The sequence below is a fragment of the Nymphaea colorata genome, chromosome 6 (assembly GCF_008831285.2).
Source record: "Nymphaea colorata isolate Beijing-Zhang1983 chromosome 6, ASM883128v2, whole genome shotgun sequence".
NCBI lineage: Eukaryota > Viridiplantae > Streptophyta > Magnoliopsida > Nymphaeales > Nymphaeaceae > Nymphaea > Nymphaea colorata.
The window spans coordinates 4,207,847-4,279,935 of NC_045143.1; the positions used below are offsets into that span (position 1 = coordinate 4,207,847).

The following is a 72,089-nucleotide window of genomic DNA, read 5'->3' on the forward strand; positions in this document are numbered from 1 at the left end:
CCTCTTCAAATGATAATAGGTCACCTCATATGTTTACAACTTAATTTCTATCCTGTGGATTGATTGGAATCAACGGCCAAAAGTATTCCCACTAAATATGGTATAGGAGAGCCTGTTTGCAAAACTAGTTGTGTGCACGCCCCCATGCACAAAAAATTGTGCACAAAGGTGTGTAATCTCCAAAATACCTTGATTAAATATGAAAAAAAACTTTCCAAAAAGACAAAAAAGGGATTATGAAAAAATATAAAGAATTTAAAATGTACATTTATTTATAAAAAAAATTGTAAAATACCCCAATCCCATTTTTACTGTATTTTTGTTGCATGCACACTAGTTTTGGTGGCAGCTGTTTGAAATGACAAACCAATAATCAACAATTTCCGAACGAAATGAAATTGAAATCGTTTTCATTTGGTTTTTGATGATGCAGGGACAAGCCGGTTTGTGGTTGAGTATGGCAAGACGTATCTGTTCCGCGTTGTCAACGCAGTAATGAGCTTCGGGATGTTCATCGGCATAGCGAATCACACACTCAGAGTTGTTGGTCGAGACGGAGCCTACCTTAAGCCGTTTGAGAGAGAATTTGTCCTGCTAAACGTAGGGCAGACAATAGATATCCTTGTGACGGCAAATCAATCACAAGGTCTCTATTATATGGCCACCGATACCTACAAAATTATAAAGTCAACTCATGATGCCAATAAAACAACAGCCATAGTAGAGTACAGGGGCTACAACTCCTCGCTAGCCTCATCACCACCCTTACCATATCTTCCATCCAACACCGACACAGCTGCTGTGTATGAATTCAGCGAGTGGTTGAGAAGCCTGGCATCGGAAGAGCACCCCGTTGATGTTCCCATGGAGATCGACACCAGGCTAGTCATCACCATGTCCTTGAACGAAGAACAGTGCAACACCAGTGCCTGCTCCGAGGGCTATAAACTGGCTGCCAGTATGAACAACATCTCTTTCCTCAACCCCCGGATGGACATACTCTCCGCCTACTACGAAAGCATCAAGAACGTGTACACGACCGACTTTCCGGCGTTCCCGCCGTATATGTTCAATTTCACGGCGGACACGTATTCGAATGATCTGTTAGTACCGGTGTATGGGACGAGGGCGTTGGTGGTGAAGTATAATGCGTCGGTGGAGCTGGTTCTGCAGAGCACGATGTTGCTGTCGGGGGATTATCATCCAACCCATCTGCATGGGTATCACTTCTGTGCGGTTGGACAAGGCTTCGGCAACTTTGATCCCGTGAATGATCCGCACAATTTCAACTTGGTCGATCCTCCAAAGCTGAACACGATCGACGTCCCCTTCGGCGGATGGGCTGCTCTCCGTTTCAGAGCGGATAACCCCGGTAAGTAACTTTACTTTCCTGCTTAGCTTCCTGTTGGGTTTTTCCGATACGAATGCCTTCATATCTTCTTTTCCGGCTTCTCCTCGGTAACGAGGTTTAATTAACTAACTCCGAAAGTGGATACTTATAGTTAATTTGATGAAGTGAATGATAAAATTAAAGCTTTCCGAACAAAATAAATGGACCTTATTCTTTGACTGGTAGCTAGGCATTTCTTGTAGCCCAAAGAAACATCTAGAAGATTGCCATAACATTGGTTTGGATCCAAGAACGCAGCAGTATTGCCTCGGGATCACAACATATTCATTTTCCACTTGATTGAATGGAAAGAAAGCATGGATAGGAGTCAATTTCTTGAGACTGTGGCTTAGTCAATTTCTTGAGAAGGTCCTGCCAGGCTCTCTCTCTCTCATCCTTTCTGCAATCCTCTTGGTCTTTTGTGTTTTACCATTGCACTTGAGAGAGACAAAATCATAGAAGGAGTAGCCAAAAGAAAGAGTAGATTATGGAAATTGTCTTTTACTTAAATATATCGTTCTTAGTATGCGCAAAATAAGATGTGCTTTTCTTCTGTAAAATCTTCTTACAAAAAACATATGGAACACAATTGAATATGATAACACGCCACAATTGAATATAGCGGACTGACTTATCGGGACAAGTGGCAATGCAGGTGTGTGGTTTCTTCACTGCCACTTGGAACGCCATTTTACTTGGGGGATGACGACGGTGTTAATAGTGACCGACGGCCCGAATCCTGAAACAAGTATGCTGCCTCCCCCAACCGGCATGCCCAACTGTTCAGACCGAACTGTCCACGTTACTCGAGATCACAAGAGCAACGAGCCGCTGGAAGACGGCCTGATGCCGGCCGTCAACGTCAATGAGGACGGTGTAGATGTGTCTGCGTGATAGCTTTAATGGTAAGTGCTGAGGAAATATTACTTACAACCTCCATTTTCTGTCTTTTCTTCAAGTAAATTTTTATATTTATTTAAGGGTATTTTTGGATTTTTCAAAGAGTAATTTCATGCCTAAAATGAGTGTTATATGCCAAGTGCACAACGTGTGTAAGTTGACGATAGACCCTTCTATCAATATATATATATTTACTTTCATGTCATGTCATAATATTCTACACCTGCATTCTTAACCTCATCATTATTTCATATCTCTATCATTATTTCATTATAGTGTACCTATTATCTTGTTCCCTACCTATTATCTTATTCCCGTATTACCTATTATCTTGTTCCCTACCTATTATCTTATTCCCGTATTACCTATTATCTTATTTCCGTATCATTATTTCATGCCCATAACCTCTGAGATAACGACAATAAGTGATATGAGATAATGATATATATGAGATAATGATAAATGCATGAAACAATAGGTATGATAAATTATTTTTATTTTTTATATAAGAAATTTTACTTTTTAAACTTTTAATTAACTTTTTCATAACCTTTTTTACCCTTTTTAGTCAAAGGTTTTTTGGTCATTATATATCCCTACACGTATTTTTTTTATATTTTTGCGTAGGGATGTGCATATAACCATTTCCAAAATCACAATGGTATTGCAAAGCCAAAACAACACATGGAAGATCATCGAGACGCTCTTGACTGAACTTAGGCCAAGGAGATCATTTCACATATGTTTAAAGGAAAAAAAAAAAAATCCTTCGAGTGGCAGAGCCATGTTACGCAGGCCACAAAATTTATTTTATGTACATATAAAAACTTCTATAATTTTCAGTTTTTTTACATACGAGCGCCCCTCAAAAATTTGAAATTTAAACTTAAAGTACCTTTAACTAGACATTTCTGACTCCGCCACTGATTGCTCCCCCAGTTTGAAAGTTAAGTAATGCTGCCGCTAAATGTATTGAGTTTCAGATCTTTTTTGGATGAACTTAAGCCGACCCTTGAATACTATTGGAAGCTAGTGGCCATTAGTGGCCACCATAATTTCCATGATTGAACATTAAGGAAGTAGAACTAGAAGATGCATGTAAATCCTCCTGGGAGGAAGGCTTTGTGTAGAGCCCAACAAAACAAGGGAAGCAAAAAACAATCAACCGAACCATACCAGCCATCTTAATTAGGCCATCGGTTCCCATTCATCACGAAGACAATTCCAACTCGGAAAACTATTTACGACAACTAGAAGATGAGTGTCTTTGAGTTGGATTTATGAGATAGAAATTAAGGACAGGAGTCAGAGGAAATCCAATAAATATTTTTTGAATTAATCAAGCTACCATCCTTAGGCTGTTTGGCTCAATCATTTTGTTGAGAAAGCTTGTCCGTCGGCAATGCATGAAAACAAAAGATAATGAAATAGGTTAATTATTTAAATAGGTTGAGTAATGAACCCACTTCTGAAGAAGACTAGAAGGATCCGCCCTTTCCCCTCACACCAAATTCCCTTTTGTGTCTTATATCTTGGGTTAATTTAGGAGTTGGGTAAGATATGATACACCGGCCTTTTAACTTAATGGATTTTACTTAGACATATAATTTTCAGTATGGGTAGGCAAGACGTGCTTTTTTTAAACTTATTTAAACATTTTTTCATGTTTCCATCTATTAAGACTATCTTTGTCGATTATTTTATAAACTTAAGCAGTTGTGCCTAAATGATCGGCAGTTCCATATAAACATACCAAAAGTTTGAGTGGCTTCCTTAAAATTCTGTAAAATCAGCATAAGAAACCTATTTAAGGGATGACTACGTATCATCTTTGATGAAACAACCAATTTTTATAAACAGCAAAAGACTCGCATATAACAGACTGATTTAGCTGCACATGTGACAATGCAGGCGTGTGGCTTCTTCACTGCCACTTTGGAACGCCATTTTCATTGGGGATGACGGCGGTGTTAATAGTAACAGACGGTCCATGAATGGATCTGTCTCTCTAACGGGACTGGAGAATCCGCTGGGTCCGACGCTTCCTCATTACTCGAGACAAGAACAGTAACTAATTGACGACGGCCTGCAGCTGCCGGCCGTCGATGTCCATGAGGACGAAGGGGATGTGTCCGCGTGATAGCTTTGAAGCTCTCAAGAACGAAATAGTTCCAAGAAACTGCATTTCTTTTATTCTCTTCAAGTGTTTTATTTCTTTTCTTCTCCTCTTCGAGTGTTTTTCTTATATATTTGAAGGAAACTTTTGACTTTTTCTTTATGCTTCCATAAAAACAAGGGCCGGGTGTCCATTTCATGTTGCTTTTCACCATCAATATATATATTTACTTTAATATCCAAACATTGAACTGTCTATCATTATCTCATACCCGTTTGAGATAATGATAGTAATTAGTATCATATATTGGCCGGGGTATAAGATAATAATAAGTATGAAATGGGGTATAAGATAATAATAAGTATGAGAAAACAACAAATATATAAAATAACATATATGAGATAATAACAAAGGCATGAGATAGAGCTGTAAGTGAAGGAAAAAAGAGGAATTTTTTTTTGCAATTTTGAAAAGTATATTAGTCATAATAGTATGCATATATAAGCTGACAAGTTTTGTCTCTATCAAATCTAAAAATCTTGTTTTTGTGCAGTTGTTTTTTTTTCTTTACAATATTTTTTCTATTAATCATAGACATTTTTTGTTGTTATTAAAATGACACATGAAAAATTCATACATGGCACAACATATATAACATGCTTCGGTGTTTGCAGCTAAAAGGAATCTGCAATAGCGTAGCTACATGCCAACTTGTGTGGGCAATTGCCGCCACATTCTCACCTAAATTGTATGTTTATGCATTAATGAGTCCATATAGTTATTTGCAAATTTTTTTCCTGTCAGAAGACTTTTGACATCCTTAGTTGTTAGAATATTTGTTAGAATATGTGGCATGTGCACCCCACCTCACCAAGCACTCAAAAGATTTTTGACATCCTTGGTTGTTAGGCCATGTGGCATGCACCATTCACTGCATGCACTCCACCCCACTAACCACATGCATAAAAAAAATGGTCATCTTAGATATTTTATCTTTTTTACTTTTCACATTTTGTTTTGCTTTTACTTCGACAAAACTATTTTCCACCTTGGAAAACTTTTCGTTTGAAAAACTAAAGCTGCTGTGGTCATTTTTCACTTGCTCCAAAATAAGTGCACAAGGTTTGTACATGTAAGCTCGCTTCACTTGGTTAGTAGAAATATTACTATCCGATCTTTTTTTTTAAAGCTAGTAATATGCACCTCACCAAAGATATAATGACCAGAATACTCCTATGCAGTAAGAAAGAGAAGCGTCTTGTAGGAACAAAAAAAAAAAGGTTGTGAAAAGGGCAAAAAAATTAAGACCTTAAATCATAGGAGAAAAATATTTGAAAGAATGAAAAAGATGAAAGATTTTAATATGAGAGTAATAAGAATAAATGAAGAAATAGAATGAGTAAGCACCAAAGATATAATGACCAGAATACTCCTTATTATATGAGTAAGCAATATAATAAGCATATTTTTGAAAATAAATGAAGAAATAGAATTTATTTCACCTTGACCACACTATTGGTGCACACAAAATGTAGCTCTCCATTTCATTTAGGAAATCATTTAAGCTTTTTGCATGGCCATGTGGAGGTGGCAAGAGGAAATGAGAAAAATGAAAAGAAGAGGAAGATTACATACCCTAAATATGGACAATATTAAAAATGAGTCTCTTCCTTTAAATGATCTTATGGTAGCCTAGGATAAAACTTCAAGATGGTGAGAATATCGTCCCAAGAGATCCCTTCAAGATCACTTGAAACGTTTGAGCTCGGAGAAGCTTGCTCTCAAAGTTGGAAAAGAAGAAGAAGAGAGAAATGAAGAGAAAAAACTCTAAAACTTCAAGTGAGAAAGAATTAAAAGTTCTCAAGGACTAGCTCATGTTCAAGAGAGAGAATTGTAGGGGTATTTATAGGAAGTTTTGGAGCCAAAACTTAAAATTTGAATTCTCTAAAATTTGACTAGATTTTCATACGAATTTTAAGTATTTTTGAATAATTTTATTTTTTTAAAATAGATTTTGACCAAGTGGAATTGTCATCAACCCTTCAAACATCCATTTGAGGTGTGGGCAGAGCTAATGCCTACCAAAAAAAACCAAAACTACCACCAAGAGGTGGTTTTTGACCCAAAATAGGGCCTGCACCACGCACAAGCCTTGTCCTGGTGGCTGCTATCGTGCGCCGTCGTGTGAGTGCCCATGCATCACCTCTCTCTCTCTTTTTTTTTTTCAAAAAAAGTAAAATCAATAAGTAAAGTGAAATAAAATAAAAAAGTCTGTTTGATAAGGTGCATAAAGCAATTTTTTTTTTCTAAATGTGTTTAAAAATGGCTTTTGTTACAAATGGGGAGCCAACTTCATTTTGAGTGACTTCGACCATGTTTTAAATTCAGATTGGGTTCAATTGCAAGATGAAGCGTTCTAGTGAGCGGTTTAAGCTCAAAATTATATTTTGGTGCTAGGACGAAACATAAAATAAAGGAAGGTCCGTCTATGAGTGCGCTCAATAGCATCAAATTTTGTCATTTTGATCTCATCTTTGCATTTTGAGTTTGAAATGCTCGATTTGGATTTAGACTATTGTTTTGGATCTGAGAATTGAATTTTGGATTTGAATCTTGAGTTTAAATTTGGGTTTTGAATTTGAATTTTGTGTTCATGTTCAGATAAAAGTTTATAAATATATTTTGGATTGAATAGTCACGAATTTGTTTTGGGTTTAAGATTTGGCTTAGGTCACATGAATGAAATCCAAATAAAATAATTGAGATTTGATTGAAAATGAAATTTACTTTCTCTTTGAAAAATTTGGGGTGATAACATATGCCCTTCTTTGTTACTAAGCCGAAATTTGTCGTGCTTAATTGCAAAGGTAAACACCATAAATTTTGGAAATTTTGGCTAAAAAGGTTGAATTGTCGGAACTGCATTTCAGGTTTAACCCCTCGCCCGAATGAATTGTTTGAGCTTATATTGCATGTTTAACCCCTTGCCTGCATGAGTTTGCTGAAATTGAATTCAGGTTTAGCCCATCTGAATGGATTGTTTTGGCTTGCATTGCAAGTTTAACCTCTTACCTGCATGGGTTGCTCTTGGCTTGTGTTGAGTCTAGCCCTTACGTGCATAGGTTGCTTTGGCTTGCATTACAGGTTTAACCACTTACTTTGTGTGAGTTGCTCTTTTGTCCTTAATTTCAGGTTTTACTTTTTTTTGAATGGGTTGCTCGATAATAAATGGTAATGCCGGGAATGAACCCTCATCATCTCAAATACCTTTGTTGAAACTGGGAGTGAGACCCTATTGCTCTTACATTGTTTGAGACAAGAAGACTTGCTATCACCTTGAGTGCCTTATGGTGAAGTTTTTGTTTTCGGCAACGACTAGATTTTGAACTTGCTTAGTAAAATTCCCCAAACTAGCACTTGGGTTGAGCTTACTTTGAGAAGCCCTTGGCCAAATGACCAAGTTGCGCATGTTCCATCAGTTTCCCTTGTCTAGTGACATGGTTGAGCTAGCTTTGAAATGCCTTGAAGGTAGAAGCCGGACTGTGATTGATGAAATCTTTAGCTTAGCAACTGAATTTTAATTGGGATATGACCCTTTTCTTGACGGACAATGATGATTTTGTAAAAAAAAAATGTCGTAAAATAATTTAAAAAATGCCTCAAAATATCCATAAAAAATGCCATAGTGTTGGGAATTGTCATGTAAGCGATAGGATATGATTCAAAACAAAATATGCCATGTACTAGGTAAAAGATAAATGGTTGATATCTGGGATTGAGATTGAGGTGAAGGAAATAATGGAAAAAGCCTCAATAAAAGAAGTGTGGAAAGTTGATATATTTTTTGCCAATAGAAAAAAGAGGGTGCAAGAAATTTGTTATGGGGTCTAAAAGAATTTTTGATGTGTTTTTAATGACAAGCAATTGAGACAAAGCTTGTAGGAAAGAAATTCGTTATAAGAATACGATCAATAGATAACGAAGTTGATATCATTCCAAAGATAATATAACAAAATAAAGAAAATTATGAGTGATCTATTATTTGTGAATTTATTTTGAAATGATTAAATCTCAAGCATACATGTTGTTTGATTCATATAGACTCAACATGAGTGAATGAATAAGTTAAAATCACATGTCTAATGATTGAAAAATGAAGTAAACGAAATGTTGGCAATCAACTCGAAATAACTGGTGTCCTAATAAAATAAAAAAAGTAGTAAAATAGGAAGAAAGACACATCATGTGTATTGAAACTAGAAAATTATTTGGCTAAATATAAATAAGAAAAAATGCATGATCTGAGTCAAACAAAGTTGGTAATCATGTTTAATAATAGAACATTGGACAAATGAATAAATGAGAGATTCAAAAGGTATGATGTAGATTTTGAAGCAATTTTTTAAAAAATAGACTTGCCGAATGATAGAATTTGAAAAATCAATGGGTTTATGACGTGATCAAGTTAAAAACTACATAGAGATGATCAAAGAAGACAAAGATTTAAATGAGGAATGTGGAATGTAAGGTTATTGAATTGATCAAGGAGTGAATGGAAGACACGCATGCATTCATCATAAATAAATATCTAGCATTTTCTAGGGTCATATACATTTATTATGCATATATTTGAAAAAAGAGCATAGAACCCCAATTAAGTTTGGTTTGATAAATTATGATTATTCTATATAAGATATGCCAATATATCTTAGCCAGGAGGCTTAGTACGAGCATAGACTCCTCCATTTAGGAACTAATGGTAAGATTTATTAATTTATTTTTGAACACTCGATACATCACAAGTTGCCACTCATGGTACTAACCAGGGGACTCTTCCACCCAAGGTGTGGTTCAATGATTAGGTTGATTTTCCAATGATTAACATAATAAACTAAGGTATACAACAGCAACTAGAATGACTTAATGGCCCACACTCTAATAGCACTGGAGGAAATAACTTGAGCAAGAAATCCATGAGCATATATATTGTCTCAAAATTGATATGATTCTCAGTGGTACTAGGCAAGAGCAATGATAAGGTGCAAAACATAATCGGACAAAAAATTGAGCCATTACATATCCTGGAACTCAAATTTTTGAGTCTTGATAAAATCATAACCACATAGATGGGTTGAGACCTAAAGGCTGATAGGTGAGACACAATTCCTTATGAGCACTACCACATAATTGTATTTGTGTATTCTCTATCCGATTGTGCTAAAGTTGGTGGTGTAAAGATCGCCAACTAAAAATAGAAAAAACCACCAACTTAAAGTTGTCTGTTTGTTGGCATTTAGTAAGTTACTTTACACATGCTGAGTATTTATGAGTCGTTCAATCGGTTGGACAGGTACTTGTATGAAGCACAGGTACGCCTAAGTATCCAATCAAATACTTGGTCAGAGTTTGGGCATTCATGACAGTGACTCACTCAAATTTTACGGTGGAGTATGGTGAGTAAGTGTCAAAAGGAAGGGCCATGGAGGGATCCACGTTCCTCCGGAATTCCTAATTAGGTCACGTTTGATAGCCATGGATCTCAGTTTCGCAGTGATCTAAGATCTGTAGTTTTCAAGCCCGACCTCCTCTCCTATCCAATTTCAAATCCATGCTTTTTACATTAAAGTGTAGATCTGAAATCTAAATTAGGGGTGGATGCTGAAATCGACAATTTGATTTCAGCTATCATGGAGTTGAGATTCTCCTTGGATCCGAGATCCATGAGAAATCAAAAGCAACCTAAGAGTTGAAAGCAGTGGGCTTCTACTCTTCATGAGTCTTGCTTGCCTTTATAACCTTTATGTCTGATTAATTTACGAGACATTATGACTTCAGTAGACACTAGTGGTTGTGATTTGCATCTACCATTCAAACATGAGAAAAGTCATCCATAGACAGATTCTTGACAAATGGCTCCTCCAATATTGTGGAAAGATAGCAAAGTATTTGGATTTGTCTCCCAAGTGGTTGAAATCATGATGGGTCAATTTAGAATTGACTTCCTCTGTAGTTGCGTAAAACTGATTGGTTCTGGTTTTCAAAAAGTAGCATTGTGGATCAATTCTGAAATGAAAATGCTGGAATCAAGATTCCATCGACCGTGCTCTGCTCCCTCGTGCCCCACCTTTTCCCAACCCTCACCCACGATGCCCTAACACGCCTTTTTCCTCCATCCATGCCGTTAGCTATCTTCTCTCTTTGTCCTTTATCCCCACCAGCAATGAAGTGCAGCTGATCGGGAGTTTTCAACTCTTCAAACAGCAGGTTGCAGCAGGTATGTGAAGATCTTCCCTGCCCTTGCTCTCTCTCTCACTCGTTTTGTCAAAGGATTGACGAGGGATGGCCTTTTCTTTGCATAGAGAGAGGCTGCTCCAGAGAGGCCAGCTCCACCCAATACAACGTATGGAAGATGGAGGAAGCAACCAGAGAGGCCAGTTCCACCCAATATGACGTATGGAAGATAGAGGAAGAAGAAGAAGGGACGAGAGTCGAAGAGAGACGAAGGTCGAACAAAAGGGGAGAAGAAGAGGCAGGCGAGCGGGCGAGCTTTCTTAAAAACTTAAAAATAAAAAAAAAACCTTAAAAATTGGACCAAAGTAGTCTGGTGCACATTTGACCGCACCCGACTCATGTCAAACAGGAGTAGGGTGCGAATAAAAAAAAGACGATTTTAACCGGGTGCGCCTGACCGCACCCGACTCTTGTTTGACTTATTTGGGTGCGCACCGAAAGCGCACCAGTACCCGCACCCACACCCGCATCGCATCGACACGGGTGCGAGGCCAAACGTGGCGCACCCTGGTATCATAGCATACAACGTGCTAGCCAAAAAGGAAAGTAGTAAAATTGATACCAGAATAGAAAGGAAGAAGAATGACACACAAAGTTTTTTTACATGGTTCAGTGACAAAGTTCTCTTACGTCCATGGGTGCATTCGGCTTTTTTTTTTTAATATCCCAAAAAGATTAGAGTACCAGAAAAAATTAATTGTGCCCTTTAAACATGGGAATTAGGAGTTTTCTCGAGCAGGCCTTTTATTTGGTAGGTAATATCGATGAAGATACCATGAAGGCTATGTACTTAGAAGTAGAGAGCAAATTGAAAAAATGACCCTAAATCTTTGTATACCGACTCTACACCATAAAATGTAAACTTACATAAACACCTATACAAAATTTTTCGCATTATGAAAGCCTATTAAGTATAGATCAGACCCCACGGACCACGCTCTGAGTAGACAGACAGGTGCATCTCTAACCCGATTAAAAGGTAAAAATTAAAGCAGACAGTCTTGAATTCCAACAGTTAGACCAATTCAGAAAGCAGTTTGTTCCTTTGTTAATGTTTTATATAATAACTAGGTTTTGGAGATTGTGATACCCAATTGGCAGCTTATGTACTGGCGATCTAATCCAATACATGGTGCTAGGAAAAGCTTTCTTGTGCCTATGCTCTTGTTACGTTGGCCTGAGAAGGATATATGCTGCGATGACCCATTTTGATGGCTGCTCCAATATACTGGTCGTCAATCTTTGTCAGATTACATAGCTGCAGTTTACATAATATTTCAGTGATAAACCAAAGTTTACTGCAGTTGATTTCCTAATGTAATATTCGGTTCATTCCAGTTCTTAGCTAGAATGCGTGCTAAGGAATTCAAGAACAGAACACCACATGAAGGCCAACCATTTTTGGCATATACATGTTTGCTGGTTAAAAGGCGCCTGCCCTTGCAGTCAAATGAGCAATATACTGAGCTCAGAATAATACGGGCTCCTATCCAACTTTGCTTGGTCAGGAGGCCCAATAATTGCAGACATTACTTTTCCTTGGGCTGTCTCATGCAATCAAAAGAGCTTACGTTTGAAAGGCACTTTGAGTCGCGAATTGATAGAACACCACGAATGTTGTTCAACTTTAACGGATGCTTAGGAACACTTTTCTTGGATAAGTGGGGTCTATAGGTTGACTGCAGATTAAAATTATATGCAATATAAAGGCACTATTCTAATATGCAACCACCAATCCCTTCATAATTGAACGGACATCAAAGGGTTCCTTCCCCATTTTGAAAATTAGGTACGACTACTCTAAACGTACTGAATTGGAAATTTCTTATTGGTTGATGATCATGGCCCTCCAATGTCAGAAGCTTAATCCACCTGACTTTCCACTCCACAGTTGAATATTAGGTGGGACTAGAGGGTGCATTTTTGTTCTAGCAAATTATTGAGAAATCTTTACACCAAGTGCTGGATGATTTCATGAGGAGTAGTCATTTTTGAACCATGATGGATCTTTCTAGTAAAACCTGGAGGATAAAATAACTTATAAGAATGATTTTTCAAATGGGTGTCAGACTATCCTATATTTTTTTCTGTTTTAAATGACTGAAATGCCGCTGACACGGGAGACCGTGAATAGTCGATGATATGCGTGCTCCGCACGATGGACCGTCGATGGTAGACTCGAATTGTAAAAAACTAGATTTTACTTGAATTTTGCTCGATTTCCCTCTAATGGAAAGTATGTGTTTCGATTTGATCTCCAGCTTTAAAATTTGCTCACTCGCTTCTTTTTCTACCTCTTCCTGAGTACAACTCCGTTGAAGGCACAACGGTTGAGAGATAGATTTGATGCAATCGCCGTAATTACTCATGCATTTAAGATACTTCCAATTACTTGTTATCCACCTCTACAATATTCTATCTTTTTTACTGTCTCCAACATAAACGATAAACTCCTATACTACAACAAAATAGCACATAGACCAAATAGAATATCAATCCAATGGGGAGCAGGACTCTATAAATGGAAATTTGTGTGAAGGGGGATCCTGTTGCTCATTTAAGAAAAATCAAACAGCCTTGGGAATGAATCCAAAGCTAGCTATATGCATGAACCCGTAAACCTGTGCATTGTACTCAGCCTGATGTGCATGACACATATTTTTGGGAATAGGCCAAGAACCTTCCAAAAGTGGGCTAGGAGAACACATCTAATGCACTGGAAACACGGTTCGCCTGAATCCCTGATGCAGGTAACTACTTCCCTAATTGAATAAGCAAACTTTCTCTGACAGAATGAGAAACTGAAAATCCCCTTATATTTGGTAAATGATCTTGTGCTTAGTTGGTGAAACCCAGTTGCTGTTAGGTGAACCGGCAACTAAGGCGGCCAATTGGACGCCCGGCGGCTATGACGGGGGAAAGAGGGAATTGTCTCCTATTGCAAACAATAATGACTAAAAGGTACATCGATCCTGCAGCTAAATTACATAAACGATCCTGTCTATATTAAGGCCTCCCTTGCCACCAGGCATTTCAAAGACAAAGGCGCCGACGACGGCTATGGAGCATCAACCGGCTCTGGTGCGACTGCAAGTCCTCTTGCTTCTTCTTCCCTTCTTGCTTTTCCGGCTGGCGGTTGCCGAAGTTCACTACCAGGAGTGGGTTGTAAGTTTCTGCAACGGCATGATCATTAAGTGCTATCGCACTTAAATTGAAGTTATTTTGCTTCTTTCTTATTCTTTAATGAAGAGAGTTCGTTCTTGACTCTCAAGATGGAAAAAACTCTACGATTTGCTTTTTTGGTGAAAGACTGAGAAGCTCTTGCCTTTGTCTGCCAAATGATAATAACCCCACATCCTGAGGTGATCTGAGATGGCATTCCAAAGTGATGGGGGTTCTGCTGTGGCTGCAGGTGGCTCCAACTTCATATACAAGGCTCTGTCGCAGCAACGACATCCTGACGATCAATGGGCAGTTACCAGGGCCGACCTTATACGTTCACAGGGGTGACACTGTCATCATCAACTCCTATAACCATGCCAACTACTCCGTCACTATTCACTGGTACCCTTACTGCATAAATACCCTTACACCTCTGTCTCTCCCGCTTTCTCTCTCTCTCTTTATATATATGTATATGAGTGGAGCATCAAGCATGCATGCGAGCACATGTGCATGTGTGGATGTGCAGTTTTATTTAGATGCGTGTGTGTGCAGCTGTGCGTGCATGATTAGAGCTGTGAATTGGCGATGAAAACATATGGAAATTCAGTGGTGATATATGATTTGATGGGATATTGGAAACTTGATGTGAAATTGTAGGCATGGATTGAAGCAGCCTAGGAACCCGTGGTCGGACGGGACGGAGTTTGTAACCATGTGTGGTGTTCCACCGGGAAAGAATTTCACCTACACTCTTCTCTTCACAACTGAGGAAGGCACCATTTGGTATCATGCTCACAGTGAATGGACTCGCGCCACCGTTTATGGTGCCATTGTCGTTTACCCTAAGATGGGAGCCACTTACCCTTTCCCAAAGCCAGACAGTGAATACGTGGTTGTTATAGGTAAATGTCTCTCTCTCTTTATATATATGGTCCCTATGAATCTAGTTAAATCCACATTTTTAGACAACATGGACAAAAAGTGAGTCCCGCAAAGGGCAGGCTTAGTCTTGTCAAAAGTCTGATGTGTCATACTTTTGTTAGTATTTTAAAATCATAGGTTACACCTATGAATGATCAAGGAGTCGAACCATCTCGTGCTGGACTTGTTAGTTTGTTTGATAAATTAGTAAAGCTCAAGCTCAAATTTTAACTTGAGCTTTTAACCAAGTTGAGTTGGAGCTACAAAAACTTGACTCCATTTAAAGTTAGATAAACATCGCCATTCTTTTTACTGTGTACATAAGAGGTGCACGCAACCTCTTCTTCGCAGAACCATAAATTTCTGGTTAAGGAGAAAAAAGTAATAAATTTCAAAATTTTAAAAAGCATCGATATATAACAAGGAAAATTGTTATAAGGTATCAATGCAAAAATAAGTATTTTTTATGCTTTTGTCTGTGCAATTGCCCACACTGTGCTACACACCTGCCTCTCCTGTTCTTCTGCTCTGACACTGTGGACCATCTGTCACTGGCATTGCACAGCTTATCTCTCCCTCTTCTTCTTCTTCTTCTTCTTCTTTATTTCTTTAAGCGTTCGACAGTTTTATTTTCCAATTCTTTTGTTTCTACTTCCCTCACTCTCGTGACTCATCGAAGCCTCCAATCTGCCAACCATCATCTTCCTCGTTTTTATTGTTTAATTTGTGCATCTATATTAGGAGGCTGGAAGTCATTATGACAGTTGTATTTTTGGAGCTCTGAATTTGAGATTAAAAGCAGTAATGTAGGAACATGATGTCCAGGGCCCATTACCATTTGGTGCGCTTCTCTATGATTTTCTTTTCTCGTTTCGTGGAAGAAAATGGACTGTGTCATTTAGAGACGATTCTGATATTGCCATCGCTAAGCATTTTGAAGGTGATGTGTGTAGAGAGTCATCACCGACTCTCTTGTAAGAGTCGAGATGACTCAAGAGGCTTGTAGCCTCTTCATTTGTAAAGTCGGTGAGAGTCTCAATTTTAAGTCGGTGGTTATGTAATGATTAAAGAAGAAAAATAATAATTAAATAAAATAAAGAAAAGTAAATGTGGAAGTCGGTGGAAGCATCCACCACCGACTTCATCTCCCTATAAATAGGGACGTTGGGTCATAGTGAGAGTGTAAGGAGAAAAATCAAGTTGAGTGATCTTGGGTTCTCACTTTGTGAGTTGGGTGTGTTGTGTGATCTTAGGTTCTCACTTTGTGAGTTGGGTGTGTGCTCATTTTATGAGCTGGTGAGTGTTAGCTCGTGTGTTCACTTTGTGAACTCGAGTTAAAGTTTCAAGTGTATGCTGCAAGGGCGTTGGGTATGTTAGCTCACTGCGTGAGTCGAGGTGAGTTTTCTTAAGCCCTCTTTTGTAATATCCAATTTGATGAATAAATAGTTTACTTGTTCAAGTATACTTTGCTAAGTTCTTATTAAGTATCAGTTTGGACGTCGAGACTCTGCTAGATTTTCTCCGCATAAATTTGAGTTTGTAGCTGAGTTAGGGCCCGCATTACGTTTTCCAACAATTGGTATCAGAGCGAGGTTCTGTCCGAGGGCCGATTTATTGGAATAGATATATCCTGAAATTATGGCGGCATTAGCAGTTGCATTAAACAATATTGAGAAACTTAACAATAGCAATTATGGCTATTGGAAATCTTGTATGGAGTCGTATTTTCTAGGACAGGAATTATGAGAGATAGTATTGGGATCAGACACTAATATTCCTGTCGACGAGGAAGCTAAAAAGAAATGGATGATCAAAGCAGGGAAAACTCTATTTGCAATTAAAGTATCAATTGAGAAAGATTTATTAGAGCATATACGAGATGCTACGACTCTTAAAGAAGCATGGGATGCTTTTGCAACCTTATTTTCACGAGCTAATGATGCCCGCCTACAATTATTAGAAAATGATCTAGCTACATTAACTCAGGGAAGCATGTCGATAGCAGAATATTTTATGAAGGTTAAAAATATTTGTAGAGAGATATCTCAAATCGACCCTGAGTCTAAAATCAGTGAGGCCCGTATGCGGAGAATACTTATTCGCGGACTTCGTCCAGAATTTGGCAGTTTTATAATTGGTGTTCAAGGCTGGCCAGTTCAACCAACTTTGTTGGAGTTAGAAAATCTCTTGATCAATCAAGAAACATTAGCGAAGCAAATGGTCGGGCTTTCTCTCAAGGGAAATAATGAGGAAGCTTTATTTAGTAAGGGTCAGAGATCACGATGGCCAGCTAAGCCAGTCATTCGGTCTCCAAGTAGGAATATTGATGACAAGAAAGAGAAAAATGTACAAAAGAAAACAAGAGAAACTACACAGCAGTGGAAACCAAAGGTGAAATGTTTTAGATGTGGAAGGCTGGGTCATTTTGCTCGTGACTGCAGAGTTAGAATAAATGAAGGAAATACAGTCACGACGAGTAAGCAAAATGAGGGAGCTAATGAGACTGTACAGAAAAATTCGTTTTTGTACTCAATGGAGGTAAAAGAAAATATTACGCAAGAAGGATGCAATTCTGCCCATATAAAACCTCCAAAAGAAAAAGAAGAGAAGATCAATTATCAAACTGATTGGATAATTGATTCTGAATGCTCAAATCATATGACTGGTGATGAGAGCAAGTTTGTAAGTATGAAAGAATATGATGGAAATCGAGTTGTTGTTACTGCTAACAACACAAAGCTCCCGGTGGCACATATTGGAGAAGCAGAGGTTGTAGCCAACTTCGGTAAAGACCGGATTTTACGGAACGTTTACCATGTTCCAGGAATGACAAAAAATTTGTTGTCTGTGCCACAACTAATAACTTTAGGGCTCTATGTTTTGTTCGGCCCAAATGATGTGAAAGTTTATAAAGACGAAGATGTTCAAGGAACTCCCGTGTTTGAAGGAAGAAAAGTTGAGTCAATATATGTATTGTCAGCAGAAACAGCATATATTGACAAAGCAAAGAAGCATGACACTGCAGATATCTGGCATGAGAGACTCGCTCATGTTGGATACAACAAACTTCGGGAGATGTCTAATAAGGGGCAGTTGATTGGTCTGCCCAAGCTTGAGGTACGAACAGATAAAGTATGCCCAGGATGTCAATATGGAAAGGCGCACAGAAGGCCATACAAAGAATCAAAATATAGAGCTAAAGCGCCATTCGAGCTTGTGCATTCAGACGTATTCGGCAAAGTACCAGACCCATCAGTTGGAGGTAAGTGGTATTTTATCACTTTTATTGATGACTTTTCAAGATATACTTGGGTCTATTTTATGAAAGAAAAGTCTGAAGCACTTGAAAAATTTAAGGAGTTTCACCAGATGGTGAAAAATGAACTTGGGCGTAGAATTCAGTGTCTACGAACCGATAATGGTAGCGAATATACATCAGACATGTTCATGGCGTACATGAAGCAACATGGTATTCGTAGGCAATTTACATGCGCCTATACGCCTCAACAAAATGGAGTGGCAGAACGGAAGAACCGCCACATAGCAGAAACGTGTCGAAGCATGATGCATGCAAAGAACATGCCACCAAGATTTTGGGCCGAGTGTGTCAGCACCGCTGTACACGTAATTAATTGACTACCAATGCCGAGATTTAATTTTAAATCTCCATATGAAATGCTTTATAAAAAGATGCCATCTGTGAGTTATTTTCGAGTATTTGGTTGTGTTTGTTATGTCTTTATATCTGAGTAGCACAGGACTAAGTTCGACAAAAAAGCACAGAAGTGTGTCTTTGTCGGATATGACCCATATCGAAAAGGATGGAGATGTGCTAATCCTAGCACTGGACAAGTTTATGTTTCTCGTGACGTCATCTTCGATGAAGCATCGTCGTGGTGGTCAGAAGAGAAGAAGACACTTCCAGACTCTCCAGTTCTTGAGAGAGATATTCAAAACAAAATACAATTTGAGATGAATCAAGGAGAGCCTGAGCTTGAAGACACAGAAGCAAGACAGCCAGATAAGAAGTTCATTACCCAAGACAAGAAGAACGTACAGATCCATGGAGAACTGGAGTCAGTCCAATCCAACAAAGAAGTGCAGAAGAAGAAAGACCATCACAATTTGAAGAGCCAGAAGAAGCTGAATATAGAGCAGCATCTCAAGCAGCACAAGAATGTGTGTGGTTGATGCGACTGCTGAAAGACATTAAACAAGACGTGGATTATGCAGTAAGACTCTACTGCGATAATCAAAGTGCAGTCAGACTTGCAGAGAATCCTGTCTTCCATGCTCTAACGAAACATATAGAGGTGGAGCATCACTTTATTAGAGAGAAGGTACTCAAAGGAGAGATTCAGTTGCAGCCAATTGCTTCAGAAGACCAAGTCGCTGACATCTTTACCAAGGGCTTACCAGTACAGACATTCGTAAAACTTCGAAGAATGTTGAGAATCATAAGTAGAGAGTCAGTAATGAGGGGGAGATTGTAGAGAGTCATCACCGACTCTCTTGGAAGAGTCGAGATGACTCAAGAGGCTTGTAGCCTCTTCATTTGTAAAGTCGGTGAGAGTCTCAATTTTAAGTCGGTGGTTATGTAATGATTAAAGAAGAAAAATAATAATTAAATAAAATAAAGAAAAGTAAATGTGGAAGTCGGTGGAAGCATCCACCACCGACTTCATCTCCCTATAAATAGGGACGTTGGGTCATAGTGAGAGTGTAAGGAGAAAAATCAAGTTGAGTGATCTTGGGTTCTCACTTTGTGAGTTGGGTGTGTTGAGTGATCTTAGGTTCTCACTTTGTGAGTTGGGTGTGTGCTCATTTTATGAGCTGGTGAGTGTTAGCTCGTGTGTTCACTTTGTGAACTCGAGTTAAAGTTTCAAGTGTATGCTGCAAGGGCGTTGGGTATGTTAGCTCACTGCGTGAGTCGAGGTGAGTTTTCTTAAGCCCTCTTTTGTAATATCCAATTTGATGAATAAATAGTTTACTTGTTCAAGTATACTTTGCCAAGTTCTTATTAAGTATCAGTTTGGACGTCGAGACTCTGCTAGATTTTCTCCGCATAAATTTGAGTTTGTAGCTGAGTTAGGGCCCGCATTACGTTTTCCAATAATGTGTACTTTGAAGCAAATGGTTGCATTTTGAACGTCCTATATTTAAGAATTCCTAGAGTGATTGCGTGCATAAGCATGTCGAGTTAATAAGGTTACACAAGAAAGATTATTAACTCAGGGGATAGGAGCACTTTTCTGTTCGTTCAAGCGTCATGTTTGTGGTTAAATGAGCTAGGGTTAGCTTGAGCTGGATTCGGTCTAAACTAATCGAGTTTTAGCCACCTTATCAAGCTTGACTCAAATTCTAGCTGAGCTCAAGCCAGACAAGATTCGAGTCCGGTCGAGCTCGAGCTAGCCTAGCTTAGTTGGCTGATGTACATCTCTAGTCACACCTTAGATCCACACTCATCGTTGTTTACTTTTTTGCATTGAGAAAAGGTCTGATTTAAGATTGGAGGGGGAGAATCTGATCTTATGTCTATTGTCCTCAAAACTTGAGACAGTGGGCCGGGCCTTATTAAATAGGCTCATCAGTTGTGAGACGCCAACCTACTTAATTTGTAGTGTGCCTGTTTAAGACGGGTCGGTGTGAAGGGTCGCCGTGGCTTACCCGGGAATAAAAACTAAAGAAAGTTAGAGCTCTTACCTCGGGAGTCGGGATATAATCTGTTCAGATCCCGTCTTTAATGAAGTTGTCCTACTCAAATTATATGCAATCAGGCTCAATTCAGACCATGAAAACTAAGATTTGATTAGCATAAGAACAAACATGTATATGTAATGACATCGGATCATTATCCGAACCCAGTTGGATATTTGGACTCCAATTCAGATCCACATTCATCCATAGAATTCTAGGAAAAGTAACCAGATGATCTGGACCTTTTACCAGATGCAACAATGTGGATTTCAAATCAAACCAGTAGTCAGGTAAATTAGCCAAGTCCTTTGCATCTCTAGCTTCATCCTCACGCAAAATAATTACCACTTAAATCTATTACTAGATTTTATACTTATATGAGCGTTTGGCTGACTGATCAAAGCATGCAATTTTCTCTTTTGTACAAACGAATTTAGGTGAATGGTGGAACAGTGATATAATGGACGTGTTTGTGGAAGGGGTGACGAGCGGGACTGACTTCAACGTATCAGATGCATATACCATAAATGGGCAACCGGGTGATCTGTATGAATGCTCACAATCAGGTAAGAAATAGTTTCTGCCATCTCTTTGTAATTAACAAATTCCCAGCATTCGCTTTTCGATCTAACTTACCAGATATTTTTCGTGACAAATCCAATTTAAATTCATGTTAGAAACATGCAAAACAGATACGTAAATCAGATTTTATGAGACTTTTAAGATTAATTGATGAAAAGTTCAAAAGTTTAAAATGTACATCTATTCATAAAAAAAATTTGTAAAATACCCCAATCCCATTTTCACTGTCTATTTGTTGCATGCGATCTAACTTTGGTGGCAGCTGTTTGAAATGATAAACCAATAATCAACAATGTCCTAATGAAATGAATTTGAATTTTTTCATTTTCCTTTGGTTTTTTATGTTTCAGAGACAAGCCGGTTTGTGGTTGAGTATGGCAAGACGTATCTGTTCCGCGTTGTGAACGCAGTAATGAGCTTCGGGATGTTTGTCGGCATAGCGAATCACACACTCACAGTTGTTGGTCGAGACGGAGCCTACCTTAAACCGTTTGAGAGAGAATTTGTCCTGCTAAACGTAGGGCAGACAATAGACATCCTTGTAACGGCAAACCAATCACAAGGTCTCTATTACATGGCCACCGATTCCTACAAAAGTATAAAGACGAGTTATGATGCCAATAAAACTACAGCCGTAGTCGAGTACAGGGGCTACAACTCCTCGCTAGCCTCATCACCACCCTTACCATATCTTCCTTCCAACAACGACACAGCTGCTGTGTATGAATTCAGTGAGTCGTTGAGAAGCCTGGCATCCGAAGAGCACCCCATTGATGTTCCCATGGAGATCGACACCAGGCTAGTCATGACCATGTCCTTGAACGAAGAACAGTGCAACGCCAGTGCCTGCTCCGAGGGCTATAAACTGGCTGCCAGTATGAACAACATCTCTTTCCTCAACCCGCGGATGGACATACTCTCCGCCTACTACGAAAGCATCAAGAACGTGTACACGACCGATTTTCCGGCGTTCCCGCCGTATATGTTCAATTTCACGGCGGACACGTATTCGAATGATCTGCTGGTGCCGGTGTATGGGACGAGGGCGTTGGTGGTGAAGTATAATTCGTCTGTGGAGCTGGTTCTGCAGGGCACCAAATTGCTGTTGGGGGATTATCATCCAACCCATCTGCATGGGTATCACTTCTATGCAGTTGGACAAGGCTTCGGCAACTTTGATCCCGTGAATGATCCGCTCAATTACAACTTGGTCAATCCTCCAAAGCTGAACACGATCGACGTCCCCTTCGGCGGATGGGCTGCTCTCCGTTTCAGAGCGGATAACCCCGGTAAGTAACTTTACTTTCCTGCTTAGTTTCCTTTTGGGTTTTGCCGATCCGAATGCCTTCATATCTCCTTTCCCGGCTTCTCATCGGTAACGAGATTAATTAACTAACTCCTAAAGTGGATACTTTAGAGTTAATTTGATGAAGAGAATGATAAAATTAAAGCTTTCGGAACAAAATAAATGAACCCTATTCTTTGACTGGTAGCCAGGCATTTCTTGTAGCCCAAAGCAATATCTAGAAGATTGCCAAAACATTGGATTGGATCCAAGAATGCAGCAGTATTGCCTCAGGATCACAATATATTCATTTTCCACTTGATTAAATGGAAAGGAAGCAAGGATAGGAGTCAGAGAGGATCCCATTGTATATATTTTTGGAATGATTTAAAGTTACCATTCTTGGGAGTGTGGCTTGGTCAATTTCTTGAGAAGGTCCTGTCAGGCTCTCTCTCTCTCATCCTTTCTGCCATCCTCTTGGTCTTTTGTCTTCACCATTGCACTTGAGAGAGACAAAATCATAAACCGAGTTGCAAAAAGAAAGAGTGGATTATAGAAATTGTCTTTTACTTAAACATATCGTTTTTATTATGCGCAAGCAAGTTCTGCTTTTCTTAAGTTTTCTTATATTTCGTTCTACGCTTTGTTTCATAAGAAGTATGTTTGCCAATTACTTTACCAACGTAAGCTGTTGTTTGTGATTGCCTAAATGATCAGCAGTTTCATATGAACAAACCAAGAGTTTGAGTGGCTTCCTTATAATTCTGTAAAATTTTCATAAAAAAACATATGGAACACAATTGAATACGATGACATGCCACAATTGAATATAGCCGATTGATTTAGCGTGACAACCAACAATGCAGGTGTGTGGTTTCTTCACTGCCACTTGGAACGCCATTTTTCCTGGGGGATGACGACGGTGTTAATAGTGACCGACGGCCCGAATCCTGAAACAAGCATTCTGCCTCCCCCAACCGGCATGCCCAACTGTTCAGACCGAACTGTCCACATTACTCGAGATCAGAAGAGCAACGAGCCGCTGGAGGACGGCCTGATGCCGGCCGTCAACGTCAATGGGGACGGTGTAGACGCGTCTGCGTGATAGCTTTAATGGCAAGTGCTGAGGAAATATTATTCAGAACCTGCATTTTTTGTCTTTTCTTCAATTATAGTTCTATATTTATTTAAGGGTATTTTTTACGTTTTCAAAGAGGAATTTTATGCTTTCAACTTTGTCCTTCTAAGAGCCTGGCTTCCACCTCCTCACTCTTCTCACATGAGAACGAGTTTTAATGCCGCCGCGAGTCCACAATGAGTGAGTGAGTGTAAGTTGATGATAGGCCCTATTTGAGTATTTACTTTCACGTTATAATATTCTACGTGCACAACAACACTCTTAACCCTATTATTATCTCATATTTTTATCATTATCTCATACTTATAACGTCTCATGTAATGACAAGAAGTGGTATGAGATAATGATATGTATAAGATAATGATAAATGCATGAGGCAATAGGTATGTATAATAACAAATTATACTTTAATTTTAATATTTATAAAACATTGTAGTTTTTGAACTTTAATTAACTTATTCATAATCTTTTTACCCTTGTAAAAGGCTAGCCAAAGGTGTTTTGGTTAGTATATATGCCTACACATATTTTTTTTGTATGCGTAGGGATGTGCCGAAATCAGGACGGTATTACAATGCCAACACAACACATGTAAGAGGATCGAGGCACTCTTGGCTGAACTTGGGCTAAGGAGATCATTCCATATATAATTAAAGGGAAAAAAAAAAGGTTTCCTGTGGCAGAGCCATGTCATCAGGCCACAAAATTTGTTTTATATAAAAACTTCAATAATTTTCAGTTTTTTATATGCGCCCCTTGAAAATCTGAAATTAAGGTGCCTTTAACTAGATTTTTTTGACTCCACCACTGATTGCTCCCCTAGTTTGAAAGTTAGGTAATTTTGCTGCTAAATGTATTGACTTTCACATCCTTTTTGCATGATCTTAAGCCGACCCTTGAATGACTGTTCGAAGTTTAGTGGCCACCTTAATTTCATTAAGGAGGTGGAACTAGAAGATGCATGTAAATCCTCCTGGGAGGAAGGCTTTGTGTAGAGCCCAACAAAACAAGGGAAACAAAAAACAATCAACCGAACCATACCAGCCATCTTAATTAGGCCATCGGTTCCCATTCATCACGAAGAGAATTCCATATCCCAAAACTATTTACAACAACTAGAAGATGAGTGTCTTTGAGTTGGATTTATGAGATAGAAATTAAGGACAGGAGTCAGAGGAAATCCAATAAATATTTTTTGAATTAATCAAGCTACCATCCTTAGGCTGTTTGGCTTGATCAATTTGTTGAGAAAGCTTGTCCGTCGGCAATGCATGAAAACAAAAGATAATAAAACAGGTTAATTATTTAAGTAGGTTGAGTAGTGAACCCACTTCTGAAGAAGACTGGAAGGATCCGCCTTTCTTCCTCAAACCAAATTCCTTTTTGTGTCTTATATCTTGGGTTAAGTTAGGACTTGAGTGAGATACGGTAGACTGGTTGTTCTGTCATTGCGCCACCGGTTAGGACCCAAGCCATACACACCAAGATTCAACTGAGATCTAGAAGACTCGGCCGATTATCGGCTGACTTGGTGGTTCGCTGACTCATTTGGATCAGTAGAGTCACACACAAAGTGTGTATCACAGATATAGAACTAAATTATTGATAAAAACTGATTTTGACCCAAGTTTTTTTTTCTTGAACCCGTACCAAAAAATCAAAAAAAGGGAGGAAGAGGCTGGATCAATCTCTCTTTTTTCTTTATGATGAAGGTTGGACCATTTGTTGGGGTTTCTGTCTTGTTACTGGAGAGAGCATATCCAATTTCTTTTATATTTCAATGATTTTACAAAGTTTATATGGATTGAATAGTTAACTGGAACATTTAAAAAAAAATAGTGCTACAGTTTGATACTCTTAGTAATTCGGTTTCATTTCGATAGTCTTTGATTTTTGGTACATAATCTGGCTGCGTGACTGACCTGTAAACTGCTGGTTCGAATCCAATTCTTGAGTTTTGCCAATTATGCTTTCTACGATCAGCTTTGTCCTTTGTAAATTTCACCCTATTGGGCACGTCTTAAAAGACAAAATCGTAAAAGAAAGGTCGCAAGTGAATTATATAAAAGCCTTTACTTAAACCTATAATTTTCAGTATGCGTACGCAACACGTGCCTTTTTTTTTTTTTTAACTTATTTAAACATTTTTTCATGTTTCCATCTATAAAGACTATGTTTGCCGATTATTTTATAAACTTAAGCAGTTGTTTGCCATTGCATAAATGGTCAGCAGTTTCATATATGCATACCAAAAGTTTGAGTGGCTTCCTTAAAATTCTGTAAAATCTGCATAAGAAAAATCACGCGCGCCGCCAAAGACATCCGCATCATCTTGAATGAAACAGCCAATTTCTATGAACAGCTAAAGACTCGCGTATAACAGACTGATTTAGCTGCGGATGAGACAATGCAGGCGTGTGGCTTCTTCACTGCCACTTTGAACGCCAATTTCATCGGGGATGACGGCGATGTTCATAGTAACAGACGGCCCATGGAATGGATATGTCTCTCTAACGGGACTGGTCCGACGCTTCCTCATTACTCTAAGCAAGAACAGCAACCAGGTGACGGCGGCCTGCAGCTGCCGGCCGTCGATGTCCGTTTGGACGAAGGGGATGTGTCCGCGTGACAGCTTTAAAGCTCTATGCATGGAAATGGTTCCTAGAAAGTGCATTTCTTTTTTTCTCTTCATTTCTTTTCTTCTCTTCAAGTGTTTTTCTTAATTATACATTTTAAGGATATTTTTGTTTTTTTCTTTATGCTTCCATCTTTGTCCTTATAAGGGCCGGGTGTCCATTTGATCTTGTGTTTTCCAGTGTATCCGCACCATCAACCCATTTTGCACGGTACCATCAAGTTTTGTACATTGTTGTTCAATACACCAAACGTGACTCTAGCATCAATATACATATTTACTTTAATGCCCAAACATTAAACAATAAATTCTTACTTATATTATTCCTCATACTTTAGTAATTATCTTATATCTGTAGCGTCTATCTTTATCTCATACCCGTAGCGTTTGAGATAATGATAGTAAGTAATATGAGATAATGACTGAGGTATAAGATAATAATGGATATGAGATTATGACATAAATATGAAATAATATGTATGAGATAACAACAAATGTATGAAATAATAGATATGAGATAATAACAAAGGTATGAGGTAGCGCTAAAGCGGAACAAAAAAAAATGAAGAAATTTTTTTACCGTTTTCAGGAATATATTAGTCATAATAATTTATTATGTACATACGAATTGACAAGTTTTACCTGAAAATCTTTTTTTGCCTTTAGAATCCGAAAATCCTTTTTTTGCAGTTGTTTTTGTATTAACCATAGACATCATTAAAATGACACACAAAATTCATACATAACACAACATATATAACCCGCTTCGATGTTTGCATGGCTAGATGGAGTCTACAATGGCGTAGCTACTTGTCAACTTGTGTGGGCAATTGCCGCCACAATTTCACCTAAATTGTATGTTTATGTTTGAATGAGTCCATATAGTTATATGCATATTTTTTCCCCGTCTAAAGACTTTTGACATCCTTAGTTGTCAGAACATGTGACATGTTTACCCCACCCTACCAATCACTCAAAAGGTTTTTGACATCCTTTGTTGGTAGATCATGTTGCATGCACCATTTAGTGCATGCACCCACCCCACCAATCACATTAATAAAGAAATAGACATTTTAGACACTTTATCCTTTTCACTTTCCTCATTTTGTTTTCCTTTTCCTTCGACAAAATTATTTTCCACCTTGGAAAACTTTTCGTTTGAAAAACTAAAGCTGTTTTGGTCATGTTTCACTTGCACCAAAATGCGAGCACACAGTTTGTGTGGTTGTGCCGGTATTGAATAATGTGTACAAATATTACTATCAAATTTTTTCTTTCGAAGCTGGTTAGAAGCTTAGTGGCCACCTTAACTTCCATCACTGAAGATTCCTTAACTTCCATCACTGAACATTAGGTAGAACTAGAAGATTTGTGCAGTTAAAGCCTGCTGGGAATTGGGCTCCCTCCCCTTTTACTAAAAAGAATTAAATGAATTGCCACCCACCAAAAGGGAACTAAAAGCAGCAAACAGGACACTTAGGCTGTTGGTGTTCCCGTTTCATCACGAATAGAAGTCCAACTCACAAAACTATTTCCATAGAACTAGAAGATGCGTGTTTATTTTAAACAACGAGAATTCTTTTGGATTCGAATAGAAGTCCAACTCACAAAACTATTTCCATAGAACTAGAAGATGCGTGTTTATTTTAAACAACGAGAATTCTTTTGGATAGAGTTCGAATTTGTGAGAAATCGTGTTGAGAAGAATTCTAATTAATTGAAATAGTATTCATCCGTTCAATAGAAAAACAGTGGGAGTTCCAAGCAAAATTCCTTTTGATGAACTTTTAAGACAAATTTAAAACACTTTTTAAGGTATTCCACACGTTTCTCCCAATCTTGAGGCTCTATTCATGAATTCTTGTTCCAGTTGCCAAATAAACTCATTGGTCTTCAAGTATTTCATGTTTAAAGCTGGTTATATACGTCGTTCTTGTGTATATAATATCATGTGTCATTATAATAATAACAATTCTCATTCCATTTGCCAAATAAACTATTGGTTTTCAAGTATTTCATATTCAAAGGTGGTTATATACGTCATTCTTGTGTATATAGTTTCATGTGTCATTATAATAATAACAAAAAATGCGTATCAAAAGAAACTTTTTTGTAGGGACAGGGTTTCAATAAAGATAAATTTTGTCATCCATGTATACATATTGGTATGATTAATATACCAGTTAAAAAACAATTTCTTTTTCTTGCCCCGCTTATAACATTATTTCATTATCTTATAAATATTTTTTATCTCATAGACATTATTTTATACTTATGTTTAGTGTCTATTATCTCATTATCTCATACTTATGTTTAGTGTTATCTCATATATTCATCCGTTATCTCATTGTTTCATAAGTTTTTTGTTATCTCATACTTATATTTGATGCTATTCCATGCATCTATGTGTTTGTATCCCATTATCTCACAAATCTTTTGTTATCATATTAACATTACTCATACTTGTTATTTCATACTTATTTGTTCTCTCATGCACATGCATATGTAATGTTTGAGCATGAAAGTAAATATACATATTAGTAATAGAGTTCACATCTGGTGTAAACTCATTACATACATGAAAAGTGCACATAACTCTCCCTATTTCATTAGCCTGTGGAGACTAGCCCCGATTGAGTAGATAGAAGACCCGTCAATATTTGTATTCTATCTCTAGCATTGTTTACAATCTAGCTATAGCTCCCATCACAAGTACTTGGAAGCTTCACATATAGTTAAAACTAAATATTCAACCCAATGAAAAATTGTGTAAAGGAAAATTTATTAGTTCTTAAAAAAAGAAGGAGATTTATGCTCAATCTAAGGTACCTCAAAAAGACCTAAGCCCCTTCTCCTTTTCTCTTGTCCTCAAAGTCCAGTGCTTTTTTTCCTTTTTCTCTTAACTACCACCTATCAGCTATACCACATACGGAGAAAATGACATTAAATATCGATATTCTATATATATTGGTGCCCTCCTGCACCATCGGTATTTCAAAGTCCTCAAAAATTAAGGCGCCGGACGGCCGCGGGTGATGGTTATGGAGCGGCAACCACCTGCCCTGCCGCCACTGCAAATCACCATTTGCCTTCTTCTTTCTCTCTTCCTCTTCCGGCGGGCTCTCGCCGAAGTTCACTACCACGAATGGTTTGTAAGTTAACAAATGGGTGATACGGGTTCAAGTAGATGTTAAGGGCCAAAAGATGAAAATGTTGGTGAACCGAACATAGGAAATGATGCTCTTTATATAAGGACAACATTAAGATGCTTTTTGATGAGAATGAAATACTCAAATAAAACAAAATAAAAAATTTAATAAAATGACAAATACCAATTGCCTATTGAAGTTAGCATGAGGAGCCTCATTTAAACGGTACACTAGCATTCAGTACATTTCTCCTTTCGTTGGCACTTTCTTTCTTCTTATTTTCTTTTCTTCAGGCAATCGTAATGTGATCTATTTTGTTAATGAAATTGAAAACCGACCTGGTGCATCTATGAAATTTTTTAGGGCAAATTAAACAACTTTAAAAAAGTTATTTGTCACGACCCAGCGGACTTTACATTGGGCTTGAGCCTTTGGTCGGGCGAATCCTTAGCCTGACTCCTAACCACCTCGTTTTAGCCCCAAAAGTCTAAAAACTGAGACAAGAAACTACTAAATAACTTTTTTTTATATGGTTTTGAAAATCTCTTAATGTTTAATATGAGACTAAAATTTTCAAATGAAGCATTACAATACGTGAATATCGTTCTGCCAAAAGTTAAATTGCATATATGTAATCTCCGTCTATGGGATCTAAGTATACGTTATTGTGTGCAGACATGTTTTGTTTAGAAAATAAGAGATGATTTTGTATCAATTTCAATATATTTTGTTAGAGTACGAAAATCGCATTTGCATGATTAACTTTCATGAAAAATACTAATATTAAGAGAAAAAAGTTGATAAGATATTGTGGGCAGGGGTAAAAATGTATTTTTCTTTCCATCCAAACTACTCAAATCAAAATGTGATGGGTAAAATAACTCGGACGTGGCAGCAACAAAATCATCAAACGAGTGAACGCGCCTTTTGATTTGCCATTTTCGGCAAAAGCCAAAGAACACACGACCAACCCCACTGCAGCAGTTGCTTGCTGTTGCAGATGATGACGGACGCACGTTGCTACTGCTGAGAGCAATATATTGGGACCGAGTCAGCACGTTATCAGATTCTTCAGAAAAAGCTGATAATAGAGGAGGACCATATACTCCTCCTTTTGAAATCCCTGTAGTACCATTTCCATCCTTAAAGAAGTGGTGTGTTATTAGTCACTCTCACACCTTGAAGTTCAGAACGATGACTTTTCTAGACATACCGGCGGTCTCTCTCTCTTGTTGGTAGGTACTTAGGTACTTTATCTCAGTCTCTCTCAATAGTCTCCGGCCCAATGGCCCGGATTTAGTTACTACAGTGTATTGGGGCTTTGAGGGACCAACTATGGGCTGAGCTGCATCATGCTCGTCAGCTTGCTCCTTTGCCTTGGCTTTTGGCAGGAGACTTCAATTGTTTGCTTAACCCTGCAGATTCTTCCTCTCCTATCACTTCTGGTCCGTCCATGTCTGCTTTCCGCTCGTTCGTTGAAGAGTTTGGTCTTTTTGACGTGCCTCTGAATAATGGTGGATTTACTTGGTCCAACAATAGGAATCCTCCTATTTTTCGTAGGCTGGACCGTGTCTTCCTCTCGTCCGAGCTATTCTCTGTTTTTCCTTCGTCCTCCTTGGCAGGGGCGAAGCCAGGATTTCTTCTAGGGTCGGCCCAAGACGATTCGCCGGTCGGGCCAGGATCGGGCTAAGATAAGCGACGTGGAGCGACCGGTCGAGCCAAACTAAAAAAATTTGATTTTTTCAATACAATTTTTTTGTTCTGCACTCACCCGAGCCATGGCTCGGGCGGCCCCCCCTCCCTCCGCCCCTATTCCTTGGTTCTAGGACCGAGGCACTTGTCTGATCATGCTCCGTTGCCCCTTTCCCTTCTTCGGGGTAGGGCTGGTACCGGGCACGCCAGGTTCCGTTTTGAGCTTTGGTGACTCCGTGATGAGTCCTTGTGGCTGCCGTCCCTAAATGGTGGGCTCGCATCATCAATGGTAGGTGGGTTGCTTTTAGGCTCTCGCGAAAGTTACACTCCATCAGGAAGGAGCTTTTTGCCTGGAAACGCATTTTTTGGAGTGGCAAATTTTCTGAAGTGACCGTTTGGGATGAAGAGATCATGTCCATTCAGTCCTCTGACAATATTTCTGCGGATCAGTCTTCCCGTCTCCTTTGTCTCCAGTATCTTGCTCAGGAGTGGCGGGTTATGAAGTCTATCCATTGGCAACAGCGGTCTAGGTTGAGTTGGCTTTCGAATGGAGACCAGAATTCTAGATTCTTTCACTTAGCCGCCTTTCAAAGGCACCACCAGACGTTGCTCTAGTCCATGATTATCAGGCATAGGGTTTTTCTTGGTGATGACATTCTCCAGGTTTTGACTGCTCATTTTCGAGAGTTCTACTCTAACCCTTTTCGCTTCCGTGCCCTGTTGCCAGACTTTCACCTCTCGTCCCTCTTCGTCTCGTGTGCGATCTTTCTTGAGCGGCCCTTTCTGCACCAAGAAATCAAAAGCGCTGGTAAGGCGCCCGACATTGATGGTTTTCCTATTGAATTTTTTCGCACCTTTTGGGAGGCTTGTAGCGTTGATGTGTTTGCGTTTTGTGATGAGTTTGCCTCCAATTCCGTCTTTCTTAAAGAATTTAATTAAGCCACCTGTGTCTTGGTGCCTAAGCATCGTAACCCTACGGATGTCACCTACTTTTGCACGATCTCCAACTTAAGCACACCTTATAAGATTATTGCTAAGTTGCTTTCCTTACGGCTTGCACCTGTTTTGCCTTCTATCATTAACTCCTTCCAGGTTGCTTTCATCAAGGGTCGACCTTTGCATGATGCAACAGTCCTCGCCAATGAGGTTGTTCACTCCCTATACTGTCTGCGTCTTCCTTGCTTCATCTTTAAGTTGGACATTTCTAAGGCTCTTGATTCGGTTAGTTAGGAGTTCCTTTCTGACCTGCTTACCCGCCTTACATTTGGTCCGTCGTTTAAACAGTGGATCCTTTCGCTTGTCACTGGAGCCCAGCTTGCGGTCTCCTTTAATGAGTTGTGTGGTGATTTCTTTTGTCTCGGTCGCGGCCTTCGTCAAGGCTGTCCGTTATCGCCTTTGCTTTTCAACTTTGTTGCCGAGTGCCTTTCTGCTTTATTCCATCACGCTGCGGTAGTTGGCTTCCTCACACAACATTCACTCCCCTACTTACAGACTTTCTCCACCCTTCAGTATGCTGACGACTTTCTCTTGTTTGACACTGCTTCTCGCCAACAGATTGTGAGAACTTGACTCATTCTTCGGGTTTTTGAGCTCATCTCGGGTCTTTCTATTAATTCTTCTAAGTGTCAGCTTTCCCTCATCCACGCGGATCCGACCACAGTACTTCTTGTGGAAGCTTGCTTTGAATGTAACGCTGCTGGCCTGCCTGTGGAATATTTGGGTCTTCAGATTACGTTGTTGCCTTCTGCACCCTCCTTTTGGGATGGAGTGGAGCAGAAACTTGCTAATCGTCTTCAGTGTTGGCAAGGAAAACAACTTTCTCTCCCAAGTCGTATTACTCTTGCTAAACACTGCCTCGCATCTGTTCCCCTCCATGTTCTGGCGGTCTTTCGACCTCTTGTAGCTGTTTTGAATAGGTTTGACAGAATCATTCATAATTTCATCTGGGATGGTGAATGACATTCAGATCACCTTGTGCGTTGGGATATGGTTGTCTTTCTGCATCTTCTTGAGGGTGTTGAGGTTACCAACCTTAGTCGAGCTTGTGAGTCTTATCTGTGTTCTTGGTGGTGGCGTTGGCAATTTAGCACTCTCCCATCACCCTATTCATTTGCTCCAAATTTCACCTGCATTCCCCTAGTGTTTGGAGTGGTTCCATCTCCCACATCTCTCCATCTCAATTTTGGTGCGACCTGTTTTCCGCCCTTCCTCTTTTCCTCCGCCTTGCTGACCTCCCATCGTTTGCACCCCTTCCTGGTTTCTCACCTTCTCGGAGTTTTACTTTTTCTTCTTGCTACCTGGCTTCCTTTGGTTCTTCCGTGACATCGCTCCTATCTCGATTCCTTTGGTCTCCTGGCCATTTTCCTCGTGCCATTGCTTTTGTTTGGCTTCTTCTTGCTGGCCACATCAACACTTTTGACCACTTACAGTACTTTGGCATTAGTTTAGCTAACTAGTGTCCTTTCTGTCTCGCCGCGGCTGAGTCTCGGGTACACCTTTTTACATCTTGTCATTTCTTCTTTAGTATCATTGCCTGACTCACATTTTATTCGTCTTCTTTTTCTCTTTTGTCATTCCCCCAACTTGGCTGTTTCTTGGAGTCGTGTTTGGAGGTTGTGGCTCATTTCAGCTTGGTGGTGCATTTGGGAGGAGCGCAACAACAAGGTCTTCAGGGGCACATTCTCTTCGCTGGAGTCTGTAGCTCGTCTTGTGCAGGGAGATATTCAGTTTGCCATTCAGCTGCGGCGTCGTCCTCTTTCTGCGGCTGGGTGGTGTTGCCGTTCTGTCCTTCCACTCTCTTTCCACCCCTCTTATTTTATTTTTTCTTACGTTGTATTGTATATTTATTCTTTTGCTTCTGTCTTGCGGTTTGTTACTGTAGTTAGGGGACTTCTTGTCCCCAAATTTTGATATACATTCTCATTTTATCGTCTCTCTCTCTCTCTCTCTCTCTCATTGAAATCCTTCTTTTTGAGCTCCCCATGTTCCAGATTTGAATCAAAATTCAACTAGATTTTTTTAAAATTTAAAGTTATATTTGAATCTGAATCTTACTACATGTCATTTTGTAAATTCGAATCCAATCAGAGTTCTTAATTGGATGTTTACAAGTCTGATTATTTTAAGATTTAAATATAAGTCCCTTAAAAAGGTGGACTATCTTACTGCACACAAGTAGAGTTGACCTTGAGCTTGGCCAACTCAAACCCAAATCATCTCAAAAAGCTCGAGCCTTAGCTCAACTCGAGTCGACCTTCTTATAGCAAGCTCGAGCTCGACTCGACTACACAAAATCAAGCTCGAACTCGACTCATTTAACTGATGTAACCCGTTTAGACATTAACTCATGTAAGAATTAACTCGTGTATGTGTTAAACTCTTGTAATTGTGAAAATTTATTTTTATCCTAATAGTTAAAATTGGTGGACTGGTTTTGACTCTATTATATAGAGTACCAGTTTAGGAGTCGAGTCAAGTATAAACAAGTCAAAGAACTTAGACTTGTATAGAAAAAGAGTCGAGCACTACTTCATGCATCAAACTTTAGTGGATGATTATTGGATGATTAGTAAGTCAGGATCAAGAGATAATATCATGGGGCATGAAGAAAGTAATCTTTAAAAAAAAAAAAAAAAAAGATCACGGATCATTCGAAAATGAAAGGGAATGGTCGGCTCTTGGATGAAGTTGAAGGGCAGATATCCGCACAAGGTAGGGCGGAGGCGAACTCCATGTATATCAAACCCCACTAGCCGTGGGGGGACTGTGTCAAAGGACAAGACTCCAGCGAGGACGATGGAGCGGAGAGGACTCGTCCTGAAGCTACTGCAAAGCCTCTGGTTGCTTCTTTCGCCTTGGCTGTTCCGGCCGGTTCTTGCCGAAGTTCACTACCACGAGTGGCTTGTGAGTATCAGAACCGATCGTTCCACTGGCTTCATTAGCTTTCTCATTAGCCATTCTTCTGCTTGTTTGGCACGGTACTCATACACATACACATAATAAACCCTCCCTGAGATGTTATTTTCTCCCGCCCTGAAATCTGCAGCTGAAGAAGAGAACGTCTGAAGCTCGATCGCCGCATTGAACTTCCTATGCGAATGGAGTTGATCTTCTTCTTCTTTCTTCTTTCGATTTTGAAGTTCCCGGAGAGGGCAATGACTCACTACCAAGACTTGGTAGTAAGTAGTTCAATTCCACACTCTTACTGATGCCTAGTTAGACTCTCGTCAAGCGAAGGGGTAAAGATACTAGTTTTAGAGTTTTTTTACACTGCTATGCCAGCGACAATGTCTCTCGGGTGCAGTTTCTTCGAATCACGAACTAAAAACTAACAAATCCATGTCCAGAAAGTGCTTCTAATGTGAATCATTTGTTGTTGCAGGTGGCTCCACCTCCATTCACAAGACTTTGTGCACTAAGGCGATGTTAACAGTCAATGGCCAGTTTCCCGGGCCTGCTTTATACGTGAACAAGGGTGACATATTGGTAATCAATGCGTATAACCAAGCTCCCTATCCCGTCACCATCCATTGGTACCAATCGATGAAGCTTTTACTTATTCGAACATTTCAGATTCAGATCTACCTTCTTCTCGTTTGATAGGAAAAGAAACATTTTTTAATTAAAAAAGAAACATTTTCTTATTAAAAAATCTTTTTTTATTTAAACTGTTTAAAAACCGTTCCAGATCTACCAATGATCTTGTGCACTACGGGTTCTTAGAACTGATGGAATTTTGTGACGTAGTTTTGGTGCTCATGATTTTGGGATGTGATGGAATATTGTTATGTTATTTCTGGTTCATCGATTGGCTAGACAAATGTGTGTTATTTAACTGTTCAAATCTTTACTTTATATTTCTAGTTCTTATAAGTAGTACTTTTAGAGAGATAGAGACAAAATGCACGAAAGTTTTATTGATTTTGTGCAATGAAAACAACCTGTGTTTAAAGAAATAAACAAAAAGTTATTTTCTCAGTCTAGAACCTCGAAGGGTAAATCTCTTCATATCTATTATTTTACCATGACCTTTGCTTTATATTTCTAGTTCCAAGTATACATATAGAAAGATATATAGAAAGAAAAATCCATGAAAGCTTCTTTATTCTATCCGAACAAATTAAGGTGATTAATTTTCTGAAACTAAAATTTCAAAGGATGCATCTCCTTGATGTACTTTTACAATGAACAAGAAGGGAAACAGGCAGTCCAAATAATAAACAAACAAGCCTTAGAGTGACACATTGTAATTCACATTCAGCTTCGCTGTTTATACCCTCAGTGTTAGCATGACATGAGACATGGATGCAGAAACGACCGGCAAGTTATAGAAGATTCAACGATAATCCTTTAGATGAACGGAATTCGTGAATTATAGGGAAAAAAAAGGTCCCGGTAATCAGTTTACTAACCACACGTAAGAACAGAAAACAGAAGTTGGCAGCAACTTGATACATGTCTTTTTGTTGGTAGGAAGATCTTACAAGCTAATGCTACAAACTGATTTTCTTTCTTTCTTTTTTCTCCTGCTATATAGTTCCAACAACATTCTTGTTTTGAAAGAGAAGCCCTGCTTTATTTATCTCCTGCAAACGCCTGTTTGGCTACACTGTCACTTGGACAACCATTACGTTTGGGGAATCCTAGGAGTTTTTGTGGTCATGGACGGTCCGACGCCCGAAACGAGCATGCTGCCTCCACCAGCCTACATGTCGCAATGTTCTGATGTAGAGCTCATCCAAGAGAGCCCACAATCTTCTGCAGATCCAGAGAAGCGTAGGCAAATGTTTATGCAGAACTAAAGTTGTTTGTGAATTTATGGGATTGTTACTCCGTCGACATGACATCTACTTGTTCTTCTAAGCCAATAAGAGCTCCATTCACAACTTTTCAACAAGCCGAGAATTCAACACCCAGAGCGCGTCTTCTTCAGCACAATCGTTTAGTGCTGCTCCGTATGAAAGCAGTCCTTTTCTGTAAATCTCTATGTCCTTTCTGTAAGAAACTTAACCACCCAATATGCAGAAAAGAGAAAACAATGGAGTAAAATGATTTGGATAATGAAATCGACCAACAACCGGTATAAAAAGTCAAGAATTGGATAATCTAAACACATGGAAATTGGATTCGCTCCAACAGGATAGTCAGATAGAGCTCTGAAAACCAAAATGCGGACAATACATACTGAAAACTTTACTTCTTCAAGGAAGTCCAGATACTTCTTACCTTTTTCGGATATTAACTTTTTCTTATATGCTTTTGAAGATCTCTCCTAATGTTTGATATGACGCTAAAATTTTCAAATGAAGCATTACACTACATGAATGTCGTTCTGCCAAAAGTTAAATTGCATAGATGTAATCTCCGTCTATGTGATCTAAGCATACGTTATTCTGTGCAAACATGTTTTGTTTAGAAAATAGGAGATGATTTTGTATCAATTTCAATATATTTTGTTAGAGTACGAAAATCGCATTTGAGTCGTTAACTTTCATGAAAAATACTAATGTTAAGAGAACAAATTTGATAAGATATTGTGTGCAGTGGTAAAAAGGTACTTTTTTTCCAACCAAACCACACAAATCAACCGGTGGTGGGTGACAAACCAATGAACGCGCCTTTTCATTTGCCTTTCAGTTTTACATTTATGGCCCTTCTCGCCTCTTAAATGTAAAACTGCCTACTATTGGGGCCGTTTGATGGCCTGGAAAAATACTATTCACCCGGAAAAATACTATTCACCCAGTTGTCACGTGTCGTATTTACATGGTCCCTGTTATAATTGTCCATACTTGCCCGGATTCTTTTATATATGTATATTGCTGCCAGTAGGAACTTGCGTCTGTCATCAGACGCAACAGCTAGCAACTGCTGCAGTCGGGTTGTGTGTTCTTTGTCGTTTGCAGACACATGTGCAAAATGCAACCAAGTACAAAGTCGGCAGGTCGGTAGGTGCTAAGCACCCGCCGGTATTCATTACAGATGAAAATGTACTACAGGGATTTCAATAGGAGGAATATATGGTCCTCCTTTTTCTGAAGAATCTGGTGGGCCTTTCTTGTTCAACATGCTTTCTTCCATTCATGTCAGATATTGCATTTATCAAATAATAAATTTGCAAACAAGTTTGGTATGATAACTTACGTATTCATATGGTCCCTGTTATAATTGTCCATACTTCCCCGATTCTTTTATATATATATATTGCTGCCAGTAGGAACTTGCGTCTGTCATCAGACGCAACAGCTAGCAACTACTGCAGTCGGGTTGTGTGTTCTTTGTCGTTTGCCGACACATGTGCCAAATGCAATCAAAGTACAAAGTCGGCAGGTCGGTAGGTGCTAAGCACCCGGTATTCATTAAGAGGCGAGAATGGCCATAAATGTAAAACTGCCTACTAAAAGGAAAGGCAAATGAAAAGGCGCGTTCACAAATTTATTATTTGATAAATTCAATATCTGACATGAGTGGAAGAAAGCATGTTGAACAAGAAAGGCCCACCAGATTCTTCAGAAAAAGCTGATAGAGGAGGACCATATCCATATATTCCTCCTATTGAGATCCCTGTAGTACCTTTCCATCCAGGGCCGTTTGATGGCCTGGAAAAGTACTATTTACCTGGAAAAATACTATTCACACAGTAACATCTTCCCGTGTGTTATTTGTCACTCTCACATTTCTGAAGTTCAGAACGATAGACTTTCCTAGACATACCAGCGGCTTCTCTATCTCTCTCTCACACACACATTGGAATCCTTCTTTTTGAGCTCCCCATGCATCTCCATGGAAGAGTGTCAAAGTTGTGAAAGAGTATCAAGATGATTGTGTATATATATATAGCTGATTTAGTTTCAAAAATTAAGGAGCTTAGATCGCATGATACCTGACTTGAATTGGTGACATCTTCCTGTATACATACTTAGAAAATGGTTAAGCATGAGACGCTTAGGTGCCAGATCTATCATGAATTATATTGGCCGTTGATTGTTCTAAGATCGATGGTTTAAAAAAAAATCAAGAAGAAAAAGTTGTTAATTAATACTAGGCAACTAAAATATCATATCTCCTTTTTTTTCCCTTGGTATTTTTTGGTCATTCTTCTTGTAATGATCTATGCTAAGATGATTTCTTGAGGGTGTCACGCCTACTAGTATCTACCAATTTGTCTAAATACTTATACGTTTAGTAAAATAATAATGAAGATACATTAACAGAATGAGAGTAACAACTGTATGCGGTCGATGAGGCAGCAAATTCTTGACAGTATCTATGTGTCATCCGCATAGAAATGGATCGAAGATGCAAGTTGTCTGATAAGAGAGGAGGCTGGAGCGCCCCTCTCCGTTTGAAGATTAGACGAGACTAGAAGGTAGTGGTTCTCATTCATCAACAAACTGCCCGCATAATGCGTTACTACTTGCCTCGCGAGGCGATTATAGGGATTGTATTGTCATTGCCAAACGTTGCCTATAATTCCAACTCTTTCTCCATCTCAACTAATAGTTGTCGGAAGTACTTTATTGTCATTCTCAACAAGTTTTATTATCTCGCTCACCTACTTTCTTTAATGAAGCTCTCTCTCTCAAGCAAAATTTCTAGATACTAAGCAGTCCAGTGATATTGGGACTTCATAGGTCAGAACCAAGGAATCAGTTAGATATGTTGCAATTAGCAACCAAGTACCTAATTAGTTGCTAGATATTGTGATACTAGAGCCAATTTCATTACATCAAGACGAATGAGTGGATGATGATTCTCGTTATTCAAAGTCACCCAACTATCCAATTAAGATTATCTAAAGCATATCATATGCTTGAAAGAAAAACGAGGAGCAAGGGATGTGAACTAATAGTATATGACAAAAATATTAATAATGTATTTTTCCTTATTTTTTTCTCAACCATCTATCAAGTTAAATCTAATGATCTTGATTACTTGAAAATGGTACCTTTTTTTTAAAATGGTACCTTTTTTTTATAGAGAATGCAACCCACAGTCATATATGCAATATTGGTGAAACCCTTACTATTTAGCTTATATTTATATCCACATTCAATTATCAATAATGAACAATGCACAAGGGCAAACAATGCAAGTAGTACTTTGCTTCGAAGAGCTCGGAACCTGCTTTTATTTTATTTTATTTTATTTTATTTTTGGATATATAGGATCCAAGGATTCGTTTCTCCACTATCTATAGCTTTCTAGTGTCGGTTGGCCAGTTTTTCAAAATCTAATTTCACAGATGAAGTTGGTACGATCAGTGTACCTAAATGTAAGTCAAAGAAAAAAAGATCAATAAAAATCGATGCACAAACTAAATCTTTTGAAGATTTTAAAGTCGACGAATTTGTAGTGTTTCAAACTTAGGGGCCCATAAAATATAATTAGTACATCGAACTTAGTAGATTGTTTTAGACCAATAAGTCAGGATCTCAATATTGAGTTTTTGGTATCGTCATTAACATTCGAGAGATAATATCATGGGGCACGTGGAAGTTACTTTTTTTAAAAGAAAAAGTAAAAATTCACGGGAAGTGGAAGGGGATTGTTGGTTGACGTTGAAGAGCAGATACCCGCACCAGGTAGAACTCCATGTATATAAAACCCCCACTAGCCGTGGGGGGACTGCGACAAAGGACAAGACTCCAGCAAGGACGATGGAGCGAAGAGGAATCGTCCTGAAGCTACTGCAAAGCCTCTGGTTCCTTCTTTCGCCTTGGCTGTTCCCGCCGGTTCTTGCCGAAGTTCACTACCACGAGTGGCTTGTGAGTATCAGAACCGATCGTTCCACTGGCTTCATTAGCCTTCTCATTCGCCATTCTTCTGCTTGTTTGCCACGGTACTCATACACATACACATAATAAACCCGCCCTGAGATGTTCCTTTCTCCCGTCCTGCAAAAGGAGATACTTCTTACCTTTACCGGTGAAATGACAACAATATTGGTGACCTGCAAATTATGATTTACTTGTTTCATTGTTGTGGGTGTTACTAGTGTGAAGCTAGATTTTTTTTTTTTTGTAAAGCATTAAATATATAATTAACAAATTTTTAGTTGACCTTAAGACAGTGATCTAAGCCTGGTGGAACTGCACCATATAACTTAACCTAGGTTTACCTTTATTCAATATGTAAATTCAAAGTTTTTAGATTGAGCTCCATAAAACAAACGCTGCACGGAACCCTTACCCATCTAGCATAGCGCTCCTATACTTTTAAAGGCTATATGTGGGAGGAGGAAGACATAGAGTGGTTTCCTACTAAGATAAGCGAGAAACTTAGAAGTTATTTTTCCATTTCCTCCAAATTTTGGGCAACATGCAAAAGTGGTGTGTTCGACCCCGAACATGCAGCTTGCACTTTAGCATGCACTTTGGAATGATGATCCGATGTTCCTGGTCTCTATCACGGTAAAACTCTGTCAGCCTCCTTCAACTTCATTCCTACACCAGCCTTGAAGCTAGCCGGGAGATTTCTTTCTTGCTTTAGATTTGACGATGAGTTTTTCGCTTTCTCCGTGCTTTTCCCCACTCTCACCCTAGTGGACATTATGACACATTGAAGGGCGGTCTTGGTAGGGCCCTGACCCACCTATAAGTGGAAAAGTAAATTTTACTGTTAATATTTTTAAAAATTTAAGCTGCTATAGAAATTAAAAAAGGAATATGGTGGGGTGGAATATATATATATATATATATATATATATATATATATATATATATATATATATATATATATATATATATATATATATATAACTCCTGCGACAAAAAAAAAATCCTAACTTTTTCCCTACTCATAATTGGCATTATCCTGTTACTGTCTCATAATTGGCATTATAAATAGTAACTATATGTACATCCACCATTGGGATTGTTTGAGCAACTCTCATAATCGTTGACCTCTTGCCAATTGATTATGAGTAGATAGATCAAATGCAAATTGCGCAAACGCTTTTAAGTCTATAAATTGAGTCAATTCTAATTTTAATTTGCTGGCTACTTGTAAATCTGTAAAATTACTTTAATTTGAGCTCGAGGATCCTACTTAGAGATGGATTTAATATCTGTAAAATTACTTTAATATCAGTTGATTTGATACCATTTTTCATCGTTCGAATGTGGTCGTGGAATTACTAAGTTAATTTTATTTCTTTGTTTTCTATGCATTTGTGTTTGTGCCATGTTTTTCATGCCATAACTTTTGCCACAAGCATGTTTTCTGATCTGTAAAATCCTGTTGGCCAATTTTCAAATAAACCCAAGTTGATTTTGTTGGGCTCTAGTCTAACCAAATGTAGTTGAATTTGTTACACAAACTCTATTTTTTGTAATTTTAGATTTTTGTCATAGGTTTCCGGTCCTACATCTTTTAGGTCAAAAATGACTTTTCAAATCTATCACTTAGATTTGAGTGTCCCATTTATAAAGAATCTTCCTTCAAAAATGTTGTGTCAATCTAACATAAGTAACCTAACTTTTAAACCCTTCAAAGTCAGCTACTCAGTCATTTTCCTTATTTTGCAAACTTAGACAAATTTTCATGTTTTTGCATGTCAACCTAAGTTAAAACAAAAGTTAATATTGAATCTTGATTGTTTTGATGTTTACAGTTTGTTTAGGGTTTGTTAACGTGTCCTAACCCTAGTCTAATGTGTCTAAGCTTGCAAGACATAATTTCACATGTCACTTTATATTATTGTTTATTATGAATATTTGTTTGCTTTTAGCATTATAATGCAACATTTGGTTTTAAAACATGCATTCGAATTCTTAAAGGAACTTAAGCTGGTTCACCACGCGACTCATGGCAATAGCCCTTACACATGATTTCATGATCAAACTTTGTTCATGCATGGGTTCAACTTTCGAAATTTATGCATATATGTTATTGTTTATGCTTTGGCATACTTTGTTAGGCATTCATATAGTTCGTTCGCTTTCGCTTTGCATCATGCATTTGCCCATCTCTTACATTAGTGGGTAAAATTCAAACGGCAGTACTTACCCATACCGAGCTTGTTTGGTTTCTTTAAAGTTTTTAATATTAAAATAGGTTTGACCGACAGTCCTCAACTATTCCCATAGGCGTCAAGATTTTTTACAGCGATGGGATTGTCTTGTGTGGGCAGGTTGCTGCGACTTCATACACCAGACTGTGTGAGACTAAGGAGATATTAACGGTCAATGGACAGTTCCCAGGACCAACTCTGTACGTGAACAAGGGCGACACCGTCATCATCAACGCCTACAACCAAGGCAACTACTCTCTCACCATCCATTGGTAAGTCACTACACACTCCACCTCTCTTCTTCTTCTTCTTCTTCTTCTTCTACAACCAAGCCAACTACTCTGTCAGCATTCACTGGTAATTCACTACACACTCCACCTCTCTTCTTCTTCTTCTTCTACAACCGAGCCAACTACTCTGTCACCATTCACTTGTAATTCACTACACACTCCACCTCTCTTCTTCTTCTTCTTTGCAAAAAGTCTCAGCAGCATACTGCAGTAATACGTCAGGTTACAGTTTCACTTGAGAGTGCTGTGGAAGAGTACTTTACCTAGTTTCAAGTGAAGCTGCATGAATGTCTGTGTGTGCCTCTGCAAGGGTGCATGCACACTTTCCGGGGATGTCTGTATCAACCACCTGACTATGAAAATGGAGATGCAGTAGCAACGTGATCTGATTTGATGAGACATTGAGAACTTGATGTGAAAATGTAGGCATGGCTTGAAGCAGCCAAGGAACCCGTGGTCGGACGGGACGGAGTATATCACCATGTGTGGTGTTCCACCGGGAAAGAACTTCACCTACACTCTTCTCTTCTCAACCGAGGAAGGCACCATCTGGTATCATGCTCACAGTGACTGGACTCGCGCCACAGTTCACGGAGCCATAGTCATCTACCCACGGATGGGAACCACTTATCCCTTCCCAAAGCCAGACAAGGAATATGTTGTTGTTTTAGGTTCGTTTGACTCCTTCTCTGAAATTGATTTTTGCCTTTATTCTCTTCCTCTTCATTGAGATCCAGTAATCAGGCTGATGATCATCAAAAGTAAAAGTAAAATTGTGTGTGTGTGTGTGTGTGCGTGCGTGTCAAATTGATTATCATGTTTTCAAATACGATCAGGGTGATGGTGTATCTTTCTTAATTTCAAAATGCATACTGATAAAAAGTCCAATGTAAGCATATATGACTTGGTAGATGCTGTGCCCATCTTAGCTAGGGGGACGGAATTCGATTGGGTAGGCTTCACTCGTAAATTTTGTACCAACTAGGAAATTAGTATATATAAAAAGAAGTTGATGCAACCTTGAAAAGCTTGCTAGGATTAGGGCTGCATACGACAAAAAACAAAAACATCACTATCCTTCCAACTTACATAAAACAGAGATCTCTGCATCCGCTAGTGATCAGAAGATCATGAGCTCTTCTTTGTTTTCACTGGCAGGTAGCGGCTGACACAAGGAATTGCAGACCAAACGACTATTACAAGTGTCCACCATGATTTTATTAATTAGCGTAAAAGTTTGATGCATTTCTCATGATTTTGATCATTAAAAAAAAATTAAATTCATCTGACTTACATGAGTAAATGATTGCTGCACACATATACATATGTGTGTGTGTGTGTGTGTGTGTGTGTGTGTGTGTGTGTGTGTGTGTGTGTGTGTGTGTGTGTGTGCTGGGATGCACAAGAGGGCAATGCGATCAAACTCAATTTGAATGCCTTCTGCCCTTCATGTTTTAACTGATCAGCATGCATCCACTTTGGATCCATTCTGTTACTTGAATTCAAGGGATTGAAGTGTTTACTTTCTTGTACAAACTATTTCAGGTGAATGGTGGAAAAGTGATGTGATGAAGGTGTTCGTGGATGGAATGATTGATGGCACTGACTTCGACAATTCAGATGCTTACACAGTAAATGGCCAACCAGGTGACTTATATGCATGCTCCCAATCGAGTAAGAAACTTATCCCATATCAACGTTGATAATGGATGCTTGGGATTTATATATAAAAATTTCAGTTAAGATTTCTTCTATTTAGCTACATTTTCCATGTGCAACACACGCAGCAGAAAGAACGAAACTAAAATTGAACACCCCTTTGTAATCTCATGAAAACAGTATTCAGCTATTAGCAATTTTTTCATTCATTAGGTTCAAGGTTTGCATGGATACAGCATGGTTCTTCCTTTAATTTCATTCGTTGGCTGATGATTCGGTTTTAATTTCTGTTTTTGCAGACACAACACGGTTCCTTGTTGAGTATGGCAAAACATATCTTCTTCGCGTTGTCAATGCTGTAATGAGCTTGGCGCAGTTCTTCGGCATAGCGAATCACACACTCACAGTTGTTGGTAGAGATGGAGCCTACCTTAAACCGTTTGATAGAGAATTTATCCTGGTAAACGTTGCCCAGACAGTAGATATCCTTGTAACAGCAAACAAACCACAAGGTCTCTATTATATGGCTGCCAGCCCTTACTCCACCGCAACAATTACATCAAGCTTTGATTCCACCCAAACAACAGCCATGGTTGAGTATAATAGCTATAACTCCTCTCAGGCTTCACCATCCTTCCCATATCTTCCATTCTACAATGACACAGTTGCAGCATATGAATGTGAACTGAACCTGAGAAGCCTAGCGTCCAAAGAACACCCCATTGATGTCCCAATGGAGATTGACACTAGATTAGTCTTCACAGTGTCCATTAATGAACTTGATTGCAACACTAGTGCCTGCGCATTGGAGTATAGGCTGGCTGCAAGTATGAACAATATTTCTTTTATGAATCCACAAATCGACATACTCGAGGCCTACTATCTAAGCATCAAGGGTGTTTACACGACTGATTTTCCGAGTTTCCCTCCCTATATGTTCGACTTTACGGAAGAAGATTATCCAGAAGAACTCGTATATTCTACAACTGGGACGAGGGTGAAGGTGGTGAAGTATAATTCATCTGTGGAGCTGGTTTTGCAGACAACCAGCTTAGTCTTAGGGGATTACCACCCTGTTCATTTGCATGGCTATCATTTCTATGTGGTTGGACAAGGCCACGGGAACTTTGATCCCGAGAAAGACCCACTCGAATACAACTTGGTTGATCCTCCAGAGGAAAATACGGTCGGAGTCCCATTCAGTGGGTGGTCTGCTTTAAGATTCAGAGCAGATAATCCAGGTAGTTCAATTTTCTCCTTTTAATGTTCTTTTTGTGGTTTTGCCAATCTCTCTCTCTCTCTCTCAGTGAAAATCTGCTAAAACTAGTATTTTCATGTTTAAGTGTTTTTTTCCTAACAATAACAAAGGCTCTTAAGCGTGATTATCAGATCAAGTTTTTTCTTGTAAAAATTACCAAACCACAGAATGATCTATATGTAAAAAGAAACAAAGAAAATGGTAAGATAAACTCATGTCCAAGTATTTTTTGGTGTGACCAGATTTGTCTTGGATGTGAACCGTCTAGATCTTCAAATTGCCATATATATATATATATATATGCCTCGAACGTTAATTGGTAAATTTTTTGGTATAGGTGTATGGCTGCTTCACTGTCACTTGGAACGCCATTACTCCTGGGGGATGACCGCAGTGTTCATTGTAACTGATGGTGATACAGATGAAGCCCGTCTTCTGCCTCCGCCGACAGGCATGCCCAACTGCTCAGACGCAGAGCTCAAAACCAAGCCCTTTGATCAACCTGACCAGCATGAAGGAGACATGATCTCTGTATGATTAAACGAGATGTGCCAGTTGCGTCAAAATTTTATAAGTTGACTTGATCAGGTGGTGCAGTGCAAGCATGAATAGCCAGAGGAGGCACTAGCAGATGTTGTTGAGTTAGATTGTAAAATATTTGCATGTTTACTTTCTAGAAGGAACTGAAATGTTAGTTCCCTAAGCAATAAAATGTGTGAAGTTGAAAGGATTTGCAATACAATGTCCTATCATTGCTTATTTCCGTTCCACCCTCCATCCTTTCTTCAACTTTTTCTTGTAATATTTTCAAAGAACAACAGTTTTCCATTCGGCCTCCAAGGTTAAAGTTGATTTCATATAGAATGTCACTCTCAATTAGGGGAAATCGTGTTCCAGGTCACCGTTACATACACTAGCAGACTATATATTGCATTTTTACCTCTCCTCCACTAGAATTTGTGGCAGATACGCAGTGTTGAATCCTTTCTGCACTTTCTTTTCTTGTCAACAGCTTCCCATGCAATACTTTTGGGAGGTCGGGCTCCCTTCCCTTTTTATTGCAGATGAATCAAAGAATTACAAAATAAAAAGCCAAACAAACAGGAAAGTTAAGGAGCTAGTCCACGCATGATTCATTACTTTACAGTTTATACGCAGCTACAAAAAGTTGATTGATGTTTTCTTTGCAGATCAGGAATGCATTTATTAGCAAGTCTAATACCAAAGGATTTTAGTGTGTTGTATATAACTAATTTGCCTTCCATCAGCCGGAAGCAAGAATCACTTGGCTATGGGAAATGCTCCAGACTCTCCCTCTCCGTATGTCAAATGCTATTTTAGGACTAATCCTCTCATAGTTTTGGAAAAAATATAATAACAGCACGCCGTACTTTATGTTGCATACATTAATACTCTCATTCGATGTAAAACTCCATACTCCAAGAGGTAACTGAATTTTAAGAACTTTGAATGGTCGAGTGCTTTTCGTAAATCTGTCCAGGTGATTATATATTTTAGGCAACGGATCTCACTGTTTTTCATTGAAATATGGAAATAGTAGAAGTAGCATGCAGATCACCGTCAATGAGCAGTTGATCATTGCTGTCGAGGAACAGTTCTTCCTTCGATTGGCAGCTGAATAAAGCGCTTCCATTCTATGCTACTCTGTTTCCGAGTGTTGGAAGGTTCATCGGAATCATCGCCGTCTTTTCCTTTGGTGGGAGAACACAGATGAATAAGTTAAAAAAACAAACAAAATGAAATGATTGATCATGGGTTTTCACCATGGAACGCCGCCATCGACCTTGGGATAGTCAAGTGGTTGTTGAATACGTGAGAGACTTAACCGATGGGTGACACTGATTCAAGCAAAGATTAAGGGCCAAAAGATGAAAATTTCAGTGAACCGAATATAGGAAAGGATTCTTTATATAACGGAAAAATTAAGATGCTTTTATGACAAGGATCAAATATTCAAATAAAACAAAATGAAAACATTTATAAATGAAATGAAAAATACCAATTTCCTGTTGGAGTTAGAATGAGGGGCCTCATGTCAAGTGTACACTAGCATTCAGTAGACCTCTCTGTTTGTTGAACACTTTCTCTCTTCTTTTTTTTCTTTTCTTCAGGCGATGGTAGTGCGATGTGTTTATCATGAATTTGCCTGCTTTGGTTTGGCTATTCCCAACGTGCTTTCTATTAATTTGGGTTGTAGAACAGAAAAAGATAGAAAACAAGACAACAAACTATTTAACAATATAAAGATGTAGAAAATCTATTACAATTTTCAATACAGGATTAAACTTTACAAAAATCCAATGTCTGTCGTGCATGAACTAAACATACATTAACTCATGTAAACTTGTAAACAAAGATATGATTTTGTATCATTTCTATATATATATATATATATATATATATATATATATATATATATATATATATATATATATATTTATTTATTGTTTGAGCCTCACATTTGCATGGTTACCTTCATGAAAACACTAATTGTAAGAAAACAAATTTATGACGTATAATAAGTTATTGTGCGGAAGGGCAAAAAGGTACTTTTTTCCAATCAAACTATCCAAAATTAACATTTGGTACGTGGCCGCAACAAAATCATCAAACCAATCAACGAGCCTCTTGATTTGCCTTTCCTTTTAGTGGACAGTTTTTCTTTTTTTAACATCCTCTAATTGCTAAAATTCGCCATACACGTACACTTGTGTTTGCTAGAAGTCAATTTTATTTGTTTCCATTCCCTACCACTTACAAAAAAGTTGTACGTGGAGGACGGAAGAATCCAATCCAAAATTTACCCATTTTCATTTGACGATTAAGATTAGGGGATTTATGTTTGAGTAGGGGTAGATCTAAGAAATTTTCGTTGTAGGGGTAGCCCTATAGTTTTAAAACCGACGAAATATGATTTTTCAAATTTTTATGTATGTTGGACTAATTTTTTAAAAAAAGTTGCATGTAAAATTTTGATTTTTTGAAAATATGAAGGAAGGCAAGCCCCGGACGGCCCCCTCCTCCGCCCCTGTGTTTCAGATCAAAATGATTGTACATATACACACGTAAACTGATTTAGTTCTAAAATTAAAGAGCTTAGATCGCCTGGTACCTGACTTGAATTGGTGACCACTTCCTATATAAATACCTAGAAAAATTGTTCAGCATAATACCCTTAGGTGCTAGATCTGTCATGGATCATATTGACTGTTGATTTTTTATAGATGGTTGAATGAAATTGAAGAAAAAAGTCATTAATTAATATATATTACATAAGTAAAATATCTTATCTCTTTTGTCTCATAGTTTCTTTTTCAGTCGTGAAATCTAACTCTAACATGATTTTTCACGGTTCTAACACCCGAGTGTGTAGTATCTACTTATTTCTTTAATGCTTGAGTTTTTAATAAAATAATAACAAAAATACATTAAATAAGGCAGCAAATTGCCCAATATACATATGACTGTTAGATGAGACTAGAAGGCAGTAATTACAGTAACTACCCGTAGAATGCGCCTACAACTTGCGACACAATATTAAATATTGGAGAGACTCCGTTGTTAATATCGCCTAAATTTTCTCTCTATCTCACTCACTTATTTCTTTTACTTCATTTAATGAATCTCTCTTTTTTCTCTCTTTTCTTTTTGTTGGCTACATCAACACTTTTGACCACTTACAGCGCCTTGGCATCAGTTTAACTAACGTCGCGGCTGAGTCTCGGGTCCATCTTTTTACATTTTCTCCTTTCTTATTTAGTGTCATTGCTCTTGTCTGGCATTCTCTTGTTAGTAGCTTTACAAACTCACATTCCATTCGTCTTCTTTTCCTATTTTGTGTTTTTCCCAACTTGATTGTTTTCTGGGGTCCCGATCGAACCCAAGTCCGGACCGAGGAAAAGAAACATTTTTTAATAAAAAAAGAAAAATTTCTTATTAAAAAAAACTTTTTTTATTTAAACTATTTAAAAACCGTTTCAGATCTACCAATGATCTTGTGCACTACGTGTTCTTAGAACTGACGTAATTTTGTGACGTAATTTTGGTGCCCATGATTCTACGATGTGAACGAATATTGTTATGTTATTCCCGATTGGGTAGACAAATGTCTGTTATTTAACTGTTCAAGCCTTTACTTTATATTTCTAGTTCTTATAACCAGTACTTTTAGAGAGATAGAGACAAAATCCACGAATGTTTTATTTATTTTGTGCAAAGAAAACAACCTGTGTTTAAGGAAATGAACAAAAAGTTATTTTCTCAATCTAGAATCTCTAAGGGTAAATCTCTTCATATCTATTATTTTAGCATGACCTTTGCTTTATATTTCTAGTTCCAAGTATACATATAGAAAGATATATATGGAGAAAAATCCATGAAAGTTTCTTTATTCTATATGAACAAATTAAGGTTATTAATTTTCTGAAACTAAAATTTCAAAGGAAGCATCTCCTTGATGTTCTTTTACAATGAACAAGAAGGGAAACAAGCAGTCCAAATAAGAAACAAACAAGCCTTAGAGTGACATATTGTAATTCACATTCAGCTTCGCTGTTTATACCCTCAGTGTTAGCATGACATGAGACATGGATGCAGAAACTATTGAAGAGGAAAATCAGCAAGCTGATTTTCAAGAAAGATAGAATCAAGAAAATCTTTCCTCTATATCAAAGAGGAAAATCAACAAGTTAAATTTGAGGAAAGAAATAATAATCTTTCCTTCTATTGTTGTAAATCACAGGATTGTGATCTTCCAATCCCAAAATTTTGGGATCTATAAATACGTGTAAACTTATATAAATACCCTATCATATATGAAATGAAGTATCTCTTTTGGCTCACTCATCTTCTTCTTTTTCTCTCTTTTCCTCACGCTTTTCTTCTCAAAAACTACTGGCAAGTTATAAATGATTCAATGATAATCCTTTAGATGAACGGAATTCGTGAATTATAGGGAAAAAAAGGTCCCGGTAATCAGTTTACTAACCACACGTATGAACAGAAAACAGAAGCTGGCAGCAACTTGATAGACGTCTCTTTGTTGGTAGGAAGATCTTACTAGCTAATAATACAAACTGATTTTCTTTCTTCTTTTTTCTCCTGCTATATAGTTCCAACAACATTCTTGTTTTGAAAGAGAAGCCCTGCTTTATTTATCTCCTGCAAACACGTGTTTGGCTACTTCACAGTCACTTGGACAACCATTACGTTTGGGGAATCCTAGGAGTTTTTGTGGTTATGGACGGTCCTACTTCCGAAACGAGCATGCTGCGTCCACCAATCTACATGCCGCAATGTTCTGATGTAGAGCTCATCCAAGAGAGCCCACAATCTCCTGCAGATCCAGAGAGGCGTGTAGGCAAATGTTTATGTATAACTAAAGTTGTTTGTGAAATTATGGGATTGTTACTCCATCGACACGACATCTTGCTGTTCTTCTAAGCCAATAAGAGCTCCATTCACAACTTTTCAACAAGTCGAGAATTCAACACCCAGAGTGCGTCTTCTTCAGCACAATCGTTTAGTGCTGCTCCGTATGAAAGCAGTCCTTTTCTGTAAATCCCTATGTCCTTTCTGCAAGAAACTTAACCACCCAATAGGCGGAAAAGAGAAAACAATGGAGTAAAATGATTTGGATAATGAAATCGACCGACAGCAGTATAAAAAGTCAAGAATTGGATAATCTAAACACATGGAAATTGGATTCGCTCCAACAGGATAGTCAGATAGAGCTATGAAAACCAAAATGCGGATAATACATACTGAAAACTTTACTTCTTCAAGGAAGTGCAGATACTTCTTACCTTTTTGATATTAACTTTTTCTTATATGCTTTTGAAGATCTCTCGTAGTGTTTGATATGACGCTAAAATTTTCAAATGAAGCATCACACTACAATACTACATGAATGTGGTTCTGCCAAAAGTTAAATTGCATAGATGTAATCTCCGTCTACGTGATCTAAGTATACGTTATTGACCGAACCGGGTTTTGGGCCCGACAAGCCAACCCGGGCCGGCCCGGCCCATTGCCCAGTTCTATTTGGGTGGTTAACTTTCATGAAAAATACTAATATTAAGAGAACAAATTTTCATTTGCCTTTCCTTTTAGTGGGCAGTTTTACGTTTATGGCCATTCTCGGCTCTTAATCAATACCGGGTGCGTTGTACTTTGGTTGCATTTGCACATGTGTGGGAAAGAACACGCAACCCCACTGCAGCAGTTGCCGATGATGACAGACGCACGTTCCTACTGCTGGCAGCAATATATATATATAAGACTGGGCAAGTACGGACAATTATAACAGGGGACAATGTGAGTATGACATCTAAGTTATTCTATCAAATGTTCTTATTTGATAAATGCAATATCTGACATGAATGAAAGAAAGCATATTGAATAAGAGCTCCCCATTCATCTCCATAAAAGAGTGTCAAAGTTGTGAAAGAGTAATCAAGATGATTGTGTATATATATGGCTGATTTAGTTTCAAAAATTAAAGAGCTTAGATCGCCCGATACCTGACTTGAATTGGTGACATCTTCCTCTATAAATGCTTAGTTTAAAAAAAATTTAAGAAGAAAAAGTTGTTAATTAATACTAGGTAACTAAAATATCGTATCTCCTTTTTTTTTTTTTTTACTTTCCCATTTTCGGTCATTCATCTTGTAAGGATCTATGCTAAGATAATTTCTTAAGGGTGTAACGCCTACTAGTATCTTCCAATTTGTCTAAATACTTGTATGTTTAGTAAAATAATAATGAAGATACATTAACAGGATGAGAGTAACAACTCGATGAGGCAGCAAATTCTTGACAGTATCTATCTGTCATCCACGTGGAAATGGATCGAAGATGTAAGTTGTCTGATAGGAGTGGAGGCTGGAGCGCCCCTCTCCAATCGAAGATTAGACGAGACTAGAAGGTAGTGGTTCTCATTCATCAATGATCTTGATTATTTGAAAATGGTACCTTTTTTTATAGGGAATGCATCCCACAATCATATATGCAATATTGGTGAAACCCTTACTATTTAGCTTATATTTATATCCACAATCAATCATCAATAATGAACATTGCACAAGGGCAAACAATGCAAGTAGGACTTAAACCTGCTTTTATTTTATTTTTTGTATATATAGGATCCAAGGATTCGTTTCACCACTATCTATAGCTTTCTAGTAAGTCAAAGAAAAAAAGATCAATAAAAATCGATGCACAAGCTAAATCTTTCGAAGATTTTAGGGTCGACGGATTTGTAGTATTTCAAACTTAGGGGCCCAAAAAATATAATTCGTACATCGAACCTAGTAAATTGTTTTAGACCAATAAGTCAGGATCTCAATATCGAGTTCTTTGGTATCGTCATTAACATTCGAGAGATAATAGCATGGGGCACGTGGAAGTTACTTTTTTTTAAAGAAAAAAGTAAAAATTCACGGGAAGTGGAAGGGGATCGTTGGTTGAAGTTGAAGGGCAGATACCCGCACCAGGTGGAACTCCATGTATATAAAACCCCCACTAGCCGTGGGGGGACTGCGTCAAAGGACAAGAGTCCGGCGAGGACGATGGAGCGGAGAGGAATCGTCCTGAAGCTACTGCAAAGCCTCTGGTTCCTTCTTTCGCCTTGGCTGTTCCGGCGGGTTTTTGCCGAAGTTCACTACCACGAGTGGCATGTGAGTATCAGAACCCATCGTTCCACTGGCTTCATTAGCTTTCTCATTCGCCATTCTTCTGCTTGTTTGCCACGGTACTCATACACATACACATAACAAACCCGCCCTGAGATGTTCCTTTCTCGGTCGTGCAAAAGGAGATACTTCTTACCTTTACCGGTGAAATGACAACAATATTGGTGACCTGGAAATTATGATTTACTTGTTTCATTGTTGTGGGTGTTACTAGTGTGAAGCTAGATTTTTTTTTTTTTTGTAAATATTGGTGACCCCAGCCCAAACATGCAGCTTGCACTTTGGAATGATGATCCGATGATCCTGATCTCAGTCACGGTAAAACTCTGTCAGCCACCTTCAACTTCATTCCTAAACCAGCCATGTTCATTTTGTGACAGTGACGCTAGCCGGGAGATTTCTTTTGTTGCTTTAGATTTGACGAGGAGTTTTTCGTTTTCTCTGTGCTTTTCCCCACTCTCACCCTAGTGGACATTATGACACATTGAAGGCGGTCTTGGTAGGGCCCTGACCCACCTATAAGTCGAAAAGTAAATTTTATTGTTAATATTTTTAAAAATTTAAGCTGCTATGGAAATTACCTACATTAATAACTGGACAGATTTCAGCATTGAATAAATCCACCGAGATTTGCCCATCTGTAATGGAAATGACATTTGTGGGTAAAGATCAAGCGGCAGAACTTACTTGTTTGGTTTCTTGAAAGTTTGCAATATTTGAGTAGGTTTGACCGGCAGCTGCATAACCACCCCATTAGGGCATAATATTGGCGATTTGGGTGTTGTCGCAGATGGAATACATTATTAAAAGTTTATGCCTTACCCTTATTTGGTGGCCTAAAAAAAAAGGGCATTGCGGTGTTCAAGATGGTCCTCCGGTTGGAATTATTAGTCCGGTAAAGAAAATTTCCCCAAAAAGTTATTCCCATAGGCGTCAAGAATTTTTACAGCGATGGGATTGTCTTGTGTGGGCAGGTTGCTGCGACTTCATACACCAGACTGTGTGAGACGAAGGAGATAATAACGGTCAATGGACAGTTCCCAGGACCAACTCTGTACGTGAACAAGGGCGACACCGTCATCATCAACGCCTACAACCAAGGCAACTACTCTCTCACCATTCATTGGTAAGTCACTACACACTCCACCTCTCTTCTTTTTTTTCTTCTTCTTCTACAACCAAGCCAACTACTCTGTCAGCATTCTCTGGTAATTCACTACACACTCCACCTCTTTTCTTCTTCTTCTTCTACAACCGAGCCAACTACTCTGTCACCATTCACTGGTAATTCACTACACACTCCACCTCTCTTCTACTTCTTCTTCTATGCAAAAAGTCTCAGCAGCATACTGCAGTAATACGTCATGTTACAGTTTCACTTGAGAGTGCTGTGGAAGGGTACTTTACCTAGTTTCAAGTGAAGCTGCATGAATATCTGTGTGTGCCTCTGCAAGGGTGCATCCACACTTTCCGGGGATGTCTGTATCAACCACCTGACTATGAAAATGGAGATGCAGTGGCAACGTGATCTGATTTGATGAAACATTGAGAACTTGATGTGAAAATGTAGGCATGGCTTGAAGCAGCCAAGGAACCCGTGGTCGGACGGGACGGAGTATATCACCATGTGTGGTGTTCCACCGGGAAAGAACTTCACCTACACTCTTCTCTTCTCAACCGAGGAAGGCACCATCTGGTATCATGCTCACAGTGACTGGACTCGCGCCACAGTTCACGGAGCCATAGTTATCTACCCAACGATGGGAACCACTTATCCCTTCCCAAAGCCAGACAAGGAATATGTTGTTGTTTTAGGTTCGTTTGTCTCCTTCACTGAAATTATATTGATTTTCGCCTGTATTCTCTTCCTCTTCATTGAGAGCCAGTAATCAGGCTGATGATCATCAAAAGTAAAGTAAAATTTTGTATGTGTGTGTGTGTGCGTGCGTGCGTGTCAAATAGATTATCATGTTTTCGAATACGATCAGGGTGATGGTGTATTTTTCTTAATTTCAAAATGCATACTGATAGAAACTCCAATGTAAGCATACATGACTTGGTAGATGCTGTGCCCATCTTAGCTAGGGGGACGGAATTCGATTGGGTAGGCTTCACTCGTAAATTTTGTACCAACTAGGAAATTAGTATATATAAAAAGAAGTTGATGCAACCTTGAAAAGCTTGCTAGGATTAGGGCTGCATACGACAAAAAACAAAAACATCACTATCCTTCCAACTTACATAAAACAGAGATCTCTGCATCCGCTAGTGATCAGAAGATCATGAGCTCTTCTTTGTTTTCACTGGCAGGTAGCGGCTGACACAAGGAATTGCAGACCAAACGACTATTACAAGTGTCCACCATGATTTTATTAATTAGCGTAAAAGTTTGATGCATTTCTCATGGTTTTGATCATTAAAAAAAAATTAAATTCATCTGACTTTCATGAGTAAATGATTGTTGCACACATATACATGTCTGTGTGTGTGTGTGTGTGTGTGTGTGTGCGCGCTGGGATGCACGAGAGGGCAATGCGATCAAACTCAATTTGAATGCCTTGTGCCCTTCATGTTTTAACAGATCAGCATGCATCCACTTTGGATCCATTCTGTTACATGAATTCAAGGGATTGAAGTTTTTCCTTTCTTGTACAAACTATTTTAGGTGAATGGTGGAAAAGTGATGTGATGAAGGTGTTCGTGGATGGAATGATGGATGGCACTGACTTCGACAATTCAGATGCTTACACAGTAAATGGCCAACCCGGTGACTTATATGCATGCTCCCAATCGAGTAAGTAACTTGTCCCATATCAACGTTGATAATGGATGCTTGGGATTTATATATAAAAATTTCAGTTAGGATTTCTTCTATTTAGCTACATCTTCCATGTGCAACACACGCAGCAGAAAGAACGAAACTAAAATTGAACACCCCTTTGTAATCTCATGAAAGCAGTATTCAGCTATTAGCAATTTTTTCGTTCATTAGGTTCAACGCTTGCATGGATACAGCATGGTTCTTCCTTTAATTTCATTCGTTGGCTGATGATTTGGTTTTAATTTCTGTTTTTACAGACACAACGCGGTTCGTTGTTGAGTATGGCAAAACATATCTTCTTCGCGTTGTCAATGCTGTAATGAGCATGGCGCAGTTCTTGGGCATAGCGAATCACACACTCACAGTTGTTGGTAGAGATGGAGCCTACCTTAAACCGTTTGACAGAGAATTTATCCTGGTAAACGTAGCGCAGACAGTAGATATCCTTGTAACAGCAAACCAATCACAAGGTCTCTATTATATGGCTGCCAGCCCTTACTCCACCGCAATAAGGAGATCAAACTTTGATTCCACCCAAACAACAGCCATAGTTGAGTATAATGGCTTCAACTCCTCTCAGGCTTCACCACCCTTCCCATATCTTCCATTCTACAATGACACAGTTGCAGCATATGAATATGAACTGAACCTGAGAAGCCTAGCGTCCAAAGAACACCCCATTGATGTCCCAATGGAGATTGACACTAGATTAGTCTTCACGGTGTCCATGAATGAACTTGGTTGCAACACTAGTGCCTGCACATTGGACTATAGGCTGGCTGCAAGTATGAACAATATTTCTTTTATCAATCCACAAATCGACATACTCGAGGCCTACTATCAAAGCATCAAGGGTGTTTACACGACTGATTTTCCGAGTTTCCCTCCCTATATGTTCAACTTTACGGAAGAAGAATATCCAGAAGAACTCGTATATTCTACAACTGGGACGAAGGTGAAGGTGCTGAAGTATAATTCATCAGTGGAGCTGGTTTTACAGACAACCAACTTTATCTTAGGAGATTATCACCCTGTTCATTTGCATGGCTATCATTTCTATGTGGTTGGACAAGGCCACGGGAACTTTGATCCCGAGAAAGACCCACTCGAATACAACTTGGTTGATCCTCCAGAGGAAAATACGGTCGGAGTCCCATTCAGTGGGTGGTCGGCTTTAAGATTCAGGGCAGATAATCCAGGTAGTTAAGTTTTCTCTTTTTAATATCCTTTTTGTGCTTTTGCCAATCTCTCTTTCTCTCTCTCTCTGAAAATCTGCTAAAATTAGTATTTTCATGTTTAAGCGTGTTTTTTCTAACAATAACAAAGGCTCTTGAGCCTGATTATCAGATCAAGTTTTTTCTTGTAAAAATTATCCAAACCTCAGAATGATCTATATGTAAAAAGAAACAAAGAAAATGTTAAGATAAATTCATATCCAAGTATTTTTTGGTGTGACCAGATTTTTCTTAGATGTGAACTGTCTGGATTTTCCAATTGCCATCTATATATGCCTCGAACGTTAATTGGTAATTTTTGGGTATAGGTGTATGGCTGCTTCACTGTCACTTTGAACGCCATTACTCCTGGGGGATGACCGCAGTGTTCATAGTAACTGATGGTGAAACAGAAGAAGCCCGTCTTCTGCCTCCGCCAACAGGCATGCCCAATTGCTCAGACTCGGAGCTCATAACCAAGCCCTTTGATCAACCTGACCAGCATGAAGGAGTCTTGATCTCTGAATGATTAAACGAGATGTGCCAGTTGCGTCAAAATTTTAAAAGTTGACTTGATCGGGTGGTGCAGTGCAAGCATGAATAGCCAGAGGCAGTAGCAGATGTTGTTGAGTTAGATTGTAAGAGATTTGCATGTTTTCTTTCTAGGAGGAACTGAAATGTTAGTTCTCTAAGCAATAAATGTGTGAAGTTGAAAGGATTTGCAATACAATGTCCTATCATTACTCATTTGCTTCTTCAACTTTATCTTGTAATATTTTCAAAGAACAACAGTTTTCCATTCGGCCTCCAAAGCTAAAGTTGATTTCATATAGAAAGTCACTCTTAGTTAGGGGAAATCGTGTTCCAGGTCACCGTTCCATACACTAGGAGACTATATATTGCATTTTTACCTCTCTTCCACTAGAATTTGTGGCAGATACGCAGTATTGAATCCTTTCTGCACTTTCTTATGTTGTCAATAGCTTCCCATGCAATACTTCTGGGAGGTCGGGCTACCTTCCCTTTCGAAGGCAAATGAATCAAAGAATTACAAAAATGAAAAAACAAACGAACAACAAAGTTAAGGAGCTGATGATTCACTAGTTTACAGTTTACACGCAGCTACAAAAAGTTGATTGATGTTTTCTTTGCAGATCAGGAATGCATTTATTAGCAAGTCTAATACCAAAGGATTTTAGTGTGTTGTATGTAACTAATTTGCCTTCCATCAGCCGGAAGCAAGAATCACTTGGCTATGGGAAATGCTCCAGACTCTCCCTCTCCATATGTCAAATGCTATTTTAGGACTAATCCTCTCATAGTTTTGGAAAAAATATAATAACAGCACGTCGTACTTTATGTTGCATACATTAATACTCTCATTTGATGTAAAACTCCATACTCCAAAGATAACTGAATTTTAAGAAATTTGAATGGTCGAGTGCTTTTCGTAAATCTGTCCAGGTGATTATATATTTTAGGAAACGGAACTCACTGTTTTTCGTTGAAATATGGAAATAATAGAAGTAGCATGCAGATCACCGTCAATGAGCAGTTTATCATTGCTGTCGAGGAACAGTTCTTCCTTCGATTGGCAGCTGAATAAAGCGCTTCCATTCTATGCTACTCTGTTTCCGAGTGTTGGAAGGTTCATCGGAATCATCGCCGTCTTTTCCTTTGGTGGGAGAACACAGATGAATAAGTTAAAAAAACAAACAAAATGAAATGATTGATCATGGGTTTTCACCGTGGAACGCCACCATCGACCATTGGGATCAATGGCAGTCAAGTGGTTGTTGAATACGTGAGACTTAACCGATGGGTGACACTGATTCAAGTAAAGATTAAGGGCCAAAAGATGAAAATTTCAGTGAACCGAATATAGGAAAGGATGCTTTATATAACGGCGAAATTAAGATGCTTTCTTGACAAGGATGGAATAGTCAAATAAAACAAAATGAAAACCTTTAATGAAATGCAAAATACCAATTTCCTATCATGAACTCAGTCTGCTTTGCTTTGGCTAATTTTAACCGGCTTTCTTTTAATTTCCTTCTAGACAAAAAAAAAAAAAGAAAAAAGATAGGAAACAAGACAACAAACTACTAATCAATATAAATTTGTAAAAGATCTCTCACAATTTTCAATACATGATTAAACTTTTAACAATAAAATATTATATAATTTTTTTACTGTAAATATTTCATTTCTTATCAGTAAAGGTGGAGGGTTAGGCCTAACCTTTCGCAGGCGTTTTCGGGTTAGGCCTAACCCTTCGCAGGCGTTTTCGAGAAAGTAAAGTGTTATAATATTTGAATGCCTTTCGGCAGAAGCGTTATTGCATAGATGTAATGTATCTCGTGCATGAACTAAACAAACTTTAACGCGTGTAAACATGTTTCATTTAGGAAACGAAGATATGATTTTGTATCATTTTTATATATATAATGTTTGAGCTTGAAAATCACATGGTTACTTTCATGAATGAAAACACTAATCGTAGGAGAACAAATTTATGGCGTATAATTATTGTGGGCAAGGGCAAAAAAGTACTTTTTTTCCAACCAAACTATCCAAAATTAATATTTGGTACGTGGCCGCCACAAAATCATCAAACTCTTGATTTGCCTTTCCTTTTAGTGGAGAGTTTTTTTTTTTTTTTTTCATCCTCTAATTTCTAAAATTCGCCACACACGCGCACATGTTTTTGCTAGAAGTCAGTTTTCTTTGTTTCCACTTCCCGACCCCTTACAAAATAGTTGTAAGTGGTGGGCAGAAGAAATCCAAAATTCACCCATCTTCATTTGAAGATTAAGATTAGGGGATTTACGTTTGAGCAGGGTTGGAACTAAGAAATTTTCGTTGTAGGGGTCGCACTATAGTTTCAAAACTTTAACAAAGGACGAAATATAATTTTCAAAACTTTTATATAGGTTGAACTAAATTTTTTTGAAAAGTTACATGTAAAATTTTGATTTTCTTAAACTCTGAAGGGAGGGGGAAAGGCCGGGATGGCCCCCTGCATCAAAATGATTGTATATATACACATGTAAACTGAATTAGTTCTAAAAATTAAAGAGCTTAGATCGCCTGATACCTTATTTGAATTTGATCACTTCCTATATAAATACTTTGAAAAATTGTTCAGTACATTACCCTTAGGTGCCAGATCTATCATGCATCATATTAACTGTTGATTTTTTATGGATGGTTGGAAGAAATTGAAGGAAAAAGTTATTAATTAATATATATTACATAAGTAAAATATCTTATCTCTTTTATCTCATCGTTTTTTTTAGTGATGAAATCTAACTCTAACATGATTTTTTAAGGGTCCGACACCCGAATATGCAGTATCTACTAATTTCTTTAGTGCTTGATTGTTTAATAAAATATAACAAAAAAACATTAAGAGAGTAGCAACTGTATACTGTCGATATCGATAAGGCAGCAATTTGTCAGCAATATACATATGACTGGTAGATGAGACTAGAAGGCAGTATGGCCTGATTCATCAGTAACTGCCCATAGAATGCGCCTACAACTTGCGACACAATATTAATAATTGCAGAGACTATGTTGTTAATATCGCCTATATTTTCTATCTATCTCACTCAACTATTTCCTTTACTTCATTTAATGATTCTCTCTCTCTCTCTCTCTCTCTCTCTCTCTCCCCTACTGCTACTAGATTTGTTTTCTCCTTTTCTTGTCTACTATTTGTTTTTTATTTTCGTTTGTTTTCTCCATATGAGCCAAGAGGTAAGCCTCAAGGCGTTGAAGCATAAGCTAGAACATCAAAATTGTGAAATATATGACATCCATAAAATAATTAAAATTTTTGAAAAAAAACAACCAAAATAACAAATATGTAAGTCAACAACAATATAAAAAACACATTTACCTAGTGTTAATCATCTTTCATTCACACACACACACACACACATGTGAGCTACAATTATATTTTATTCACAATGCAAAATAAAGCATCCCTTGTTTACTTTTGCCAGTTCAGGTTAAAAAAAATCACCAAAAAGTGAATAAAAAACTAAGTGGGTTTTACATGCTGAACAAGAAGTCAATATCAAGCTTAAGTAGTTTTTGGAACAATCATGGACAAGCTCAAGCACACTTTTTATACAGCTGACTTATTTTTCCCTTATTGTACACATTTTTTTCGATTAATACATGTTTTTTGTGACAATGTTTGCAGATCAATAATCATGGTTCAATTCAATAAGAAATTGACTAGCTTTTATATATATATATATATATATATATATATATATATATATATATATATATATATATATCAATTTCTACATATATCGTTTGAGCCTGAAAATCACATTTGCATGGTCACTTTTATGAAAATATTAATAGTAAGAGAAAAAATTAAAAGCGTAAGATAAGTTTATTATGGACAAGGGTAAAAAAGTACTTTCCTTCCAGCCAAATTTGGTACGTGGCGGCAACAAAATCATCAAACCAATCAACGACCCTCATGATTTGCCTTTGCTTTGCTTTCAGTGGAGAGCTTCTTGTTTTTTTCACATCGTCCAATCTCTAAGATTCGCCATGCACACGCACTTCAAACCACAAGATGAGTGTATATATATATTGGTTTAGATCAAAAAATTAAAGAGCTTAGATCGCCTGATGCCTGACTCGAATTGGTAACATCTTCTTATATAAATACTTGGAAAATTTAAACCCTTAGGTGCTAGATCCCCTGCTCACAGTCATATTACTTTTAAAAGTTTGCAGTATTTGAATAGGTTGGACCGACAGCTACATCCTCAGCTAACTGTAACGATCACATTCGATACAAGCAGCAGTTGCCACTGAGAAAACTTACCAGTAGAGAAGAGATGGCCGCCTTGCCTTGCCCCCACGGGGATGACTCTAGACCAATTGCAGAGCACAAAAATTAAATAGTCAAAAGAGTTTCGTAGATCAAACATTTCATCAAACGCTTGGAGTGCAAGTCCTGAGACACGTCACAGCTGGCCATCGAAAAGCGGATTTAAGGCGAAAGGAAGACATTGAAGGTCGGCATTCAGAAGCCCTCTAAGCAGCAAATGTGTGAAGTTGAAAGGATTTGCAATACAATTAAATGTGCTATCACTGCTTCTTTCCATTCAATCATCGATCCTTCTTCATTCAACTTTATCTTGTAATATTTTCAAAGAAGAATAATTTTTCTTTTGGCCTCCACGGTTAAAATGGATTTCATATAGAATGTCACTCTTAAATTAGGGAAATCGTGTTCCAAGTCTCCGTTTAGGAGACTATACATTGCATTCTTACCTCTCTTCCATTCGAATTTGTGGCAGATACGCAGTATTGAATCCTTTCTGTTCCCGTGCAAGACGTCGGACTCCCTTCCCTTTTTATTGTGGGCGAACAAAAAAATTGTCGTCTACAGCTAGTGACGGCCTCACTTCCGACACTTTGGGTCGCCTCGATATCAGCAGCAGCAGTCTGCATTGGTGCGGGCTTCAACAATTACCGGTGGCGCCTCTGTCTTCCCAACAATGCGGGAGGAAGGGAGGGATTTCGATCAGGGCACAAGCTTGAAGCTTCATGATGCTGGTCATCAACCAAGAGCTGGTGTCCTCTCCATCGGAGTTCCCTCCCACCCGCCATTTGAGAAATGAGTGTCGAAGCGAGTTGTATATAGATTCAAGCTTGGATCAGCTTACTTTGATTGCAGAGAGTTTAGATGGTCGAGATTGTCATCTTTATAAAACCATTTAGACAACCAAACAAACTGATCTAAGATAGATTGAATCCCAGGTTTTGCACAAGATAGAAGATTATATTTCTAAAGTTAATGTCTCACTCAATCACTGTTTGTGCGTGCCAAATCGTGGCTAGATATTTTATAAAAAGCAGGTGGACACACACATACACACATGAAGTGACATTTGCTCAGATTGCTATAAGTTACTGCTTCATTGGTCGGGCAAGATTTTTTCTCCTCATTTAATTAAACATCTTAAAAACAACTGCTTCATGTTTTCTCCTATTGATTAAATGTGGCAGTCTTACCATTTTTTACCCATAAAAAGCATCGCCATCTGAAACCATAAATGATATCTATCAATATGATTGCAGGCAACTGAAGATGCTTTAATATGCCAAGTAAATGAATCATGGTAGAGACGTCCATATCGCGGCCGGATGAAAGAATCAATGTTTACGAATAGCAAGTTCTTAGGACGCCATTTCTGAGGAGGGGTGACGACAGCGTTGTAGAGTGTAGTCACCGACTCTCTTGGAAGAGTCGATAAGAATTAAGAGGCTATGAGCCTCCTTCGGTACGTCTTTGCTTAAATGGAATGATTAAAGATGATAAAAAAAAAAAGTAGAATTCGGTGGAAGCATCCATTACATTATTTGAATGTTCTTCTGGCAAAAGCTAAATTGCATGGATGTCATCTATGTCTTATATGAACTAAGTATACGTTAAAGTGTATAAACATGTTCTGTTTAGGCATCCAAGAGATGATTTTGTATCAAATTTCTGTATATATTGTTTGAGCATAACAAGGTTCCTACTTATATGTGCCAGATCCGTTAGGAATCATATTGACCATTAATACTCTACCTCTTTTTTTTTTTTGTTGAATTTTTTTCAATCATCTATCTTGTAAAAAACTATGGCTAAGATTGATTCTTTATGAAGCTAATATCCAAGAGTCATGTACCCATGATTTTCTTTAAATACCTGTATGCTTAATAAAATAATAATGAAAATACGTTGCCATAATGAGAGTCGCAGCAACTGTCTACTGTTGATATGACAGAAAATTGTTAACTATTTGTCTGAAAGAAATGGAACCCACCTCCCCATTTGAAGATTAGCTGAGACTACAATGAAGTGGTTCTGATTCATCTACAGATGCCTGCGTACTGTGTCCACAACTTGCCTGACAATGCATTGATTTCGGTCGTGAGTTTAAGTCCCTAACAAATGGCAGTGACTGCATTATCGTTGCCAAATGTTCCCTACATTTTCATCTTTATTTTCTCCCTCTCTCTCTCTCTCTCTCTCTCACACACACACACACACCTACTTCCTTTAATGAAGCTCTCTCTCAGTGACTGTCGATGCACATGGCACTTACTCTACTTCCTTCATTATCCTTCATTATTTATGCTTTTGTGCTCCTTCCTTCATTATCCTTCATTGTTTATGCTTCTGTGCTCCCCCCGGCGCCCTCATCCCCTGCTCCCTTTCCTAAACGCCTCTTGCCTGCATGGTTATGTATCTTTCTAGTCGCACAGTTGTTTTCAGTTCCACCATTCTTTGCACACCTTCCGTGTGGAGGTTCTAGTTGTCGTGACCGTTTTACGGCCGTCGGATGTTGCTTCTCTTATTTTTATTTTATTCTGTTCTGTCTTTTTCTTAAGTTGCACCCCGACTTCCATTACTCTTGAATATTTTTAGTTTAATTTGTTTAATGCAAGTTCTCTTTCATTCACTCTCACTCTCTGCCGCCGGATTTTTTTTTTCTCTACTTCTTGTTTTTTGTTTTGTCATTTTAACGGCCATGTCCTCCTCAGATTTTGTGAAAACAATAATTTTATACATACAATTTTGAAAAAAAAAATCATTTGGACCCTATAACATTTTTGAAAAAATGGATTTGGCCCTCTGTAAAAGTTTTGAGAAGTATGAGTGAGTCTCCTTCAACCAAAATTTCTAGACATTTTGATCTCGACAAAATAACTGATTAGTTACTCGATATGGCGATGCTTGACCTAATATCATGACATTAAGATCCTGACAAATACTTGAAATAAATATACTGGCGGAACGTATGCAGGGTTTTGTACTTGCTCTATATTTTCCGACTCCCCACACTCTAGGACTCACATGATGCGTCCAAGCTAATAAATGGTTCTTAAACTCTTATATTGGTTTTTTTTTTTTAAAAAAAAAAAGACATTCCGGCAATATTGTTTCGGCATCCTCTCGCAGAAATATATACAGGCCAAATAGATCAGTATCAGGTGATACAAATCACAGTTAATAATCTAATTTTCTTCCTAATTAAACATTGTTGAAAAGTTCATATTAATAAGGAAACCATAATGAATTAGAAGATTTCTAAGGCTTGGTGTTTCAAAGTTAGGGGCCCATAAAATACAATTCGTCCGTCGAACTTAGTAGATTATTTTAGACCAATAAGTTCATTGGTATCGTCATGAACACTCAATATCGAATTCATTGCTATCGTCATTAACACTCAATAGATAATATATCATGGGGCACGAGGAAAGTAACCTTTAAAAAAAAAAATCACGGATCACAGGGAAATGGAAGGGAATGGTCAGCTCTTGGTTGAAAGGAAGATACCAGCACAGAGGTAGGTCGGAGACGAACTCCGTGTATATAAAACTCCACTGAGCAGTGTGGGGGACTGTGTGGAAGGACAGGACGCCTGCAAGGACGATGGAGCGCAGAGGACTAGTCCTGAAGCTACTGCAAAGCCTCTGGTTCCTTCTTTTGCCACGGCTGTTCCGGCCGGTTCTTGCCGAAGTTCACTACCACGAGTGGCTTGTGAGTATCTGAACCAAGAGCTTTCTTAGTGGCCATTCTTCTTTTATTTATTGCATGCCTGGCTCTTTCGGCAGGGTGTTTGTTTGCCATGGTACTCATGTAGACGGGCCCTGGCTTGTCGTTTTCACCCGTCAAGAAGAGCAAGTACAGATACGTCTTGCTTTCTGTGAATTAACCACACTCTTAGGGGCATAGTGTCGAAATGACGATACCCATTTGTTTGTTTGATTCTCATAAGTACTATCCTTCATACTGTTTACTGTTTTCTAAAGTATGACTAAAAATTAAGATAAGAAGACGATGAACTCAAAAGTTAATTTTTCCATTTCCTTTAATGCAAACATGGTGTTTTCGACCCCAAACATGCAGAATGCACTGATGGAATCTGATGTTCCTGACCCGTATCATGGCAAAAAGCTGTGAGCATCCTTCTTCCAATGCAAAGCCTGCAGGGGATAGGGTCCCCTCCCTTTTATTACTTAAGAGAAAGCATCCATTTTATTACTTAAGAGGAAAACAAAAATAGATACTGTGAACATCACAAAACAATGACGATACGATGTTGCTGATCCGTATCAGGGCAAAACCCTGCAGGCCTCCTTCTTCAACCTCAGTCGCACACCTGCCATGATAATTTTGAGACAGTGACGCTAACCAGGAGATTTCTTTTCTTGCTTCAGTTCCGACGAGGAGTTTTTTGTTTGTGTCCTGTCCTAACTAGAGCTACTGCTTGGGCTTTTCTTTGCACTTTTGGCCGCCCCTCAATTTCATGGCCATTACGGCAAAGAAAGTTCGGTTGAGAGGGACGTGAACCACCTACAATCTGAAAAATGAACTTTAATGTTATTATTTTAATTTAGCTTCTACAGAAATTTCAAAAGATATGGTAGGTGCCGGAAATTTATATATATATATATATATATATATATATATATATATATATATATATATCTTGCTTGAATTGATCAGCCCTTCAATTAAAAAAATTCCAAACCATTATTGTCTTTCTAAATAAATGCTGACGTATGAGATTTGAATAGTTCTGGAATGGGACAAAAAGATAGCTTTAGACTGAAGTATAAAATTCAAACGGCAGTACTTCTTGTAGATCATATTGGTGCACTATTTTTCATGTGTAGTATGATTAATGATTAAAATACCCTTAGTTTATAGAACAAGAAAACTTGTTGTAAAAAAAAAAATTGAAAATGAAAAAAGAAAAAGTAAAAAAACTGTGGAAGACATTTTTTAATAAATTATCAAATCCCTCACTATTCTCTTATATTTCATAAAACAAGTTATTTTTCCTCTACCTTACAGAATACACCTTATCCTAACTTTTGCCGTGCTCATAGCCAACGTTATCATATTATTTTCTGTCCTAATAAATCCGCCAAATGTCAGTACTTACCATGCCGAGCTTGCTTGATTTCTTTTAAAAGTTTACCGTATTTGAATAGGTTTGACCGACAGCTACACCCTCAACTAACTGTGACGATCACATTCGATACAAGTAGCAGTTGCCACTGGGAAAGCTTACCAGAGGTGAATTTAATGTCATAATAAATATTAAACAACCAGCTCGCTCTAAATAGTGAATAAGTCAGAAGTCATAAAATAATATAATGGGTGACAAGTTGAGCACGTTGGTAAAAACCGTATTTTTTTAGTCTTCTTTTTTGCAAATTTACTATTTTACGATTGAGAGAAGATATTTCCAAATTATGGGAAAGATGGGAGAGTTGGGGAGCTTGAAAGAAGACACCCTTCGTCTTCCTCTTAAACGTATAAACTCTTCCGTTCAAAGAAAAAGGCAAAGTTTCTTAGGCGTACTTGACTTGTTTTTATAATTTTTTTAAAAATAAAAACCATACTTTTGATGAAAAATGATCAAATAAAGGCTTCATGTGAGAGTAAGGAGATTACTGCGGCTAAGTATGATGAAATAAAGACCATACTCTTGTGTGGCAGGTTGCCGCTACTCCATGCACCAGACTGTGTGAGACTAAGGAGATAATAACGGTCAATGGACAGTTCCCAGGACCAACTCTGTTCGTGAACAAGGGCGACACCGTCATCATCAACGCCTACAACCAAGCCAACTACTCTCTCACCATTCACTGGTAATTCACTACATACTCCACCGCTCTCTTCTTCTTCTTCTTCTTCTTCTTCTTCTTCTTCTTCTTCTTCTACGCAAAAGCCTCAGCGGCATACTGCAGTAATACGTCATGTTATGCAAAGATAATTATGAGTTACATGCGACGGATCAAACAGTTTCACTAGAGAGTGCCGGGGAAGGGTACTTTTCTTAGTTTCAAGTGAAGCTGCTTGAACATGTGTGTGTCCCTCTGCATGCGTGCATGCAAATTTTCCGGGATTGCACGTATCAACCACCTGACTGTGGAAATGGAGATTCAGTGGCAACGTGATCTGATTTTTTGAGAACTTGATGTGAAAATGTAGGCATGGCTTGAAGCAGCCCAGGAACCCGTGGTCAGACGGGACAGAGTATATCACCATGTGTGGTGTTCCACCGGGAAAGAACTTCACCTACACTCTTCTCTTCACAACCGAGGAAGGCACCATCTGGTATCACGCTCACAGTGACTGGACTCGCGCCACAGTTCACGGAGCCATAGTCATCTACCCAAGGATGGGAACCACTTATCCCTTCCCAAAGCCAGACAAGGAATATGTTGTTGTTTTAGGTACGTTTGGCTCCTTCGCTGAAATTATATTGATTTTCGCCTTTATTCTCTTCCTCTTCATTGAGATCCAGTAATCAGGCTGATGATCATCAAAAGTAAAAGTAAAATTGTGTGTGTGTGTGTGTGTGTGCGTGCGTGTCATTATCATGTTTTCAAATACGATCAGGGTGATGGTGTATCTTTCTTAATTTCAAAATGCATACTGATAAAAAGTCCAATGTAAGCATATATGACTTGGTAGATGCTGTGCCCATCTTAGCTAGGGGGACGGAATTCGATTGGGTAATCTTCACTCGTAAATTTTGTTCCAATTAGGAAATTAGTATATATAAAAAGAAGTTGATGCAACCTTAAAAAGCTAGCTAGGATTAGGGCTGCATACGATAAAAAACAAAAACATCACTATCCTTCCAACTTACATAAAAGAGAGACCTCTGCATCCGCTAGTGATCAGAAGATCATGAGCTCTTCTTTGTTTTCATTGGCAGGTAGCGGCTGACACAAGGAATTGCAGACCAAACGACTATTACAAGTGTCCACCATGATTTTATTAATTAGCATAAAAGTTTGATGCATTTCTGATTGTTTTGATCATTAAAAAAAGTTGAACTCTTCTGAACTTCATGAGTAAATGATTGTAGCACACATGTACATATGTCTGTGTGTGTGTGTGTGTATGTGTGTGTGTGTGTGTGTGGGGGGGGGTGCGCTGGGATGCACGAGAGGGCAACGACATCAAACTCAATTTGAATGCCTAGTGCCCTTCATAGTTTAACTGATCAGTATGCATCCACTTTGGATCCATTTTGTTACACAGAATTCAAGGGATTGAAATGTTTCCTTTCTTGTACAAACTATTTTAGGTGAATGGTGGAAAAGTGATGTGATGAATGTGTTGGTAGAAGCGTTGATTGGTGGCACTGATTTCAACATATCAGATGCTTACACAATAAATGGCCAACCAGGTGACTTTTATGCATGCTCCCAATCAAGTAAGTAACTTGTCCCTCCTTAACGTTGTTGCTGGATGCTTATTGCTTGGGATTTATATATCAAAATTTCAGTTTCAATTTCTTTTATTTAGCTACATCTTTTATATGCAATACAAGCGGCAGAAAGAAAGAAATTAAAATTGAACGCCCTTTTGTTATCTCATCAAAGCCTGAAGCACGCAGCTTTTAGCAACTTTTTCATTTATTAGGTTCAGCGTTTGCATGGACACAACATGGTTATTCCTTCAATTTCTTTCATTGGATGATTTGAATTTAATTCTGCTTCTGCAGACACAACACGGTTCGTTGTTGAGCATGGCAAAACATATCTTCTTCGTGTTGTCAATGCTGTAATGAGCTTGGCACAGTTCTTCGGCATAGCCAATCACACACTCACAGTTGTTGGTAGAGATGGAGCCTACCTTAAACCGTTTGATAGAGAATTTGTCCTGGTAAACATAGCGCAGACAGTAGATATCCTTGTAACAGCAAACCAATCGCAAGGTCTCTATTATATGGCTGCCAGCCCTTACTCCACTGCACCAAAGAAAGCAAACTATGATGCCACAAAAACAACAGCCATAGTTGAATATAATGGCAATAACTCCTCTCAGGCTTCACCAATATCCTTCCCATATCTTCCATACTACAATGACACAACTGCAGCATATGAATATGAACTGAACCTGAGAAGCCTAGCATCAAAAGAACATCCCATTGATGTCCCAATGGAGATCGACACTAGATTAGCCTTCACAATGTCCATGAATGAACTTGATTGCAACACTAGTGCCTGCATATTGGACTACAAGCTGGCTGCAAGTTTGAACAACATTTCTTTTGTCAATCCACATATCGACATACTCGAGGCCTACTATCAAAGCATCAAGGGTGTTTACACGACTGATTTTCCAAGTTTCCCGCCGTATATGTTCAACTTTACGGCCGATGTTCTTCCGGATGATCTCCTACTTCCTACATTTGGGACGAGGGTGAAGGTGCTGAAGTATAATTCATCGGTGGAGCTTGTTTTGCAGACGACCAACTTAATGTTAGGGGATTATCACCCCATTCATTTGCATGGTTATCATTTCTATGTGGTTGGACAAGGCCATGGGAACTTTGATCCAGAGAAAGACCCACTTGAGTACAACTTGGTTGATCCTCCAGAGGAAAATACGGTTGGAGTCCCATACAGTGGGTGGTCAGCTTTAAGATTCAGAGCAGATAATCCAGGTGGTTCAATTTTCTCCGTTTAATTTCCTTTCTGTATTCTTTCAAATCTCTCTCTCTCGTGACTTTTGATGTATTAAGTTAACAAGGACTCAAAATATGCTAGAACAAGTATTTTCATGTTTAAATGTGTTTTTCCTAACAATAAAAAAGGCTCAGAAGCATGATTATCAAATCAAGTTTTTTCTTGTAAAATTTATCCAAACGACTGAATGATCTATGTGTAAGAAGAAATAAAGAATGTCAATTTTTTTTGTGTGACCAGATTTGCCTTTGGTATGAACTGTCTACATCTTCCAACGGCCATATATGTATATATTTGCCTTGATCGTCAATTGGTAAATTTTTGCGTATAGGTGTATGGTTGCTTCATTGTCACTTGGAACGCCATTTCTCGTGGGGGATGACCACAGTGTTCATAGTAATGGATGGTGAAACAGATGAAGCCCGTCTTCTACCTCCACCGACAGGCATGCCCAAGTGCTCAGATGCGGGGCTCATGACCAAGCCCTTTGATCAACCTGACCAGCATGAAGGGGACGTGATATCTGAATGATTACTGCCAGTTGTGTCAAGATTTTGAAAAGCTCAGATGCAGTAGCAGATGTTGTTGGGTTGGATTCTCCAAGATTTGCATGATTCCTTTATAGGAG

The 72,089-nt window shown here is 38.4% G+C and overlaps 4 protein-coding genes across 6 annotated transcripts in view; all 4 read left to right on the forward strand.

The window, feature by feature from the left end:
• Nucleotides 1–11,635, forward strand: part of LOC116255518 (laccase-14-like) — a 15,199-nt gene extending 3,564 nt beyond the window's left edge. Inside the window, exons 5-8 of one of the 2 annotated variants that reach the window (XR_004172885.2) lie at nucleotides 434–1,372; nucleotides 2,046–2,295; nucleotides 9,757–10,680; nucleotides 10,766–11,635. Coding sequence is in view for 1 of the 2 variants with exons in the window: in XM_031631368.2 (XP_031487228.1) it covers nucleotides 434–1,372; nucleotides 2,046–2,284 (1,178 nt within the window). In the remaining variant the exon portion in view is untranslated. Of the gene's footprint in view, nucleotides 1–433; nucleotides 1,373–2,045; nucleotides 2,296–4,201; nucleotides 4,567–9,756; nucleotides 10,681–10,765 lie in introns of those variants that run through there. The other variant, XM_031631368.2, reaches the window with a different exon arrangement.
• A 2,090-nt stretch (nucleotides 11,636–13,725) lies between these two features.
• LOC116256742 (laccase-14-like) lies at nucleotides 13,726–23,543 on the forward strand. The gene is made up of 6 exons (XM_031633210.2): nucleotides 13,726–13,862; nucleotides 14,110–14,261; nucleotides 14,520–14,764; nucleotides 20,918–21,046; nucleotides 21,413–22,351; nucleotides 23,214–23,543. The coding sequence occupies exons 1-6, from the start codon at nucleotides 13,758–13,760 to the stop codon at nucleotides 23,450–23,452; spliced, it is 1,809 nt and encodes a 602-aa protein (XP_031489070.1). The 5' UTR covers nucleotides 13,726–13,757; the 3' UTR covers nucleotides 23,453–23,543.
• A 20,158-nt stretch (nucleotides 23,544–43,701) lies between these two features.
• Nucleotides 43,702–58,576, forward strand: LOC116256457 (laccase-14-like). 2 transcript variants are annotated; one of them, XM_031632828.1, is made up of 7 exons: nucleotides 53,765–53,878; nucleotides 54,167–54,211; nucleotides 54,868–55,019; nucleotides 55,464–55,708; nucleotides 56,559–56,687; nucleotides 56,972–57,913; nucleotides 58,258–58,576. In XM_031632828.1, the coding sequence occupies exons 1-7, from the start codon at nucleotides 53,771–53,773 to the stop codon at nucleotides 58,455–58,457; spliced, it is 1,821 nt and encodes a 606-aa protein (XP_031488688.1). In that variant the 5' UTR covers nucleotides 53,765–53,770; the 3' UTR covers nucleotides 58,458–58,576. The 2 variants fall into 2 exon arrangements, with proteins under 2 accessions (XP_049934167.1, XP_031488688.1); XM_050078210.1 differs by lacking the exons at nucleotides 53,765–53,878; nucleotides 54,167–54,211; nucleotides 54,868–55,019; nucleotides 55,464–55,708 and adding an exon at nucleotides 43,702–43,935.
• Nucleotides 58,577–66,257: 7,681 nt separating this feature from the next.
• The window catches only part of LOC116256521 (laccase-14-like), a 5,884-nt gene continuing 52 nt past the window's right edge, over nucleotides 66,258–72,089 (forward strand). The window contains exons 1-6 of the mRNA XM_031632901.2: nucleotides 66,258–66,500; nucleotides 68,472–68,623; nucleotides 68,967–69,211; nucleotides 70,075–70,203; nucleotides 70,495–71,439; nucleotides 71,793–72,089. The exon at nucleotides 71,793–72,089 is cut by the window's right edge and continues 52 nt beyond it. Coding sequence (XP_031488761.1) covers nucleotides 66,393–66,500; nucleotides 68,472–68,623; nucleotides 68,967–69,211; nucleotides 70,075–70,203; nucleotides 70,495–71,439; nucleotides 71,793–71,992 — 1,779 coding nt within the window. The 5' untranslated portion in view covers nucleotides 66,258–66,392 and the 3' untranslated portion in view covers nucleotides 71,993–72,089. The remainder of the gene's footprint in view (nucleotides 66,501–68,471; nucleotides 68,624–68,966; nucleotides 69,212–70,074; nucleotides 70,204–70,494; nucleotides 71,440–71,792) is intronic.

Bases quoted from the DNA above. Each gene is read 5' to 3' on its own strand.
- LOC116256457 (XM_031632828.1), top strand. From the start codon at position 53,771: ATGGAGCGGAGAGGAATCGTCCTGAAGCTACTGCAAAGCCTCTGGTTC. The intron at 55,020-55,463 runs GTAAGTCACTAC...GTGAAAATGTAG, and splicing joins TACTCTCTCACCATTCATTG to GCATGGCTTGAAGCAGCCAA. The intron at 55,709-56,558 runs GTTCGTTTGTCT...AAACTATTTTAG, and splicing joins GGAATATGTTGTTGTTTTAG to GTGAATGGTGGAAAAGTGAT.
- LOC116256742 (XM_031633210.2), top strand. From the start codon at position 13,758: ATGGAGCATCAACCGGCTCTGGTGCGACTGCAAGTCCTCTTGCTTCTT. The intron at 14,765-20,917 runs GTAAATGTCTCT...AAACGAATTTAG, and splicing joins TGAATACGTGGTTGTTATAG to GTGAATGGTGGAACAGTGAT. The intron at 22,352-23,213 runs GTAAGTAACTTT...CCAACAATGCAG, and splicing joins TTTCAGAGCGGATAACCCCG to GTGTGTGGTTTCTTCACTGC.